Source organism: Bos indicus, chromosome 14 (genome assembly GCF_029378745.1).
Source record: "Bos indicus isolate NIAB-ARS_2022 breed Sahiwal x Tharparkar chromosome 14, NIAB-ARS_B.indTharparkar_mat_pri_1.0, whole genome shotgun sequence".
NCBI lineage: Eukaryota > Metazoa > Chordata > Mammalia > Artiodactyla > Bovidae > Bos > Bos indicus.
Window position 1 is genome coordinate 31,155,819 of NC_091773.1, and position 72,089 is coordinate 31,227,907.

Here is a 72,089-nt window from a genome sequence, read left to right on the forward strand (position 1 = left end):
TTATGTGAATGTTTGCTTATAGAACATCAATGCTAAATAAACAAGGTAACAACACATTGTGCTACCAAGGGATGCAACTGGCAGAGTTAACTAACTAGGGGACTACATTAGACAGAGCTGTAATTCATTGAATGTGGAAATTTCAGTGGGATGGGAGTAAAAGCTTGAACTTTAAGGTGGAGGCTAGGTTCAACTGTGGACTTTTATGAGGGATTATAACAAGAGTATTCATTCAGTGCTCACTTTGGCAGCACATATACAAAAATTGGAACGATACAGAGAAGATTAGCATGGCCCCTGCACAAGGATGACATGCAAATTCGTGAAGTGTTCCATATTTTTTTTTTTAAAGAGTATTCATTCAGTGGAGTAGAGAAAGCTCTTACATGTAAACTTTTGGTATATTTGGTATATACAGACCAAAGAAGTAGTCCACACAGTTCACTTATTCCATGCAGAAATTTAACAAATATTTACCAGAAGAAATGGGCCCAACATATGCTAGAGAATAACAGTGAAACACCCATAACAGGGCTAGCATTGTAGATGCTTACAAGTACAGTAATCACAGGAACAGGCAAGGAATAACTCATTACATTTGTATTTTCCTCTACTATCCAAACTAGATTTTTTTTAAACATGTTATTGAAGTACAATGTATATAAACACAGAAAAGTGCACATATAATAGTAGAGCTTGAATCCATCCATCAAATCAGCACCCAGAGAATTCCCTGGCAGTCCAGTGGTTAGGACTCCACATTTTCAGTGCCAAGACCTGGGTTCAATCCCTGGTTGGGGAACTAAGAGTCTACAAGCCATGAGGTGTGGTCCTTCCTCTTCCTCCGCCACACACAAAAAAACCCCAGCACCCAGAGCAAGAAATGGAGCATTGCAGCACTCCAGGGGCCCCCCTCCCAGGCTCCCTTCAACAACCCCCCAAGCCTACTATACACTAGTTTTGTTTGTTTTTATACTTTTATAGAAATAGAAAAGTATTTTGTGCCCTGTGCTTAAAGAATCAACTCAAATCTCAGACGTCTGAATGAATCTCAGCTTAGCATTGTACTGAGTTTGGACAAGCCTCTTAATCCAAGCCTGCTTCCAAATTCACAGAAGTGGGTTATAAAATGTTTACCTAATAGTTGTTGGTAGGATTAAATGAGGTCATGTATGTTACTGGCATATGGTTGCAACTGTTACTTGTACACAAACTTTTAGCCTGTGAACTTCCTGGGGTGGAAGGCACCTGGGCACAATTCTCCAGTTTAAAGGGAAAACCCACACTATCTGGGCAATGACCCACCATTCCCTTATTCTCAAATGAAACTTGGCTACTTGATCTATCTCACTTTTGGCCAAATGGAGTAGAGATGCTATTTCTGTTACATACTATTCATCTGCCCTTCTCAAACATCAGCTTCCTCAAGGGAAGGGTCATGCCCTATTTACCATAGTTCCCTAGTGCCAGGTCCTGTAAGCATGCAGCTAAGTACTGGTTGCTAGTTGAACAAATAAGTGCTAACTGTATTGAGTCTCAGGAAATTATGTCAGAATGTTATCCAAACTTTGGCAAAAGTACAGTAGTAAAACCAGAGTAGTCGATCTCCCTCCTTCTTTCCCTGTGCTGGCCAGAAAAATCTACTCAAAGTTAGCACATTCTGTACTTGGAACTTGAATAAGCACACCAGATCTGAGGTCTTCAAAACTAAGGGCAGGAGAGTACACTGCTTTTAACATGGAGTTTGCTCAAACTCAATGTACTGATGCCAAGATATTAAAGTTTTCAAAAACACTCTCTTCCCAACGTGTCAGCCATGAATAATTTTTTTCCTGCTATACTTTATCTTGGTTTTCTACCAATATTTTTAACATCTTGACCTTGTTTAAAATAAAAAACAGCCAGGGAAGGGGAAGTAATGCTCCCCTTCCCTGCTCTTATGGAACTGCATTTGGTTGTTTTATCCTCCACTACCTAATTAAAAATAACTTTTCACTTCTCATAGAGTCACAGAGTGGGAAGTACCTCTTCAAAACCTTCCATCTGTTTTATATTACAATTAAAAGTCTGATTGGCTGGCAAGCCTACTGCTCTATAACTAGATAAATCAGGCAGGAAATCACATGGTTATAAAAGGAGCTCAAAAGATTTTTAACAAAATAATAGCTGACTATAAAGCAAAACTAAGAAACCCAAGCTATTCACAACCCATTGTGTAAAACAAATATGGTTAATATTTCCTAAGAGTCAAGACTATTTTTTAACACTCTTTCAATTTAACACTTCCTGAGACTCCCTAAGCACCACAGTAGATGCAGGAGTTATAAAGAGCAATTCCTACTCTTGAAAACATAAAGTCTAATGGGAAAGTTTTACGGAGGCACCAGGATAATCAGGAAATGACACATACCTGTGCCCTGAAGGCTGCGTAGGATTCTAACAGGCAGGGAGACAAAGAGAAGCAGCAATGAGGGGAGGCACGAAGGCAGAAGCATGCATACATTGTTCCTGAAAGATCCAGGTCGCCAGATCCAGATTAGGAAGTGAAGGAGAATTCTTGTTATTTAGGCAACAAACTGTGGAAGGTCTGTGAACAGGAGAGGTGATCCAATCTCTGTGTGTTTTCATATGTTTCTTTACCCTCACGGGAGAAGGAAATGGCAACCCACTCCAGTATTCTTGCCTGGAGAATCGCAGGGACAGAGGAGCCTGGTGGGCTGCTATCTATGGGATCAGAGTCTGACACGACTGAAGTGACTTAGCAGCAGCAGCAGCAGCAGCTTGTAAGCAGTTGTCTTTCCTCTCAGGACTTACATTTCACACTGTAAATTAAGTGTTTTGAGTTCATGTGTCAGTCTCACTCACTTGATACAGACATTCCAGTGAGGGGTAAACTCATTTTAGTCTCTTAATCTGATGGGTTAATCCATCAGATTTCTAAACCTAGAAGGCTAACGGTAAAATCTGGATGGTGACATTGCCTAAGGTGATATAATACTGCACAAACCTGTCTGGGTGACCGTCGGCCATGCCTAGGTGACACCCTGATGTCACAGAACAATTTCTTGATACTTCTGGAGAATGGAGAGCAGAGTGGTAAGTGCAATAATCTAAGTCAGAGATGAAGTAATGGAATTAGAGCTGAGCCTTTCAGTGGGCTAAGATTTTAAAACAGATTTCAACGTGGAAGGTTAGAGAGAGGCACAAGGTTTCTCGGTGAGTGATCGAAGGGAAAGTAACACCACTAAGAGAACAAAGGAGGCGCAGGTTCAAGCTGGAGAAAAAGAGAACATCCGACATTTAAGGTGTTGACAGAAGAGTCACATGGAAATCTCTAAAGGCAGTTGAAAATATGGCTCTAAATGAGGCTCAAGAATTGGAAATGTATTTTCATTTCTTGAGTAAAGAGGTCAAGTTGTGTTAACAGATGAAATCACCTGAAAGGAGAAAAATGGTTTAAGCACAGAATATTGGGTTAAGTCCTTCAAGGGTCAGTCAATACAAAATCTGAGTGGAATAAGCAATGCCATGACAGCTTGTACACAGATGCTTTATTTTGGATGTTAACAGTCAACATTGTATGCAAGATTCTCTTACAATGGAAAGTTTTTTCCCATACATCAAAAAACTCAATTTAGTCAGGGTAATGGCTGTATTAATGCGAAAACCTTACAACAAAATGCAGTATTATATGTGTAGTCAGTTTCCATGCAAGTATGGCTGCTACATGTTATGTCTGGCATTTTTAACATACTGAAAGAAATTCAAATTGAACACAACAGTATAAAAGGTGATTTAAGATGCCTGACATGTTTAAGATGAAAAAATCTTCTTGCAAAAAGCAACAAAGCAGTTAACTGGAGGATTCAACCAATACCAACCGAAATATGTACTATGTCCAAAAATCCCAAGCTTATCTGCAATATATTACATGTGGGATAATTTAATGCTCAAAAAAAACTATGCTTTAAAAAAATATAGCTCTTCCAAGATATTATACTTTGGTAATTGGAGACTATGTACATCCAAACCAGCCAAGGGCTACATTAAAAAAAAAGAAAAGATAAAAGGGAACCATTATGTGCTATTAGTTCAAGGTAACTGAAATTGAAATGATCCAGTATGATTTTGCTACAATCATTGGTTTTACAAAGTGAAATTTCTGTGAGAAGTTCATTAATTAGGAAGCAATCAACATACTTAACAAACATGCTAGGAAGATTCAAATTGGTTCATCTATTTGTTATCAACAAGGCATAATCTTAGTACCACACATTTTCTTCACTTCTCACTACATATAATATGCAAAAATGAGCAAGTAGATTTAAATAGCTTAAAATCCTTTTAGGTCTACTGTTCAAAAGCTAGGCATTAAAATACTTCGTTTTCCATTTCCATCAACAGAGAATCTTAAGCTGTTTTTGTTTTAAGGCAGAGCATTTTGGTATTTGCAAGAATTTGCCTGGTAATGGTTGATTCCATTAAGTTAACTTGAGAACTTGCCATCATCATACTTTTTATGTTTTCACACAGTGCAAGTGGTGGTCGCTCTTTCCTTCTCTCATAGCAGCAAGCCGACTCTGCTATTTTCTATAGCAGCATACTTCAGGAGTGGAGAGGGAGAGAGTGTGTCAATTACAAATAATTACAACTACAGTGTACAATTCTATTTACCTGTCAGTGTTTAAGTTGACAGCATACCATTATATGTTTCAAAAAATTACATAAAATCTCTACACAAAAGCAAATAAAGACATTCTTTCAAGAAGAAATAAAGTAAGTGCAAACACCTAAAACAGGCAACTGAAGCAACTGTTGTAACCTGTAGAGAAACACAAAACATTTATAAAAGGACAAATATTTTTATAAATAAAAGATAATGTTCTCTACTTCTTAAACATTGAGTAAATATAATAAACTTCTAAGTGCAGACTGTTTTTAGGGACCAAAGTACCATATTATTTTTTTAAACAAAATGCAAAAATTTCAAACAAATATACAAATCACCAGATTAATTTATATGACCCCCCATATAATTTAAAAAGAAAATATTAAATTATTATTTAGTACATTTTTAGAACTACTTTATAACCAACATGATTTAAAGGACATAGTGCAATATTTAGGTAGATGTGACATACAGTATAGATACTGAATTCTTTGCAGCTATAACTTACTACTGTTTCATATTAAAAGTCAAAATTGTTCTTTACTATGTTATCTGTAATAACAGGAAACAACATTGGCTTCTAGACACCCTGTATAGGTTTAAATATCTACATTTAAGCTTTAAAAATGAAAATAAATTATAAAAACAGATTTCTTTCCAATTTACAAAGTTTTCCTGCTCCTACATACTGTACAATACATTCAACAAAACTCTCAGCTCTTCTGAGATTTATGGAGAAAATACTGACTCTTTACCAATAAGGAAAAAACATTTTTGCAATGCCTTTTGTTTTGAGGACTACGCTCAAATAAATACATTTAACACTGTAGTTAATTTTACTATTTTTTTAAAAATACCAAAAATTAGTAGTGCAACTTTTATTCTTTTAAATGCCTTCCCACTGTGTTTCTCTGTAAATGGTAGCCTAAGTAAATCAGCAGATAGGCAAAAGTACTTCATAAGGCCATGTGTGCTTTCTGTATAGAGACTAATTTCAGAAATCACACATACTCATAAGACCTATCTATAACAAAACTGCAGCATCAGGAGAGTAGCAACATATATCTTCTGAAGAAAAGATGTGAGAATTTACTTTCAGAATATCCTTGAACATTCTAATATGATTTCCCCATCTTGTTCTTTAAAAACATTTTTAAAAATCTCATGTCTTAAAAAAATAAATTATGAAATTGCCTACTCCTTACTTAAGTGCCTAGCTTTCTGGTTGCCCAATATGACAAAGGATACAAACCGTTTTAGGGCTGTTTTAAAACTTTAAAAACAATCAACAAAAAAATTTCATTGCAGCTTAACTTAGTATAGAATCTAGTAAGGGAGTGGGGGCATTTCATCAATCTTAGTAACAATCACAGTATGAGAGCTCTTGAAGTGCTGCCTGTAGCTGTATAAGTACTCAAATATCTTCTTGCTTGTTCAGTCATGATAAGTTGGTCTTCTGTTTTCCCATAAACCACTGTTTCCCATTCACAAGTTGACTAGGAAGGAAATATTAATAGTGATGTGAAAACCGCTAAGAAAACTATCCATTCTACTTCACAATTAAGACTTTTAAAAAATCAATTAATTGATTGGATATTTGATAAGTAATTACTATAAAATGTTTTTGACAATGGCATTGTGATTCTTTTTAAATAACAATGTTTCAAAATCATATACTGTTTATGATCAATTGTTAGTCAATGTTTTCGCCATATACAGGCCTGTGAAGGAAGTTTAAAGTTCTATTTCCACAACTGCCCCTCAAATCAACTCTGGTTTATTTTTAAATTGGAGTATATAGTTGCTTTACAAAATCAGTCTGAGCACAGAAATATCAATCTTTACTGCTTCAAAGTTTTGCAAAAGATATAAAGAGGATATAATGTCAAAAAATGAACCGAGAATGCTTTATGTCTTACATTTGTTTTCCTCTATTATCAAGGTTACTACTGTATAGGTATGACCTCCTATGTAATAAATTTTCCTGAAAAGTTCTGTGTTAAACACTGGTAAATCAGATCACTTTAAATGAATTCAGAGATTGTGCTGCACGGCTCTGTGAAGAGCAGCGGCTCAATAAGGAGAGGAGGCGCCACACGTCTGACTGCCAGAGATGTTTTCAAGGAATGCTTGAATGTCAGGAACGCTAGTCCTGCGGTCATTGTAGCGTAAAGAAGATAACTTTTTCCTCAGTGACCTCTCAAATTCTCTAGGTTAAATTCTTAAGTACAGTAAAAAAATTTCCAGCTTTCATTTGCAGCGACATAATGGCTGCACAGTATCTGAAAAAAACCATTTTATTTTACACTATGAGCCAGAAAGTTCACTGGAAACCATTATATCAACAAAATCAAGTTGAAACTGCTTCCAACCACTTACCCTTTAAAAGTTGTAATTCAGGCTACAATTATTTATTACAGAAGAAGAGGTGCCAGAAATAGATTTAGGAATTTTTAGTTTAAGAATGAAATAGTGCTTAAGAAATCACCAGGAGAGTCCCCAGTTATAATTCCAGGTGTTTACTTTATATGTGCCCTGATGAGTGAGTCTCTCAGAAACCCAAATCTAGTTTGAGTGACAAAACAATGGTGAATGTCTAGTTACTGGTATAGTCAATTTTGAATTTAAAAGAAAAAGTATGATTTGTGATCAGTAGGTCCAACGTGATAACTGAATACACAACAACAAAAGTCACTGAAAGAAATTTATAAATTCATACCTGAAGATTCTTTTCCAATGTGACAACTTTGGAAGTGTTAGGGTTTGGTTTCTTTTTATTAAGTGTATATGTTTTGTTGGTTGAATTTATATCTTGTTTTTCAGGAGTCAAGTTGCACCTATTGTCATGTATTTCCAATAATGGTATCATTAATAAAGATGTTGTAAATATATTTTCTGACTAAGAGAAAAAAGAAAGAGGAAAATAAAATAACTAATTCAAAAATGGAGACAAACAGAAGGACTATGGAGTAAGTGGTAGTGGAAATCCTGTGCATGTCCCTCCAAGAAAGCTTTTGCTCCGATGAAATTTCTAGCAATGTAGCAAAAATAAATATTTAAGAGGTGAACCAAAGATAAATACTGAAATTTCAAGCTTTGAGGACTACCACTCTTTGACATCATACGTAAGAGAGCTAACTTCTCTCAAAACAAAACAAATATAAAAAGCAAGGATGTGAATGAAATATTCTCTACAGTTAACTGTTTCTCTCTGAATTAGGCTGAACACCACCAATGGAAACCCTCTATGATCTCTAATGAATTAACCACAAAATGAGTAAAGCACAAGAACCACTAGAGCTTAAAGCAACCATCTTAATATAAGGAAAATCCTTTACAAACCTGCAAGTCTGAAAGGTCTTCATTTAACAGTTGAGTACCTGGTTCTTCTTTTTCCCAATTATCTAAGATTAGTGATTTTCTGACCTTCTTGACAGAAGCAGTATGCTAGAATGAATAATTTACAATAGGGACATTATGGCCAAGTCACTGGAACATGATAAAGACTTTTATCAACAACAATACTAAAAGATCACCTCTTGCTTGCAGCTTTTGTAAGCAGGTTCATCTTCCTCTTTGAGGAATATGTCTGTTCCAGTTTCTTCTTTTAAAACTTCTCGAATATCTTCTTCCAAGAAGGCAAGTGGCTGTGACTAAATTATTTTTAAAAGGAGTTTTAAAAAGCCTTTTATAGCACTTCCTTTTTTCTCCCCATATATAAAAACCCAACTTTTATACTTTTTCATTATTGGCATAATTTTCTCCCAGCCCCTAAAGATATAAGTTGAATAAATTAACTAATCCATTGAATGGCAAAAATAATATTGCACATTGCAAGCACTGAATGAAGTGTGCCACTTCCTTCATGGCAAAGCACTAAATAAAAGTCTTCCTTTGGGGGAACCCATATTACTTCCTATTTTCATATTCCCTATTTTTCACCTATAAGAATGCAATATAGGCATATAAAAATGCAATAATATTTTGAGACTATTTCATCATTCAGCCCACATTCAAGTTAGTTTTGTTTTTTTTTTTTGTATTCTCCCTTCCCACACTCCAGTACACACATAGACAGCCACAGACACACATGCACACACATGCTTCCTGAACACTGTGACTCAGCTCTAAGCTTAACGCTAGGTGTGGAGAGATGTTTGTCTTACCACTACATGAATTATGTAGGAATTATGTGAGTATTTGAGTATGTGAGTAAAAGCAGGAATTATGTGAGTATTTCTGTGTGTTGCTCTAAGAGCTCTTGTTTCAAGGATTATGTTTCACAGAGAACCCAGGTTATGTGTTCTTAAAAAGGAATCTGGAATCTGTTCTTTCGCCTATAAGAATGCAATATAGGCGATATTACTTTCCTATTTTTACATAAAAATAGGAAACACAGAATAAATTTGGACAACAGTAGCTCTCCTTATCCTATTTTTATTGTAGTTATTATACAGTGTGTAATTACTAGTTTGCATGTTTGTCTTACCACTACATGTGTAAGCTGTTTAAGAGCTTTTTCTTCTGTATATATCTCTCCACACCTAGCCTTAAGCTCAGAGCTGAGTCACAGTGTTCAGGAAGCACGTGTGTGTGCATGTGTGTCTGTGGCTGTCTATGTGTGTACTGGAGTGTGGGAAGGGAGAATACAAAAAAACAAACAAACAAACTTGAATGTGGGCTGAATGATGAAATAGTCTCAAAATATTATTCATTTATCTTTCTATCAAGTAACTACAGAAAGTCACTCAGTCATGTCTAACTCTCTGAGACCCCATGGACTATACAGTCCATAGAATTCTCCAGGCAAGAATACTAGAGTGGGTAGCTGTTCCCTTCTCCAGGGGATGTTCCCAACCCAGGGATCAAACCCAAGTCTCCAGCATTGCAGGCAGATTCTTTACCATCTGAGCCACCAGGGAAGCCCTCAAATAACTAAGCACACTATATAACTCAGAAAAAAATGTAAATTATATTAAGACCTACCATAGGTCTTAAGATCTACCATAACCAAGACCTGTTTAAAAAAAAAAAGTAATCAAAGCTCCACTAAACCAAAGAACAAACTGGCAGCATGTAATGACCAGCAGCTTACGTTCCCAGTCAACAAAGTTAGAGAGAATAGCATCCATACATAAACAAGATTTCACAGTACTTACAAAAACTTTAAAATGGAAACAGAATGTTTCAAGTGTTCTCATGTATAGCCTGAGACATGCAGGAATTATGTGAGTATTTCTGTGTGTTTCTCTAAGAGCTCTTGTTTTAAGGATTATGCTTCACAAAGAACACAGGTTATGTGTTCTTAAAAAGGAATCTGGAATCTGTTCTTTCGCCTATAAGAATGCAAGTGCCCTAAGATGTGGTGCATATATAATGGAATACTACTCAGCCATTAAAAAAGAAAGAAAGAAAACATCGTATACAGAACACTGATGGACTTAAGAGATTATCATACTAAGTCAAGTCAGACAGAGAAAGGCAAATACCGTCTGATATCACTTCCATATGGAATCTAAAATATGACACAAGTGAACTTATGTATGAATCAGAAACAGACTCACAGACAAAGATAACAGACCTGTGGTTGCCATGGAGGAAGAGGGGTTGGAGATGCAAAGACTGGGAATCTGGGGTTGGCAGATGCAAACTATTATATATAGAACGGATAAAAAACACGGTATAGCACATGGAACTATAATATTATTCAATATCCTGTAATAAACCATAATGGAAAAGAATGTGTATATATATGTAACTAAATCACTTTGCTGTACATCAGAAACTAACTTGACATTGTAAATCGACTATACTTCAGTTAAAAAAAGAATACAAGTGTCCTAGAAAGCCAAAGTCTAAGAAGTACATCTGATTCAAGTAAGATACATAAGAAAGCTGAATGGTTAGCACACAGCAGGTGTTCAGTAAACAACTGGAGGAATGCAAAGTCAGCTTGCTGCAAATGAGCCTGCAGATATTTTAGAAATTTTACTTACAAAATCTATACTTTCCTTTTATCTTAAATTTTTTATGAAAATGACCTATTTTGGCAATAGATAAATTCTTCCCAAACATGAACAAACTGATAGGGATTTTAGATACCTGAAACCTAATTTCTTATGCATTATTATTAAAATAACACTTTTTATTCAAAGTATCTGTTGGCGAAATGACTCTGAGGAACTGTTAGAATTTTTCAAATGTTTTCAAATTATTGCTTATTTTTAGAATTCTCAATTAGGCCACACACCCTTATAAAGGCAGGAACCACACCTGACATGTTTAACATTACATCCCCAAAAGACTAGCCCAGCAGCTGGCACCCATGAGGCACTCAGTCAGTATTTGTCAAATTCATGATTTTTTTTTAAAATGAGTAACAAAATGCTGAAACAAACTAGTTAAATCAACTAGGTAAGTCCATACAATGGAACAGTACAAAAACATTAAAAGTTATGAGATAAATGCAAGGTAATTTATTTACATGAATGCAATTTATAAATTTTAAAAGGTTACCAAAAAGTACATAATGTGATCCCACTATTATTATGTATATGCATAAAAACTAAGAAGTTTAGAGAATGCTAATTTTTTTTTTCTTATGGCAGTATATGGAGCTAAGTGGCAGAAGACTTGATCAATCCTACTACGTACCCTCTAAAAGAGTATTTCAAAATAAGGAAAAGACTAGAACACTTGAGTGCGATACATGCTTTTTCTTTTTTTTCTTTTTTCTTTTTTGATACATGCTTTTTCATAGAAAACTGATTAGATCAAGTAAACCAGAATTTATTAACTGATTTACATAACTAAAGTACCCTAGAAATGACCGTTTTAAAAATCATATTTTATTTCTAATGTACCTAATTTGTCAGAAATCTGCCTAGAATCAGAATGCTCATGGCTCACCTAAGGTACTTCAACATTGACAATATATATATGAAAGTACAGATAACACCTGCCACCTCTATTCACATACTACTACTGTTACCCATCATTATTAAAGTAGTAATACAGCAACTAAGCACATACTACTTGAATCTTAATACCAGCCCCTTTATTTCTATTATCTACCTTCATAAATAACCTGCTGGGGTGTTTTGTAATATCCACTGAATAGAAGAGGAAACTGAGCCTTAAAGAGGTATCGTGATCAGTTTCATAAATATTACTAGGAACGTGCTTATGTAATTTTGTTGTTGTTTAAATCGTTAAGTTGTGTCTGACTCCTTGTGACCCCATGGACTATGTAGCCCACCAGGCTCCTCTGTCCATGGGATTTCCCAAGCAAGAATACTGGTGTAGGTTGCCATTTCCTTCTCCGGTGCTTATGTATATCAAAATATTAAAATTATTTTATTATACTGTAGGTAACTGCTACTGAAACTACTAAAGGTAGGTTTTAGTATTAAGAAATGAGTTCTACTGACACTTGATTTGCTTTCTCTGGATGACATAAAGAAAGTGTGAATTCAAAACAAGCCAAGCAAGGGTTTATTTACAAGGAAAAAGATTAACACAAATTCAAACTTATAGGAGGTAAGTCGTTTTAATCCAGTTCATTGAACATCTTTTTTAAATGTTAAAAATCAAGGATAAAAATATCAAAATTTTTGTCTTATTAAAATTAGGAACATTTTTAAAAATAAAAGGAGTATACACACCACAATTTTAAGAGGTCCATATTTTTTCTCCTGAGCAGCAAGCGCATTCTTAAAAGGAGTAGGAGTCCTTGGTGTGGTACCCAATATAGATCTTCTAATAGTAGGTGTTCTAAACCTGTCCAATTATTCAGATATTTGTATTATAGTCAAAATTTGATTTCATGTAAGTTAAGGAAGACAAAGCCATCATAAAAGCACACACTGAATTTTTCTTGTATATATACATGCTTTAAATATTCCAAGACTTTTAAAATTTGCCTGCTTAAACTATTCTTATTCCAATCATCTTACAACAGAAAAAAGATTGATGTAGAAATAAGTACTAAAAATGTTATTTGCTTAAGATCAAACTTCTATACTACCTTTAGCTGATTTCTAGTCTCCTAGGGATAAAATTCAAGGTTATGATTTTTTTTAATTCTAAATCTCATATGAATAGGATTATGATAATATATATAAATGGACAAAAAGGTAATCTACTTTTGAAACTGCTTCCCATTTTCTTCAACACAATTATTTAGTATCTACTTACCCTACATTTTCCTTTTGATCTTTGGGGGTTGTTTCCTTATGAAGAGGAGTTGTAATGAGAACCTTCTGCCCACAAATAGGGGTTGATGTGAATGAAGGATTTTCTATATTAATTTGTTCATTTCCAGGACATGTGTTGAAAAACTAAAAAAGAGAGTGTAGAGACAATTTCTAAAATGTCAAAATCCTACACAAATATGAAACTGATTAAATTTTCAAGTTATTTCTCCACTCCTTTCAGGAAAAGATACCAATAATAATATATTTACATTCCACTCAATAAAAATAAAGTTCCAAGAGGGCAGGAAATTTTATTTTGTTCATTGCTGCCTCCCCAGCTCTTAGAACAGTTGTTTAACACCTAACAGGTATTCCAAAAATAGCCATTTAACAAAAATCCAAAAGTAACAAAACACAGTAAAAAATTTCCAAACAGTGTATCTTATCAAATGAGAATCTATAGAAGCCATAACTAGCTGCTTTGCTAAAGGTAAGTTTTGTACAATGGTATAACTGAAAAAAAGTTTTATGAATTTATTAATAAATGATCTTAAATGCTCCTTTCTATAAGAACATATAGAATTCAGAGTAAGTTTGTGCTGTGCTGTGCTTAGTCGCTCAGTTGTGTTCGACTCTTTTCGACCCCATGGACTATAGCCTGCCAGGCTCCTCTGTCCATGGGGATTCTCCAGGTAAGAATACTAGAGTGGGTTGCCATGCCCTCCTCCAGGGGATCTTCCCAACTCAGGGATCAAAACCAGGTGTCCCCAGGCAGATGCTTTACTCTCTGAGCCACCAGGAAAGCCCAAGAATACTGGAGTGGGTAGCTTATCCCTTCTCCAGAGGATCTTCCCGACCCAGGAATTGGACTGGGATCTCCTGCATTGCAGGCAGACTCTTTACTAGCTGAGCTACCAGGGAAGCCCCAGAATAAGTTTAACTAATAAGAAATACAGCTGTGTGGCAAATGTGCCTATTTAGAACACAGTTCAGAAGCTTTGAGCAGCCAAAACTGGTATCATAGAGTCCATTTTCCAAATGACACAATTTACACATTGGATTTTAACTTACATACAATTGTGAAATACTAATTTTTTTTGGAACCAACAGATTAGAAGCAATCATAAGAAAAAGTAGAAACTGCTTTAAGGCTACTTATAACTGAAATGAGTTCTAGCTCTATCACTTCTGATGCCTGCAAGTCACAGTATAAAATCCAAGTTCTTTGCTATGGAATATACATTCTTTATGGGCTTCCCAGGTGGCTCCAGTCGTAAAGAACCCACCTGCCAATGCAGGGGATGCAGAAGACTTGGGTTCAATCCTTGGGTTGGGAAGATCCCCTGGGGGAGGAAATGGCAACCCACTTCAGTATTCTTGCCTGGAGAATCCCATCGACAGAGCAGCCTGGTATACTACAGTCCACGGGGCACAGAGTCAGACACAACTGAAGTGACTTAGCACACCTCAGCACATCACATGGTCTTTATAATCATGCCTCAGCTTCTCAGCCACTTTTCATCTTAGAATTTACTCAACAAAAATTGCAGGTATGCAAAACTCCAAAAACAAAACTGCTAGTATGCTCAACCCAGGTTCACTTTCCTCAGGACACTTTGTAACTTCTGAGGGTGCACTGGGGGTGGGTGGTAAATTTTCAGAGAAAACAGTGGCTGTGTAGTTACTGCCAGATATTCATCTTCCCAGCATCAAAATATACCTCCAATAATATCCCAACAGCCTCCAAGTTTACTTGGCCATTAAACTTCCTTCTTCTTCCATAAAACTTTTTCACCTCTGTCAATATACTTTAAGCAAATACCAGCTTCATCTCTTTCTTACTGATCTTGGACAAATTGCTTAACTTCTGAATTTCATTCTAACTACCTCCAGAGGTTTTTTTGAAAGAGCATTAACTAAGATACTATAAGAAAAGCATTTAGCATACAGCCTGGAATATGGTGTTCATTAAGACAGACAGTATTATAAAATCAAAGAAACAGTTTGCCCCGATATAAGTATCTGCTGCTTAAAGATATAACTACAGGAGAAAGCAGGTTAATTCCTGACATCCCTAGATGACCTTCTGACACATGAAATTCTTCTAAGAAGCAGTTGTCTAGGAATATATACCTGGTACTTCTTGAATAGTCAGTCAGGAAACTGGCTCTCTGTCTCAGTTCTGCCATTAGATAACTGTGGGCAAGGCATTTTTCCTTTCTGGGCCTACTTCCCGATGAGTTCTACAAACACGTGGAACTACGTATCTAAGACATCCCTTTCAGCTCTAAACACTGTAAGATAAAATGCAACTACTTCACTTCCCGGGATGCTTTTCTGATTTATCCCAGCTCAGCACTCTCCTATATACATCTGATTACAGTATACATTTTGATGTGTTACTAAAGCAATGAACTAAATGCTAGTATGGATATCCAAGATCTAATTCAATCGAGCTCATCAACAGTTGAAAACATGAACAAAAACGACACGACTACCTGTGAAGGAGAAAATGGTAGTGTTTTCACCGGTGTGTGCTTTAGTGCTGTGTGACCACCGTCGTTGAATGAGCTGTCGCCAAGCTCGCTGCCCGGGGACTGGCCCACTCGCATTCTTCTCTTCTTTCTGAGGATGGTTGGTGGAGTGCTAAACTTAGCCACACTTGGGGAGGTCAAAGGAACAGCCTCGCCGTCTGCCCCATTACAACCGTTTCTTTTCCCTTCGAGTACAAGACTGACGTTAAACTGACATTCCATGGCACCTTCGTTGTGCTGAATTCGCATTAGTTTAACTGGGGTGGACTTGACAGGCGAAGCAGCAGCATCAGAAAGATCGAAGCTAGTAACATCACTCCATGCTACAGGATCCTGCAACAGATTAAATTCTTAACTAAAGTTATTAATATTATAACCTGGTTACGTCTAGTCTTGAACATAGGATGATGATTTCCAGAGTTAATTAACTACCCATTTTTATCCATAGAAATAGGCTTTCCTTGGTTCCTCTTTTTTTTTAAGCAAGACCATCTGAGAGGAACAGATTATGGTTTTACTACAACTCCAATTTGGAACATTTCAAAATAACACTTCATCTAATTCAGTAGCTGAAGCTTATTACCAAACTACTTCAAATGAAAGGAACAAATTACATTATTTTCATAAAACAGTATAGTTTGTCATAAAATTCCACATTCTATTCTATCAGAAAACTTTACTCTCTATTCTACATCTACATAATCATTTGGTAATATGTATGGCTTCCCTGGTGGCTCAGATGGTAAAGAATTTGTCTGAAATGCAGGAGACCTGGGTCAGATCCCCGGGTCAGAAAGATACCCTGGAGAACGAAACGGCAACCCACTCCAGTATTCTTGCCTGGAGAATCCCATGGACAGAGGAGCCTAGAGGGTTACAGGCCATGCGGTCGCAAAGAGTCAGAGACGACTAAGTGACTGACACACACACACACACACAAACACATATGGAGTATCTTCAAAGTGGTCACACACTGTGATTCAAAAATTCAATTTAACCTAAGGACATAATCATGGTTTTGCACAAAGCTTTTTACACATATTCTTTAATTTGTAATACTGAAAGAACAACACCAGATAAATATCCAATAATAACAGTACGTTTGGTAAATAAAATTTGCTACATTTATATGATAGAATACCATCAAACCATTTATATTCAAGTTTAAAAACAAGTTAAGAAAACAGGGACATGATCACGGTATAATGTGGGAAAAAAATTCACAAGCATTAGTGCACATCTGAGTTTAAAAATACATGCATGCGTATGTTTTATATGTATAGAACAGAGCCTGAAAGGAAATACATCAAATTAACTCTAGATTTATGGAGGGTTTTCATTTTCTTCTTTAATTTTCTCTACTTTCCAACTATCTCAACTTGTATAATAAATACATACATATATTTTTTTGCCAAAAACCACTGCAAAATATCAGAACAGAATTAACCATTAACAAGGTAATGTGCAACATAAAATTGGTGAGTATCCATTAAACTGTTTCTGAATATGAAACCACATATCTAAAATTGAGCTTTTTGATAATTTCACAATTTCAAACTTACAGATTCAATAAGTTCGAGAGTTTCTGCAAATTCTGGGATGGTCTGTAGAGAGGACAGCACAGCGTTTGCCTCCACGGCCAGGAACTTTGTAGGTGAGTTCTGCTGAGCAGACACAGTCTGATTTTCATCCATACTGTAAAACTCACTAGCGTGCTCCTCGAGGCTATTTAGAGTATTAGACATGCTGTCATCCATGAGGAAACTACCAGGCCAGCTAGAAAAGCTTCCAGGTTGCTGAAAATACAGAAGAAATCTGAACATTACTTTTCATTCCCAACCTAGGCAAAAATGTGGATTTTTAAGTATGAATTTTTCTAGGACAATATACTTTGCAACATTTCAGCTAAAAATATAGTAGCAAATATACCATCTTTCCTTAAAATTGACCCCAAATTTTTTAAAATTAAACCTCATGTTGACTATATTTCTTTTGTCTAACTCACATTTTTTTTTTAAACCTATAAAGTCATGGTGAGATAAAACTAGTATATATATACTACAAAATAAGGTCCAAACTCCTAGAATCTGACTTTTCTCTACCTTTCAAACTTCATCTCCCAACACAAGCCCTCTTCCCAGGGAATACGGAATACCCAACTGTAGTACCTGCAGTTTCTGCTGAGTTTCGGTCTTTTACGCTAGAAAAAGGGAGCATTCTCTTTATCTAGAAGGCTCAACCTACTGACCAGGAAAAATTCCTATTCCTCATTGAAGATACAGTTCAAATACTGGGAAGTACTCCATCCTATTATACACTATTAACTGTTCTGTTTATAATAATGTCCAAGTTCATCTCTTTTGCTAATATATATTCACCGCCTGTCTTTCAAGACTAAGCTCAAATAGGAATTCTTCCAGGGAACCCTTCTGACTACCTAAATCTCAATCTTCTATGAACTCCCATAAAACTGTGTGACTTATTTTATCACACTGTTTCCCCACTGCAAAGTAAATCCTTTGAATTCAGGGACTGTGCCATTTTTCTTGATCTCGCTAGAGATGTACACTGGCCAATTTACTTATCTTTTTAGCCTAGTTTTCTAGTGTCTCATAACGAAAAACAAGAAGTGAGATCTTGAAGACCCATGATTAAGAAACAAAACATAATCTGAGAACTGTTAAGAATGGCAGATTCTAAGAGCTTCCATCATTAGGAAAAAAAGGTTTTTTTCCTTTGTCTTTTTGTTTTCTTTTGGTTTCTATATTAGACAATGGATGTTCACTAAACTTAACAATATGTAAGTAAAATCAAGATGCTGTACACGTTAAGCTTATACAGAGCTATACTTAAAAAAAATAGGAAAAAACCAAGAAGCAACAGGATGTAAAGTGTACAGCATGGTCCAAAGAACCCTCTGAGGTGATGAAAATGTTCTGCATTGGAGGCTGCTCAACATGGGCGCCACCAGCCATAAGAGCAGCAACAATGTGGCTACTGCAACTGAGGAGCTGAATTTTTAAATTTTGAATTAAATGTGGCTAATAGCTACCATATCTTAGAGAACATATTGCTCAGTCCATTGGAAGCACTCCAATAAACAGTACCTATGACTATTAAAATTAAAAATCACTAGAATGTAGTAGATATTTACAACAGCAAAATGTTAAGTCTCGAGTTAAGGTGAAAAAATAACTTTCCAGCATTGTTTCAAAACAAGTTCCATCTATTTTAAAGAGTCCTATAAATAAAAGAAATTAAAGCAATCTTATTTCACTAGCATAGCCACCTTCTGAGTTTACAATCACTTTTTGGAGATAACTTCCACACCATATGCATTTCAACTTAGTTTTCAGGCAGGAAAAAGATTCAAAGAGGGAGCTTACTAGGCCCACTGGCAAAACGATAGATTTTTTGTAATCGCATACATCTGATTCTGAATACCTAGCAATTAATTTCCAGAGTTAATACAAGGATTACCAGGAATACATCTAGCACATCTACAACAGTGGAATATAATGAATACTCAGAAAAATGGCAATCATTATACCACATAATTGTCTAGAATAAATACTTTATATGAGTATAGAATCTGTCATACTGGGTGCAGTAATGTCCCTCTAAAATCACCAATCTCCTTATTCAACCAGATCTTTATGACAGTGGATTTTAGATAGCAAGTCTAAAAAAAATAATTAGTAACTTTCTCCCTTTTTAATGCAAAATAGCAATTCTTTTAGTTAATTATATTTTCCTATTAAATTACAAAATTACACTATTATCAAAAATTTTAAATATGCTTAAACCTGAATATATTATCTATAAATGTGGACCCTCTAATCATGGTTATTTATTTGCAGTTTCTTAATAAATCTGAAATTAACTTTAAGTATACTTCAGGTATCCCTACTTGCCCATGGTATTTGTAGTTTCAAAATAAAAATTACTTTTCCCATGGTATTTATCTCATCTACTACAATTAACAAATGTCATTTTTATTAATACCATCTGAAATGATTTAAAGACATCACCAGTTGCCTCATAATACTATTTCAAGCCCTGAGGTTATTCTATTTAGTAATTTTGTATTAGTTCCCAGTCACTCTAAATATAGTGTCCCCTGACTCGGCCCCAGATCAAGAAAAACACTTTCCTAAATGTAAAAAATACCAGGATATTAAACTTTCAAAATTGTCATTTAAATACAAACTTTTTTTCTTCCTAGCACAGCCTGTTTAACTTAGCTAGAATCATTATCATTTATCCTGATTTAATATTCATAGTTGTTCTCATCAACCAAATCTCAGACAATACTTTTCATACCTGATAACCAAAACCCACTTCCACTGAAAGATTTCTTTAGACAGCATAAAACCTAAATGTTCCCTTTTCCTATATTTAAAATATTATTACTTTTTCCAATTTACTGAATTTGTGTTCTAATACAGTAGACAAGAAAACATTTTCAAAGGGAGAATAAAAATAATTTTGAAGCACAGAAATCTCTCTACATATCTAATTAAATTCCTTAAGTTTCTTTTTTTTTTCTATTAAGGCCATTATCACATGGAATGTCTAATAGAAAACAAAGCCTAATTAATCCACACATTTTCACAAATACACATATTGAAGATTATATCTTGTTTGTTTGATATTATCAAGAAGCATCTTAATACAAAACACTGTAAAGTATGTTCCAAGAGATGCACGTCAAAAACAGGCAACTTCAAAGTTGCAAATTAGAAAAACTATTTTCAGTCCGTACTAAAATCTGGAATCACAATGAATATGCTTTCTACTTGCTGGCATATAAAAGTCAGTGCTGATTAAAACTATAAAAGCATATAAAGCACATAAAAGATTCTAACAATAAAATCTAAACACTTTAGATTATTTCTTACTGATGGAACTCGTTTTCTTCTAACTTCATTCTCAGCCGACATAAGAAGCAACTCAAGTTCCTTTATTTTTTTTTCCTTATCAGGATCTTCATCTACAAAGGGTTGCTAAAATGAGTTAAACAAAAGAGAAAAAACAGATTATTTACAAAATTGCTTTTTTATTATTATTAATGTTCTCAGTTTTATTTTCTTTTATGCAACATAAAGTCTATTCTAATAAAGCTTAATACTACAAAATCCCAAATACTCAGTATCACACTTCTTCTGGGACCTAAAGAGGTGCTGGTAAATATTTTCAATTTAACAGAAAGGACTTGGGAAATTTAAATGCATGAAAAAACTTACACTATATCATCTAATCAATTTAAAAACTTATGTGTGGAATTTGTTTTAATTTATTGAATCTGAACACATACATTCTATCCAGTTTAGTAAAAATATGTTCATTCATAACTTGAATGTTCTAAGTTAGAAGAATGAAAGAACCACCTCACTGGTGTTGTGAACTACTTTACATTGGTACAGTTTATATTTCTCAAACACACTTAAAGACTTTCTCCTTTAATGTTATAATACTCAAAATAAGTAGATCAGATAGTATTGCTTTTGCCGCAATTTTATAGATGAGCAACAGGCGCTATTAGAATTTGAAACTGTTTGAGTGTTTGTTTCCTTTGGGGTTTGTTTTTGTTTTTTAATAAATAAAAAGTTACCTGAATAAAGGCAGAAGAAGCCTGAACATGTTCTACACAATTGCCTTCAGGTGATACATACTGATAGCCTGGGATCTAAAAAAGTAATTTAAAATTAATATTATTTATATCATATAACATATGATATTATATGTTTTAATATATAACATGATATACATTATGATATATATAACATATATATATCATATATAACATATGATATAACATATAACACTATAAATTTTTAAAAATCTGAGGCAAAGACAAAAGCTGAATAAAATATCAACATGGAACAGTAGCTCTGTTAACTTTGAGTATTTACACATATAGTAATTTCTTAAGAGCTCCATCTTATTCTTAAAATCTATTGACTAAAAGGCATAACTCTTAGCAAAGACCTATTTTCCCCTAAATGAAATATGAGAATTACTTGGACTAGATTTATCACCCAATCAGTCTACTTATTATCTACAATATCTACCTAGTGTTTTTTAAAATCTGCTATTAAAGGATTGCTCTATCTCCTGGAGAAGACAAAGTATTTGTGTTTTATCATTCAGGGCAAAGGACTGATTGGTCCATATGAAGCACTTACGCAGCTGGAGACTAAAGCAAGTCTTCAATATTCACATCTCCTACTCCTACCACCTCCCCCCCCATGCCAATCTCAGTATAGGAAGATATGAAAACAGAGGCTGCTTCTATTATTTGTCTCAGAAAAACAATCAGAATCACTCATGTATTTTCAATACTTTGACAATAGACAATGAATTATTCTGTCTCTTTTCTAAAGAATCTGTAATAAAGTTTTTGAAGTTGCATGCAAATTTAGTGTGCAGTGGTAGGGAGAAATTTGAGAAGAACCTCATAAGATTTTTTAAAACCTTAAAATCTAATAAATATAAATAGGAAATTGTCTATCTTCCATAATGGCCTATGTAAATCACTAATGCAGAAGCATTATGTATAACTTCTAACACAGAACTTAATTTTTACATTTGATTAATATCAGTTATTGCTCAACTTCCAATGAATTAGAAACATCTTTCTCAAACTTTTCATTTTAACCTGTGACAGTACTTCATACCAATCCATTTTTTTCTTTCAAGTCAAAATTAGAATTAGCTTTTCAGCAGTTTAAATAACTTGAACTATGAATACACAAATCTTTCAAGAATCATTCAAAGGTAAATAATTCTTAAAGTACAAGAAATACTCTCACATTCTAATATATTCTGATTGAGCGTATTAAACACTCAATTGGCCCCAAATAATTTAAAAAATTATCCTGTGAGTTAAAAAAAATAAATTTAAAGATAATCTTTAAGGCAGAAGCAGAATGTTCCAGTTTATGCTGCTGAAATTTAGGACTCTAAAGAAAAATGTAAAGAGACAACAGAAATCTTAAGGTACTAAGTATCAGCAGATAACTGTACTGTCTTTGCAAGTTTTCCTATTTGTAAATTAAGATGTCACTACCTTTTTAAAGAGGTTCTTTGAAAATTATGTCTAAAAAAAAATAATGTCCATTTAGTGGAATAAAGTTAAATCTGGAATAAAATTAATAAAATTAAATACTAACCACAGATTGTTAACCACAAGCCAAAATTTATCTTGCAGTAGATACTTTTAAGCCCTGACTTAATCTTTACATTCTATGTGACAAAAATTAAGAACTGCTCAACATGAAAAATGGGACAGACAAGTAAACAGGGAAAAGGTAAAACAAAGCTCATGAAAACTCCTCATTTCTTGCAGGTAGGAAAATGCTTTGAAAGGAAAACAGAGCCTGCCCTATGATGAACGTGGGTAATCTGCAATGAACCGGTCTAAACAAAGGCTGAATTCACTCTATCAGCTAAGTGATGAGGGAACAGCAAAGCTGAATGCCAAAGAACCAATTATTTACCACACACTCGTAAATGATGGCTTGAAATATTTTTGACTGTTCTCTCCTTTAAACCATTATTTATATACACTCACCTTTTACAGGCAAGCTATACTACAATCACGCTAAAAATTTTTTAAAAGAAAACTTAATCAATATTAAAGCACAAATGATCATTAGCTTTGAATCATGAAGATTCAGAGAATGACAGGAAATGTACATACTAAGTTTCATAATTAGATACTGTAAAAATGATATATAAAAGGAAATATTTTAATGAATTTGTTCCCAAAATATTTACCAATCAAAACAAGCAGAGATAAACTTCCACTAATGGAGAAAGAAATGGCAACCCACTCCAGTATTCTTGCCTGCAGAATCCCATGGACAGAGGAGCCTGGCAGGCTACAGTCCATGGGGTTTCAGAGAGTCGGACATGACTTAGCGACTAAACAACAACAACAATGGTTTAACAGCTAGTAATGGTATATTTTTTCATTTTGGAAATTTAAATGTCTGTTTCTCTTAATATATTTTGTTTTTATCCTACTAAGAAACTAAACACCTTCCCAAAGAGCAACTAAAAAAGATATTTAAACAAAAAAGTATTAAAAATATGTGCCTGAACAGGTATGTAAAATTGATTCTGGGTTTGCAAATGGTCCATAGTTGCACAAGGTTTGTGTTGAAGTTTAGATGAAGATCGTTCTGATTTTATTCCATCTTGTAAGTAGCCTTCCTGCTCCACTTTTCTCCGCATAGTAGAATTCCAATGATTTTTGATAGAATTATCAGTCCTAAGAAATTAAAGTGTATATTTTAAAAAGAAAAAGAGGACTCCATAGATTTTTAACACCATATAAAGTATACAAAGTACTTAAATTTTTACAACTGGTAAAATTAGATACTTTTTTAAATTAAAAAAATATACTGTATGTCTGTATGTCAAATACATTTCTAAACACTGGAGATAAGGCAATAAGATAAAGTCCCAGCTCTCTTGGGGCTTACATCTTCACAGGAAGCATGGTAGCAGGGAAGGAGGGAAGAAAAGAAAAACAAAAAAAATAAATAAGAAGAAAATCATAGAACAGTCTTTTGGACTCTGTGGGAGAGGGAGAGGGTGGGATGATTTGGGAGAATGGCATTGAAACATGTATAATATCATATATGAAACGAGTCGCCAGTCCAGGTTTGATGCACGATACTGGATGCTTGGGGCTGGTGCACTGGGATGACCCAGAGGGATGGTACGGGGAGGGAGGAGGGTTCAGGATGGGGAACACATGTATACCTGTGGCGGATTCATATTGATATATGGCAAAACCAATACAATATTGTAAAATTTAAAAATAAAAAAAAGAAAAACAGTGCAATGCAGATCATTTAAAGTAATAAGAGAAAGTGAGTAACTACAGTAATTTTGATTTTGAGCAATTTTGAGGGGACAGTGAAGCTAAAATCTGAAGGACAAGAATGAACTAGTCATACAAGAACAGAAAAAAAAATTAAAAAGAGCATTCCAGATAAAGAGCATAACAAGGGCAAAAGCCTTGAAGCCAAGATCAAATATGGTCATAAAAAGACAGAATTCCAGTATTCATCTTCATTTCTTATCAACAAAACTCCTATGGAAGAAAAAGTTCATTGGCTCCCCTTTTACCTAAGTCCCCCTTGTAAAAATGGAAGCCTTCAACCTACAGCTACTTATAGTATACATTTTAAAAAATACACATTTACTGAGAACCTACTTTATGCTAAGCATTAAGCTACCGTTCTATGGATAGTAAACATGTATCAAAGACTGAAAACATGAGAAGTTCCTCAACCAGCTTCAGTAACTTAGATAAAAAAACTTAACACTAATTTCTCTAAGACAAATATTGCTCTGCAATATATTGCTCTACATTATTTCACAAGTATATGAAGATTAATTAAGAATATATAGAATATAGTGCTCTATCTCCAAGTTCCATCAGGAAAGGAGCTCAACTTTAGCTGACCTGATTCCAAGTTGTAAAACTACCTTCTAACAAAAAGATACGAGAAGTCTGTTTTTCCTTTACATAAAGCCAATAATTGACAACAGATGGGCACTCCAATTGCTAGGTAAATATAGGATGAACTACATGAAATAAAATGGTGCTATCAAGTCTTCTGACTTAGGACTAAATATTATCTTGAGAACCTACATGAAATGGATCATATCTGCTTGGTTATGTGGGTGAAGGTGAGATTTATCTTTTTTTTTTCAGTCTCTTATCAGATTGCCTATGATGGGCATCACATTCTGAGTTAATGTTTATTCAACAATAAAAGTATTTTATTTCTGTAAAAAAAAGGATACATGTAAATGCATTTAATTAACTACTATGTACTACACAGAGACTACAACAATAAAAAACAAGTGCATACCTTCTGAGTAATGGATTTTCCCAAAATTGCTGGTCTACTGTACTACAAATGGCTAGGAAGCATCTGAACCAATGCAATGTATAGTGTATATGTAGCCCATCACTGCTCCTGATGGAAACTCCATATTTTAGCCACATGGATATATATATACTACTCAGGATCTAAAGCACTGTTTAAGAACTGAATTTTCTCTAATGCACTTTCAGAGCAATTTATTTCAGCCAGTGTATTTGTTATTCTCTGGTCTTATGCAAAGAATCCAATATGAAAGAAATCTCTTCAACTTAGATTCCATTACAGCTTAGTTTGTAAAAAGACTGCTTGATTGGCACTGATATGTAACCATAATTTGGGGGAGTGCATTAAATGTTTACATAATCTAAAGGTCTATCATTTTGTTGCACAAATTACTGCTATAAAATATTTTGTTAAAAAAGTAATTATATTCCTTCCCACAAAATATACTACAAATATCACAAAGGTTTGCTTGTATTCTGCAGTCTAAATTTTAATTATAAATAAAAGTCATGGGGTACCTATAAATATATTTAATAGTAACCATAATAAAGATCAAGTTTAAAGTACAGGAAAATATATATTCATTTGTATAAGTACCTTCCAGGAAGTAGTTTGGCAATTTCTGCCCAACGATTTCCCAACCGCTTATGTGCTTCATAGATAATCCTGTCCTCCTCTTCTGTCCAGGATGACTTCTTTACCTCAGGATTCAGATGATTATGCCATCTTTCTCTACACTGCTTGCCTATTCTTCCTTTTAAATGTTTTGCAATTAAAGACCATCTTTTTGGCCCATATTTCTGAACTAATTCAATAACCTAAGAAAAAGAAAAAGAAAGTTTAAAAAGTATGATTTTTTAAAAAATAAATAAGTCATGCGGATATACTGTACTATACAGTACAGTAGCTATAGTTAGTAATACTGTATTGCATATTGAAAGCTGCTAAGAGAGTAGATCTGAAAAGTTCTTACCACAAGAAAAAATATGAATAACTATGTACAGGGATAGATATTAATGAGATTTGCAGTGGTCTAGAAAACTCAGCAGTGGCCATAGGACAGGAAAAGGTCAGTTATCATTCCAATCCCAAAGAAAGACAATACCAAAGAATGTTCAAACTACTGCACAATTGCACTCATCTCACAACAAAGTAATGTTCAAAATTCTCCAAGCCAGGCTTTAATAGTACATGAACTGTGAACTTTCAGATGTTCAAGGTGGATTTAGAAAAGGCAGAGGAACCAGAGATCAAACTGCCAACATCCACTGGATCATCGAAAAAGCAAGCAAATTCCAGAAAAACATCTACTTTTGCTTTATTGACTACGCCAAAGCCTTTGACTGTGTGGATCACAACGAACTGTGGGAAATTCTTAAAGAGATGGGAATATCAGATCACCTGACCTGCCTCCTGAGAAATCTGTATGCAGGTCAAGAAACAACAGTTAGAACTGGAGATGGAACAACAGACTGGTTCCAAATGGGGAAAGGAGTAGGTCAAGGCTGTATACTGTCACCCTGCTTATTTAACTTATATGCAGAGTACATCATATGAAATGCTGGGCTGGTTGAAGCACAAGATGGAATCAAGATTGCTGGGAGAAATATCAGTAACCTCAGACAAGCAGATGACACCACCCTTATGGCAGAAAGTGAAGAGGAACTAAAGAGCCTCTTGATGAAAGTGAAAGAGGAGAGTGAAGAAACTGGCTTAAAACTCAACTTTCAGAAAACTAAGATCATAGTATCTAGACCCATCACTTCATGGCAAACAGATGGGGAAACAATGGAAACAGTGACAGACTTTATCTTTGGGGTCTCCAAAATCACTGCAGATTGTGACTGCAGTGATGAAATTAAAAGACGCTTGCTCCTTGGAAGAAAAGCTATAACCAACCTAGACAGCATATTAAAAATCAAAGACATTACTTTAGCAATAAAGGTCTGTCTAGTCAAAGCTATGGTTTTTCCAGTAGTCATGCACGGATGTGAGAGTTGGGCTATAAAGCTGAGCACCAAAGAATTGATGCTTTGAACAGTGTGGTGTTGGAGAAGACTCTTGAGAGTCCCTTGGACTGTAAGGAGATCCAACCAGTCCATCCTAAAGGAAATCAACCCTGAATATTCATTGGAAGGACTGAAGCTGAAACTCCAATACTTTGGCCACCTGATGCAAAGAACCAACTCACTGAAAAAGACCCTGATGCTGGGAAAGACTGAAGGCGGGAAGAGAAAGGAACAAAAGAGGGTGAGATGGTTGGATGGCATCACTGCCACGATGGACATGAGTTTGAGTAGGCTCCGGAGTTGGTGATGGACAGGGAAGCCTGGTGTGCTGCAGTCCAAGGGGTCTCAAAGAGTTGGACACAACTGAGTGACTGAACTGACTGTCATGTCATATATATTATGTTGTACATCTGAAACTAATATATAAGTGAAAGTGAAGTCACTGAGTCATGTCCCATTGCCATTTCCTTCTCCAGGAACTAATATATAATTATATCCCAATTTTTATTTTATCTATTGTTTTAGGCCACCCCCTATAGCATGTAGGATCTTAGCTACCCAACCAGGGATCAAATCAGTGTCCCATGCATTGGGAGTGTGGAGTCTCAACCACTGGATCGCCAGGGAAGTCCCACATACCTCAATTTTTAAAAAGCACTACCTTGATAGAATCTTAAAACATAACTCAAGAATGCTATTTTAAATGCATTAAATCCAAACCACAAGTATAATTAAAAAAAAAATTTTGCTAAAAATATTCCTTCAGCATTTGCCAAGTTCAAAAATTGATCCCAAACTTATCTAAATACAAGGTATTAAAGAGACCTGTAAATTAAATTGTTTCATACAAAATTAATATGAAATAACAGTAAAATGTTGAGACTTAAAGATTTTCTACTCTTACATTTTTTTTAATGCTTAGCTGAAAGCCAAATAAATCATTTTGGAAGCAGGAAGGATTTATAGTTACTGTCTATTCATTACTTTCTTTCTCAAACTGAAAGGATATAAATCACACATTTTAAAACCTACCATTGGCTACCAAGTAAATCAGATCAGTTCTGAGCCTAGTGAATTTTTTTTTTTTTGAGTGGCAGTAAAAATGCTCTAATTTTCCAACTACATTAATAACATGATGCCATAAAGAGCATGAACTAAAGGGTAATTCTCAGAAGAGGACAGTAACTCTCCCATTCTTCTCATACTTTCATAACACAAAGAATTACCTTGGTTTTGAATCCTCTAGCTCTCTGGGAACACGATGATAAGATATCTGTCTTATATGGGAGCCCATTTTAGGTTAAGAGGGAAAGTTAAAGAATAACTTCCTTATACCTCAAGTTTTCAGATAAAATAAGAATAAAATTAAATTGTTTTTAAAATGCTAACTGAATTTTCAGTAAGAAACTATGCCCTAAATGTCGCTAACCTAAGCTCTAAAAAGGTGACTAAGCTGACAGTATTTTTTATTCTACAAACCAAACTTGCAGACAGCAAAAGCTATATTATATTACAGTTGGTTCGACTCAATTCTGAAAAAACTACATCTCAAAATACTCAATTTTCAATGTTAGTGCAAGCAGTCCCCAGAGAACAAATCCAGGTGATTAAAACATGTATTTATGTGACCCAAAACCAATGTATTAGTAAGGAAAAAAAGCAAGTCCACCTACACAGTGAAAATAAAGAATATGAACGTTACCCTCTGATCTTCTTCTTTAGTCCAGGGACCCTTTATCAATTCTGGATTTAAAACTTTCTGCCACCGATGTTGGCATTGAAAATCAGAACGATTCTGAAAGAATTTAGATGATTTTGTTATTGAACAACTGTCTTCCAAACTTTCACAACCTTAAGAAGAAAGTTTCCAGGAATAATATATTCAATAGCATTCTCTAAAACTGCAGTATTTATTTTATATGCCTATTATCCCAATTCATTTTTAATTAAAGTTGTCAGCATTGCTTAGAGTATAAATAAAAATTATATATTTGAAATTAAAATTATTTATCTCTATACCCTGCCTGATAACACAGCAAAAAAGCAAAACAACACAGATATTAACATAAAGAAATGTGCTGATGAATAAAAGGGAGTAAACAGACAACTAAACAATGTAGACGTACAAACTCAAACAGCATAGCAGCCTGGATTCATAGAGTATAGCAGTACCTAACTCTACACAATTAAAAAAAAAACCCAAAAGGCACTACTAGACTACTGCATGGTATTTAAAGGATGTTTATAAATGATAACTCCAAGTTATCAAGAAAAATCTAAATATATCCAGATTGATATACATTATATATCAGTTAAATATTTAAGCACTGAAGTTCAAAAGGAAAATGAAATTTACCACGGTAAAGCCTTATGTAGAAACATGTCAAACTTTAAAAATGATTAATAAGTGTAGCCTTATTTTTAGTCAATTCATGACCTAGTAAGTCCGGTGTATTACAAGGATAATACTAATAACACAACTTTTCTTTTAGTGATTTGGTTTCTAAAGATATTAGTTCATATACAGGATTACAGATAATTTTGAAGGACATAAATACAAATACTGTATTTAACCACAGGTCTCTCCTGATGCCTAGTGGACTTGTTTTTATTCATACTGAGCGTCTTCATGTATAGCTTCGGTACATCAATGCTGATTCACTTTAAGGTTATCATTTTCTCAAAATAATCAGGTTGTTCTTGTACGTCCTGGTAACATTTCTCTGTTGACTATATTTGCTGTTATACCACTGACGTTAAACTGATAAAGCTAATGTATGCAGCTTTTCTAATTTAGATTCTATTTATTGAACATGTGCTAAATGTAAGGCACTGTGCCAAACATCCTATACGTTACTTCTAATTCTCACAGCAACATAGCTTCTTCTGGTTTTATTAGTTACCAAAAGTATTTCAATAGATTTAACTTCTCTCAAAATGTTTTAACATTGATTAGCAAATATTTATAAAGCCCTATCCAAAGTTGGTATCATTTTTGCTTTAGGTCAGCCATCTTTTTAGGTCCCCAGATAAACTAATTACTAAAAAAAAAAAAACAGACTTTCTAAGTTTCCAACTGTAGGAAGAGCAGAACAAAACAGTTGTTTTTAGGACAGGAACCTAAATCTAAAATAACATAGACACATTTCTGAAAAACAGCAAATGTAACCCCTTGGCCTAAATCATTAGTGTTAGCAGTATGAGAGAGTGTTTCACTTACTTGAAGATGACTAGCAATTAGAGTCCAATCATCAGTTCCATGTTGTTCAACCAACTTCTTTAACTTGTCATCCTATTAAGACAGGTTTATGAAAATGAAAAAGCTTTCCCTCACCCTATTCCCCTATTCCTGAATACACTGTCCAATTCTTTCACGTCATATCTGGTGGCCATTTTTAGAAACACTGAAGCCATTATCACACATGTTCTCCCGTTTACTAAACTAATTCTGTCAGTCTCAACATCAACCCACTCTTTATGTATGGTTGAAGAAGAAAAATGTGCAAGTTAGCTGAGGGATAACTTTTCTCATGTTGTGTTTTTAAGTATCTTTAATACATATCTTATTAATCAAGAAATACAAGTATGGAATTAGTAAACCATATTACACATAATCACCTCGTCTCTTGTCCATTTTACTCTGTTCCAGAGTTTCTTCAACCCTTTTTGTTGTGGTACTTCATAATCATGATCAGCATACTGAAGGTCATCATCCTCATCCTCACTGAAAACAACACAATTTGAAATCAAGATTTTTATTTAAATATGTGAATTCAATCACTAAATCTGAACACATAGATACAACTAAATAAGCCACTCAGACTAGCAGACATATGTCCAATGAGATTATTCAAAGTATAAAAATATTAACAGTCACAAAATGGACAGGAGCTATAGTGCTTACTGATACCAGAGGAATGAAGCTAGATATGTCAGCAAGGGCCAAGTGATAACCTTTACGTCATGCTAAGGAGTTCGGCCTTTATTCTTAATCTGATCTTTAACCTACAGAGTTAAAGGAATTTAAGTAAAGGAGCAAAAGACAAATATCTTGTGTTTCAGAAAAAAATCACTGGCAGGAATGTGGAGAGATGGAGGAAGATCAATTAGTGATCTTTCACAAGAATCCAAAAAGAAATTATTAGGGCCTGGCAATGATAATGGTAAAATACAAAACACAGTCAGTTAAAAGACATAATGTAAGATATGAGCCATTTACAACACCAACAGCAAAAAAGTTAAAATATGTAGAAATAATTTGAATATACAAGATCAAGATATAGTCAACTACAAAACACTATCAGGAGACACAGAACAAATGAAAAAACAATCAGACCACATTCTTGGGCATGAAAACAATATTACAGAAGTCCATTCTCTGTAAATTAATTCATAAACTTAAATTAAATGAATAAAAATACCAATAGATTTTCAGAGGAACACAGACAAGCTGATTCTATAGTTCATATAGAAAAACAAACAAGCAGTAATACCCAGAAAAGCTCTAAAAAGAGAGAGAGAAAGAGAATTAGTACTACCAAATACCAGAAAATACTGCAGAGAAACAATAAATACTCCTCAAATCAATGGAACAGAATATTCAGAAAAAAACCTCACATGGGAATTTCATCAATTATAATATCAATCAGTGTGATAAAGATGGACTTTTCAACAAAGGTAAGACAGTGGGTAGTTATTTTAAAAACAAACCTTAAGTCCTACTTTAAAATAAAAGAATTCAGATGAAGCAAATATTCTACACTTTTAAAAATGAAAACATAACAGTACCTATTACGGTGAAAGTGAAAGTGTTAACTGCTCAGTCCTGTCCAACTCTTTGCAACCCAATGGATTGTAGCCTGGTAGGCCCCTTTGTCCATGAATTCTCCAGGCAAGAATATTGGAGTGGGTTGCCATTTCCTTTTCCAGGGGATCTTCCAGATCCAGGGATTGAACCCGGGTCTCCTGCATTGCAGGCAGAATCTTTACTGTTGGAGCTACCAGGGAAGCCCTATTAGTTCTACCTTTTAGGGTAGAATTATTTTTTATATCCTTGAGTAGAAGAGATCTAAATGGACAAAAACCGAGAAACCATAAAAGAATAAACCAACTAAGGTCATGATAGTACCAACAGAAAGACACACATAAAACTGAGAAAAAAGTATAAACAAAAGGATTTTGTTCAACTGATCAATATGAGACATGGGAAGAAGATTCAAGGACAACTCCAAATTTCTGGCTTTGGAAACACAGAACTATCTGCTGAGATAAGGAATAGAAGGAGAAAAAGAACTTTGGGAAGGAAAAGGGAATGAGGAGAGTAAGTAGTTTGAACTGATTTCAAGGTACTTGAGAAATACACAGGTGGATACTACATGTATCTACAAAGCATTGTCCAGTAGAAACATAATGCAAGCCACCTAAGTAATTTATTAAGCAACCACAGTTTAAAAAAACAGGTGAAATTAATTTTAATAAGAAATAATACTTAACCCAATCTATTTTTAAGTGATCAATTCAACATGTAATCAACATAATCACAAAATGTTTTACATTCTTTTCTTCTTAAGTCTTTGAAATCTGGCATGCATTGTCCAGGAGAAAAGAGAGCCAGAGGCAAAAGAGAAAAATAACAAGAAGATGAAGCTGATAGAAACAGCCCGGGAGCAACAAGTGAATTCCTAGCTTCAGACACAGGTAACCAGAAAAACAAAAATAAAATTTTTTAGATGTAATAAAATAAAAAGTACACAGCAATTCAGACTAGTAGTACATCAAGAGCTCAACAGCCACATGTGACCAGTGGCTCTCCTATTGGGCAGAGCAGATCTTGAAGATAACTGGGCATGTGGATCTTCTGCTCATCTCTAGGTCTAGGGGATACTTAGTTTTGGCAATCACTAGCACACAGACAAAAGTTAAAGCCACGAGAGCACAAAACTCTAGAAAAGAGAGCAGGTCTTAATGATAAACTGAATTAGAGAATTCTGAGTAGTCAGTGGACTGAACCAAGATATGAACATCTGAAAATAACATGAGCTAATATTTATTTAACCTTTCTGAGTAACAGACATTGTGGAAAATGAAGGCCTAGATTTAATATATACTGTTTACAGAGCCTTTGCAGGAACTTCTAATTTCCTTGATTTGTCAATTACATCTGACCAAAAATTATCTGACCAAACAAGATACCAAAATCCCCCAACTAGCTATGACACCTAACTGCTTCTCTAGTTCAATGCACGTCAGTATTTCAATCCTTTCTCCTCTAAAGCCAATGCCTATTTAATAATCTGCCACTCCTACATTTCCATATATGATTATTTTGATAAACTATGCTAAAAATAAAAGCACAGGCTTAATTAAAGAAATACCTGTTATTTGCAGCCATCTTCAGCTATCGGAAATATCACCTGATTAATGATGATTAAATTGTTAAGTTGGAGATGGTTCAGGATGCAATGACTTCATAAATTTCTAAGGCGGCTATTAAACCTGATAAAACACCATACTGAAGCTTACTGTCCACTATATGCACTCATGGCATCTATGCTTCCCATCCAAACAACTCAGGAGTGCAAAGACCACGTCTAATACGTTCACCTCTCTGTACCAAGTCCGAGACTTGACCATTCAAATAACTGTAAAATTACTGAATGATTGCTTATGCTTTCACCTCCTCCAACTATTCTGTATTCCAAAATTACCTCACTCTTTCCCAACCCAATCAAAACTTCCACCTCCCTCAATACAGGTGATCTCAAATTGATATGAGAGAAAAAAAACAACAACCTTTTTTGTTAAACAAAATACCTCTAGGAGGAGGTGAAAAATACTCCCATAAAAAGAACTTTCAAAATCCAAATACACCGCCAAGTGGTAGAATTTTAAGAAGCATAAACCTGCTGAAACAAATGTAAAGAAAATATTCAGTACAGAAAGTGTTCTTTGAGGTATCTACCAATACAGCCTAACCTTTCCTACAACTGTCCCCCGCAACATTAACACTTCCAGCCTTCCCAAACAGCCCTCAGTTATGGTTTTTACAGGTTCCCTCTTTTATTCACTTTTCTCAGACCCCAACAGCTTCCCCAACAGCATATTTTAAAATTATGGTTTAAAAATTAGGTTATTTGAAAATAACTTTAAATTTGGGGACTCATTCATATAAACTTTGATTATTCACAAAAATACCTACATTAATCTGTACAAAATTCACTGTAAGGTTCTTAACAAAACATTTTAAAGATATGCGTCCAAAAATGTTGTTTTGGTCAAAAGACTAGTTTCCAAGGAATGATCTTTCTGAAAACGTGTTCATTTTAACTTTAAAAATCTGCCTTATTTTTTAACCACATACTTGATTTGTGAGAAATTTGTGTTTCTACAAGAGGTTTCATTATCTGTTTTGCAAAAGCATGGCCATCATGTTCAGGAAGCTGGGTTTTTTGAGTGGTTGAGTGTGAGAGAGGATTAAAGCAGAATTCTTAGAATCCATCTCTCTACCACTGGGGCTTTCCTAGAATTTATCTACCTAACTACTTCTTGGTGCAAGCATTAAGTTATTTCTGTATTATTTATATAATTGTTAAAAGGATGATAAAACTTTCAAGTAAGCGTGACAGAAAAGATCCTAGGAAATTATCACTAGTTACTCCTTGGAAGGAAAGTTATGGCCAACCTAGACAGCATATTAAAAAGCAGAGACATTACTTTGTCAACAAAGGTCTGTCTAGTCAAGGCTATGGTTTTTCCAGTGGTCATGTATGGATGTGAGAGTTGGACTATAAAGAAAGCTGAGCGCTGAAGAATTGATGCTTTTGAACTGTGGTGTTGGAGAAGACTCTCAAGAGTCCCTTGGAGTGCAAGGAGATCCTACCAGTCCATCTTAAAGGAGATCAGTCCTGGGTGTTCATTGGAAGGACTGATGTTGAAGCTGAAACTCCAATACTTTGGCCACCGCATGCGAAGAGTTGACTCATTGGAAAAGACCCTGATGCTGGGAAAGATTGACGGCAGGAGAAGGGGACGACAGAGGATGAGATGGTTGGATGGCATCACCAACTCGATGGACGTGGGTTTGGGTGGACTCTGGGAGTTGGTGATGGACAGGGAGGTCTGGCGTGCTACGGTTCATGGGATCGCAAAGAGTCAGACATGACTGAGTGAACTGAACTGAACTGAACAACATAAAGATGCCTAAGGATGTCTACGCTTTGCAAAGAAAACTGGGAAGGGATAAAACCCCACAAATAACATCACCAATGTTCTACTTTTACCACTTAACAGTGAAAAAGTTTCACTGCTTAATAATGGTTGAAGTGAACTGAAGTGAAAGTTGCTCAGTCGTGTCTGACTCTGAGACCCCATGGACTATACAGTTCCTGGAATTCTCCAGGCCAGAATACTGGAGTGGGTGGTAGCCTTTCCCTTCTCCAGGGTATCTCCCCAACCCAGGGATCGAACCCGGGTTCATTGCAGGCAGATTCTTTACCAACTGAGCTATCAGGGAACCCTTAATAATGGTTAGACACCTTCAAAACATTAGACACCACCAAAACAAATCATATTTCATTTGCTTTATTTCTCTGATTTTTATTTCATTTTTTAGTATTTCTGTATTGTAGCAATCAATGTTAGCAATATCTAATAGCTAAATAAAGTCAACTTTCTACTATCTATCTATAAATAGATAAACCATTTCTAAGCCTAGAGTGACTAATCTAGAAGACAGTAAAAATAGGTGAAATTATTTCTCCAGTCACAAGGCATAAATAGAAGAGGAATTTGGTCTCTGAATCTCTCTCCAGGAATTGGTTTCCAGAATCATTCTGCCAGTTTTATTTTTTAAGTCAAAGAAAATATTTATTCTGTAACTGTCTAATATGTAACCTAAGTACTATGTTCAAAAACTTTTGTAGATTATGAACAAAGCGATTAGGGTAGTTATGAAACAGCAAAAGGAAGCACACACGCACACACACAAAAATATTATGACTCATTAGACCAGGAAAATTGTTTAAAAGTAATTCTACACTGGGGTTAAGCTAATAGGATGTGATACTCATAACTTTCCCTGTGAAATAATACACAAACTATTCACACTTGGCAACATCAAGATAAAACATTCAAGAGAAGTTCAATTTTAAAGGACATCAATAAAAAATAAAAATAAAAAATAAAAAAAAGGACATCAATTATTCTACCTGAAAAGATTAAAATGAGGTGTGCCAAAGGAAGAATTTGAAATTGTTCAAAATTTATTTTATTTGAATAGAAACTACAGATTTGAAATTAAGAGAATTATCAGTAGTTCTATAAAATTTTTTCTAGCAAAACCACTTCAACTTGACAGTTTAATTTTAAATTAAACTGCATCAAGCCTAAATATTTTTATCATAATCAAAAAATACATCTTTATTATACTGTCTTGACAGGATAACTGTGTATTTGCATTTTTTTAAGTTCAATCAAATTCAAGGCCTGAAAATTTACCAGCTTGATTTAGTAAAGTGAAATCAGGCCACCCAGTGGTTAACATGATGTACTGCATACATGAATATCTTAATTTCAAATCTAGACTGCAACCTAGCATTATTATAGTAAGACAAATTGGACTTCATCTGACCATGAATAGCAATAATGAAATATATACTGAAGGGAGTTCTACCTAGTGATCCATAAACAAAAACAATGCGAGAACATTTCTATTTTATTCCACTAGCATGTGTATATTTTTAAATGAAGAAAGATGATTACAAAGAGTTCAAAATAGGAAATATATTAAAAGACTTATAGACCACAAAATCCAAACCTCTTATATTGAGACAAAAAACTGGGATATAGAGTTTACTTGCTTTCTCCAAATATTATTGCTAATTACAAAGTTGATTAAACATATCAGTTCTCATATTCCAGTATTCTTTCACCCATGACACCCATCTCACTAGAAGCAACACAGTAAAATTGCTTCCTACGCACACGCATACCCCATGGAAAAATATCTTCTAATTCAAGAGAGTTGGCTTTTGTCTTTCCAGTTTACTGTAGTTGCCAGTCATCTCAAGGGTAAAAACCTGAATCTGTTACTACTTAAATACATCTTCTAGCTTCTAAATGACATTTCTTTAAGCTAATTTTTAAGAGTGGAACTGGCTTTTAAAATCTAAAATTACTTACTTAATACATAAGTATGGTTAAAAATCACGTACACATTAATAACATATATACCAATTTTAGTACTGCCTGTAAATTATGTCATTATAACCCCCAAAGGGACCTAAAACTATTTAAAGTCACAACACTAAATAAACTTTTTCCTCTATGTCAATCCAGACCAGAGATACTACAGCTATCTTAAACAATGATTAAAAGAGCTAATATCCTTCAGCTGTTTCTCCGGGAGGTAACAGTTTTTTACTTTTTTTTTTCAGATCATACAGGAAAGGTTATTACAGGATTTATGCCTATAGTCTTATGCAAAACTTTTATACAGCAAAGTATAGTTTTCAATCAAACAGTTCAATGGTTGTATAGTGGAGACTTCAAAGTGACTGACTCATGTCCTTTCTCATTCAACTATAAATTAGATTCATAGGTAAAGGCATGAGACTATGCTGAATAAAGATTATTTATCCTTCAAAACATTTCACATTTTATTTTTTCTAGGGCAAATAAGTCATATTTACATATACAAGAAATAGAATTCAAAGAACAAAACACATTCAAGGATAAAGGCCCTAAGAAATACACCATTCAGAAATGATAGTTTCTCACATCTACCCGTATATTCACATAGGGAGTGTAGCTTCACTACATTTAATTACTCCAGACTTATGACTCTTTCAATCATTCTGTAATACATTTCAATTAATTTATACAGCTGACAGGAATAAAAGTCAGTAGTACAATTAATATTTAGATCTCAAAGCTCACAATATTGTCAATAAAACAAAATAACTTACACCAGCAAATTAATCATGAAATCGCTTTCTTCTTAGCCTATTATTATGAAGCATACACAAATTATGGACAAAAAACTAACTGAAGAAGGCAGGGTTCTGACATTCAAGCATCCATGTCTAACCATAACTAACTGCTGATGATAGCATTAGCCAAGAAACTGTTTCAATTAAGATTAACATCAATACAGACAAGCAGATAATGCCACACACTGTATACAAACTCCTGTTACTGAGTTGACAATATTCGTTTGTCACCTTGCTTAAAGAAGGTATGTTTAAAAATACAAAAGAAAAGGCCTAAATCAATACTTCAGTAATTATAGTTACAGGAGCTTTTAATATCTATCTTTTCTGAAGACTGAGAAGTCAGTCAGGTCCTTAATGTTCTAGAGCAGTAATTCTCACCTGGGTGATTTTGCCCTTCAACAGACATTCGGTGGTAATGTCTGAAGACATTTTTTGATTGTCACACCTGGGGAAATGAGGTGTTACTGACATCCATGGGACAGAGGCCAGGGATGCTGCTAGACATTCTACAAAGCACAGGACAGCACTCCCCACTGCCCCCACCACTGCCTTCCCAATACAAAGAATTATCTGATCCCAAGTATCAACAGTGTCTAAGTTGAAAATCCTCTACAAGAGAAGTGTGTGTGTTTGTTCCACTTCAAAAGTTTGATCTCTTCTGTAGTTGGTACAAAATAATAATCTAATAGGGACTTAATTACATTCTATGCTGATTTCTGCAAAAATACCTTACAGACAGCAGATCCTTAATAAATGAATAGAGCAACAAATACTATGGTGTGACTGTTGACAATTTTTAACAGACATCTGCAATGAATGAAGTTACTACTAAATTTCAACTTGGGAAAAACACTTCTAGTTGAGACTTTGAAGTTGTGGATCCAGATGAAACTGTTTGGAAACGCTGTCAAACAACTTTTCATATTTACTGAATAATACTGACAACTAAAAGACACCCTAGTGTTTTTTGTCATATGAGTGATTCCTACACACTAAGTCTACGAGTAGCTACTACAGTGACCTTTAAATAAAACCGAAATGCATAAATTCATCCTAGCAAGTTTTCCAAAACCACCACCACCAAAGAAATGCCCTACCTCTATGCAACCCTCAAGTACAGTCAGAGTCCAACGGACACACAAAATATTAAGTGAATCAAACACATTGTTTTATTTTAAGATCAAGTTACTGGTGTTAACAGTGTGACATCTTCCCAGTAGAAGGAAACTGCGACCATGGGTATGGTAATCACAGTAGACATCAAAAAAGTACTCTCTCCTCAGCTATATCTCAGAGGACTTCCACACCTTTCAAGGTAGCAGAGGGGTCCCCAACCCAGGTATATCACAGAGCCCGTTTGTAACTGGCTCAGGAATCCAGAGAGTAAGAGGCCCTAGGAACAGCATTTTCAGGCCGTCCGGGTAGGACACCACCACCTCCCGGTGCGGAGCGTATTCCCTGAAAGCGCACCGACTTACCTGCCAACAAATCCCAAGAAGTGGCTGTGGGACAGTGGGGAGCTGGACATATGCTGGGGGAGAATCGACTCCAAGGAGCCGCCTGGGCATCTGTAACTCACTTTCTGAGTCCGAAATGCCCTGGTCCCCAACTCTCCACACGTCACGGCTGCGCTCTGGCCAGCGGGCCGAGGCGGCTGTAGCGCAGCGGGAAGGAAAACTTCTGCCCCGGCCTCGGAGGGCCCAGGTAGGCGCGGGGGGGTGGGGTGGGGGAGGTGGGGTGGGGGGGGGTGGGGGGGGACTCAGAGGGAAAGGAAAGGGAATCTGAGCCGAGGCTGTGCCCACAGGCCTGGGCGAAAGGGATGTCACCCACCTGCGCGACCTCTTCGCCATCCTTCAAGTACCGCATAGGCGCGGGCTGGGCGGGGACGCGGGTCAGCCTCCTCCAGCCTCGGGCGAATGCTCCTTCTCCCCGACCCTCCCCCGCCGCTTCCCTCGCTCCCGCTCCGAGGCCGACCGAGTGCGGAACGCAGGTCCCCGGCAGGGCAGGACGGAGGGACGGAGGGGCGGACCGCGACCCGCCCCCGGCCCGCAGCTCTGCTTCTTAGCCCCGGCCCTGCCCGGTCAGGGATGCCCCCAACATGTCAGCAGGCGCGCTCCTGCCCTCCCCTGGCCCCTCCCGCCGCCTCTTAGCCTCCTCGCCTCGGTCCCAGCGCGGCTCTGCCGCGGGCGCCGACCCCCGCCCTCTCCCCGCAGCGGGCAGCTCTGCAGGACTCGTAGTCTCCCTGCAGGGTTTTGTCCGCACCGCCGAATCTCGCGCCCAGCCTCCCTCAAGAGCCGCCGTTTGAATCTGCGCACGCGGCCCCGAACCTCATTGGCTGTGGTGGCCGCACGCGGGGGGACAAGGGCGGGGCGGGGAGAGCGCGCGCGACTGAGGGCGGGGCTGGGGAGCTGGAAGCCGGGACTGGAACTCGCGGGAGTCCGGGAAGGAGCTGGGAGCCAGGGGGTGTGGCCGTGGGCAAGGCTCAAAGGTCTTGCTGTGACAGGACCCGGACCGCGCCGAGCGCCGCACCCGAAGGGGCGGGGCGCCAAGGGCCGCGCTGGGGCCCGCTGGGAAAGTGAGTTCCAGGCTCTCCGAGAGGCGTGTCCGGAAGCGGCAGCCAGAATCCAAGCTTCTCCGGGATCGCGGACGGTGTCTCTGGATGTTGAGCAGTTCCGTTCACCGCAACCTTCTCTCGGCCAAAGCTCCTCAGTTCTCGGGGGCATCCCTCATCACTAGTTAGGAAGCTCAGTCTTTGGATTCGAGATAAACCTAACCATAAAATTTGCGCGGCCGTGACTGTTTAAGCAAAAATGCGAGCTTTTTTTTTTTTTTGCCAGACGTTGTAACTACTGATCTAGTGAAGACTCTGTAGCGGGAAGGAGCAGGAGTGTGACAGGTGAAAAAGTTTTTAGTTGGACACATGGAACGGGAAAGGGAAATAATCCGGGTCTGCGGCTGGCCTTCAAAGTACTTTAATCTCCTCTCCGACTCTTCGGGAAATAACTGCTGCGCTCGGTGAAGGAGCCCTGGTCCAGAAGGAGAATGCAGGAAGACAGGAGCGGACTGGGAATTTCGCCCAGATAAATGAGTAGTCAACGGTAGAAGGTGACCTTCTCTCGCAAGAGAGCCGGGAGGAAGTGGGGAACCGCACTGCAGGACCTTCTAGCAGTTACAACTACTCTAGAGGTTTCAAGTCTAATACCCACGAAATGCTCAGTTCAAGCAGCATGAAAGTAGATTAACTACAGTAACGATTAGAAATGGTAAAGGATGCAAATTTGCAAGGTAACATGCTCTACTGCATAGAGCACGAAACCACATGTTAATATTGTAACAGATTTATATTTTGCTATTTTGAAAATTTACGCATCAGTTTTTGCAAATCAGAGATGCAGGTGCAAATGTGTACTAAGAAGAGCTTGCATGCACTACTTTCAAAACTTAAAAACACCTGGCTTTTTATAGTTCCTTTTTCTCAAAGTATGGATTCTGGTAAGGTAAAACAGCCTTTCTTTCAAATCATTCCTTAGTATGTGGCTAGTTCATTTAAAAAAGAAAACCTAATTTAGAAAGTAATGTCTTTTGAAAACAATGTTTTCTTTACTCCTGGGCCATGCATTACTCCGCTTATTTTCATCCTAACAAGAAACAGAGTTTCTGCTATATTTTAGGCTGTAGTCGGTTTTATACAGAATACTATTTTAGAGCTTGAAGAGAGTTATTTTAGATTTTGACAGCAAAGCGAATTCTTTTCATTTTAGAGATAGAGAAAAATGTAATTCCTCAGAAAGGTAACATTGCAGATTCATGTAAATTAGTTACAAAAAAACAAAATGGGGGCTTCAAGTGGTGCACAGTATTTGAGTACACATACTCAAAGAGTCTGCCTCCAATGCGGGGAGACCCGGGTTCGATCCCTGGGTCGGGAAGATCCCCTGGAGAACGAAATGGTAACCCACTCCAATATTCTTGCCTGGAGAATCCCATGGACAGAGGAGCCTGGCGGGCTACAGTCCACGGGGTCGCAAAGAGTCGGACACGACTGAGCGACTTCACTTCACTTCACTTAAAGATACCATAACCTGTGACTTGTTTTTTTTTTTAATCAAAACGTATCTTTAATAAATTTACTTCTCAAAACTCAATAATGAGAAAAGCAATAAAAAATGGGAAATTAGGGCAGACACTTCACCAAAAAAGATATACAAATGGCAAATAAGTAGCATGGAGAGGTGCTCCACATCATTAATCATTAGAGAAATGCAAAGTAAAAGCTCAGGAGGTACCATTGAACAGCTGTTAGAATGGGAGGGGGAATGCTGTACTAGTGTTGGTGGAAATGAAGAGGCCGAGCAAATATAACTTTCATACATTGCTGATAGGAACGCAAATGAAACAGCCACTTTGGAAAACAGATGTTTACAGTGGCTTTATTTGTAATCACCAAAAGCTGAAAACACAAGGAACATTGTCACACATGTACTCCTCAGCACCCCAGGAGTTCGTTTTGAATAGTCTGTAAATGCTTCCCAAGTCTTTCCACGGAAGTATAGGGAAAAATACCACACGGGCGAAGGCTGGGGACGAGTGCTGGAAATTTCCTTGAAAACTGTCTTAGTTTTAAAAACTCATTTGTAACTATAAAAATGAGTTTTAATTATGTACTGATTTACTTTCTCACTCCAAATCTTTAAATAAATCGCCTCACTATTGCTAATAGTAAATAAATAAGCAGAAGGTACACCATGCTTATCTTTCACATGACTGTACCAGCTTCTTATCCTAGAAAGGCCAAGTACCCCAAAGATTTGCCAGTGTTAGTGTGAAAAGCTTATGCTGGTTTAATATAGTACCTAATACACTGTAGTTTCAATAGAGCTGTATCAACCATTTCCATGATTAGATTTTTGTCTAACTATTGTTAGCTTGTCCAGCCCCTAGAATAGTGATGTACTCAGATGTGCAATATAATTGCAAAATGAATGGAAAAATATAAATTAAGTACATAAGTAAATATGCTTACCAGGATGCAAAATGTACAAATTAAACCAGATTTGAAATACCATTTTATGACTACTGAGGTAGCAAAATTTTTCTAAATCCTGCCAACAAAGTTTGAATAATTCTTTGATGTATTAAAACTGGTGTAATCCTTTTGGAAAGCAGTACAGAGCAAAAGCCATGAATGTGTGCACAGCCTTTGACAAAAATTTAGCTTTAGAAATATAATTCAATACAAGCAAAAAAGATGGGCTTCAATGCTAATAGTATATTCCATTAGAACCCCAGTTTGGAAGCATTCACATTTTTAGACTAGTTTAAATGGTTTGTCAGCAGTAAAAAAAAAAAAAAAAAAAAAAAAAGTATGGCCAGTAAAAAATAGTGTAATATTAAGGCAGTGCCATTAAATGGCTATTACACTACTAGGCCCTCCTTGGTGCTTCACATGCATTAGTCTTAGGTAACATCCACAACTGCTATAATCGTAACAACCCTATGAGATAGTTACTGTTATTTTCATCCACTTTATAAATAAGGAAAATTGGGTACCAAAAGGTTAATTTGTCCAGGGGCATACCTTGACAGAACCAAGATTTAAATTAGAGCCCAAACTCTAAATCACTCTACTACCTTAATATCTATGGGCATTCAACTCTAAGTGTAGTGTAGGTGTAGAGACAGTGTGGTATAGTGCACAGAAATAGCAGCAGAACTGTATAATTAGGATGACGTCATTTACATAAACAAAAACTCAGGGGAGTGTATATGTGAAGATGTGTCTAATAGTCTAGAAGGCAATCTGTGCAGCTCTATGGAAATCACTCCAAACTGTTGAACAGTGTTTTATTTTGCAGAGAGGAATGAAACAGGAACAGAAGAGGCTTTAACTTTTTACCACATGTACTTTTGTATGATTTGACTTTGTTTTTAATCATAAATTCCAGGTTTCTTTTTTAATTAGAAAAAATTAGTTGATGATAAACTCTAAAAATTGCTGAAAATCCTAGAAAGAAATAGAACACATATGGTATATAAAACTTGTTCCAGTATTGATAATGCTAAATAAGCAAGCTTTGGCAGAATAATGAAACCATATATTATGTATTCAATATGAAAACCAAATCAGGTTTTGAACTCTATTTTGAGGGAGCTTCCCTGGTGGTCCAGTGGCTAAGTCTATGTATTCCCAATGCAGGGGCCTAGGTTTGATCTCTGCTCAGGGAACTAGATCCCATATGCCCCAACTAAGAATCCATGTACAGCAACTTAAGACCTGGTGCAACCAAATAAATATTTTTAAAAATAAATCTGTTTTTAATATGTAAATGTATTCTGTACAACGTCTATCTCCCCACTTTACATTTACATTACAAATCTCTACTGTATATTTAGGGTGCTATTTTAAATTTAATGGAAGTTACAAATAGAAACCATACTAACATAAGCAGCTAGAGAATTCTTAGTTTGGCTTTTAAAGGCAAAAAATAAGGGTGGTTGAACTGCAAGAAAGAAATACTATAAGAAAAAAAACATTTTAAAGTATCCCAGTTTCAACTCTGTCTTCCTTGCTTCTATCCTTTTCTGGTAGATAGAATAATGCCCCCCCTACCCTTCCTCGCCCCCCGCCAAAGAATTGATGCTTTTGGACTGTGGTGTTGGAGAAGACTCTTGAGAGTCCGTTGGACTGCAAGGAGATCCAACCAGTCCATCCTAAAGGATATCAGTCCTGGGTGTTCATTGGAAGGACCGATGTTGAAGCTGAAACTCCCAATACTTTGGCCACCTGATGCGAAGAGCTGACTCATTTGAAAAGACCCTGATGCTGGGAAAGATTGAGGGCAGGAGGAGAAGGGGACAACAGAGAGGGAAATGGTTGGATGGCATCACTGACTTGATGGACATGGATTTGGGTGGACTCCAGGAGTTGGTGATGGACAGGGAGGCCTGGCATGCTGTGGTCGATGGGGTCGCAAAGAGTCAGACACGACTGAGTGACTGAACTGAACCCCCCAAATATGTCCACTTCCTTACTCCCAGAACCTGTGAGCATATTACCTTAATGGCAAAAGAGACTTTGCAGATATAATTAAAGATCTTGACAGTTTGGAATATCTACATGGACCTAGTGTAATCACAAATGTCCTTTAAGAGTGGAGGATGTAAGCAGAAGAGTCTGAGAAATTGAAGATGTTACACTGTTAGCTTTAAAAATGAAGAAAAGGGTCATGAGCCCAGGAATGCAAAGAGCTTCTAGGAAGTAGGAAGTCAGGGAAACGGATTCTCCTCGAGGCTCCGGAAAGGAACACAGCCCTGCTAACACCTTGATCTTAGTCCAGGGACATGCTGTCTGTACCTCTGATCTCTAGAACCTTAGAATACTAAGTTTGTATTGTTTTAAGCCACTAAATTTGTGGTGATTTGTTACAGCAGCAGTAATAAAATAAGAGAAATAGGAAACTACCTGCTCTGAAATTTTCAACATTTTTGACCTGGCATAATAAAAATGTTGCTTTCTCTTCAAAAAGTAATCTTTCACAGTGTGTAAATTTTAGCCCTGACTTACAGCAAATGAGCCTACTAGCTGAGGATTTTAAACCAAAGTTAGGAATCCAAGATAAGGGAGAGGGTACTTCCCAAAGGGAAGTCAATTTAGAAAATTTTGGGAAGTCTGTGGTGATTGAAAGTTGTTACTGCCATTCAGACTGCCAGGCCTAGAAACAGAAAAATGAGAGTGAACAAGGAAAAACTATGTTGAGTTCCGGTCAAAGTTCAAACAGGCAGTTAAGTGAAAAACCTGATAATTATTTAAGCCTGGAACCAACTCCTTTTTACTTATAAACCCAAGTATTCAAAGTATGGGGGGATTTTGCACTCTTTTAAAATACACCGACTATACCCAGAAGCACAACTACTATGTAAACCAGGGCAAGACTGTATTTTACTTTATTCAGACTTAAGAGTTGTTTGCCTGTTTTAGAAAATCACACCAGTGAAGGTATTAAGACACTCAAGATTTTAAGACACTAATACAGCCCACCGGTATCTATTTGCAGCTATTGTCTACATATGTATCAGTTGGATTAGTTGTGCTTCAGAGAGGTTTTATTATAAATCTCTTGTTTCTCATAGGTAGAGCACTCAATTGGCTTTTAAAATTATCTGAATTTTATTTCAGTAGGATATAAGGACTAGAATATATTATTATAAAAGGGGGATACTGGCTCCAGGAGTGTTGAAAATATTTATCTAAATATTATCTGAAATCCATTCATATTCCTCTTGTATCTGCAGTATTTTTGTTCTTTCCTTTCAAACATTTTGTGGCGGGGAGGGAAGCTCATATTTCTTAAAACGTGTCTCGACTACCCAATTAGTCTTAAGTCTTTTCACAATCTAACCTTTACCACCATCACACCATTGAAATTGTGGCTGTAAAAGTCACCAACCCCTATTAAAACCAATGGACACTTGAAGAAAGAAATCTGTTTTGCCTGAACTTTCTACAGGATTTGACGTCGTTACTCCCTTTTGCTTGAAACTTTGGAAGGGATGGGCTCATACCCATGTCATTTGTGTCATCAGCATATGCCGCCAGCGAGTGAGACCACGATGACACAGTCACCAGAACAAGACAGTAACAACTGTTAACAGCTTGTAGTAGAATGGAGGTCTTCAGAGGCTCCACGACTGGCCTTAGGTCAGAATGTATTAGTCACAGAGCACAAGACTGTCAGTTCAGATTTCCAATGTTGCGTGTGGTCATAAAGCTCTTGCCTAAAAACTGAAACGCATAACCATTCAGTTTTTAGCTCATTAATTATATACCACAAATAAAGCAAAGCTTAACATAATGTTATGCCCCGAAAGTGAATTCACTCAGTCATGTCCGACTCTTTTGTGACCCCATGGACTGTAGCCTACCAGGCTCTGCTGTCCATGGCATTTTCCAGACAAGAGTACTGGGGTGGGTTGCCATTTCCTTCTCCAGATCTTCCCAACCCAGGGATCAAACTTGGGTCTCCCGAATTGCAGGCAGACTCTTTACTGTCTGAGCCATCAGGGAAGCCCTAGGTATGATTTATCCCATTTAAATGGCAACTGAGCTCGTTACATTGATGAGTAAATAACAGTAATAGTTACACCAGTGAAAGTCACTCAGTTGTGCCCAACTCTGCAACCCCATGGACTATACAGTCCTTGGAATTCTCCAGGCCAGAATACTGAAGTGCGTGGCCATTTCCTTCTCCAGAGAATCTTCCCAACCCAGGGATCAAACCCAGGTCTCCCACATTGCAGGCAGACTCTTCACCAGCTGAGCCACCAGGGAAGCCCTTAGTATGTCAAGCACTGTTCTAATCATCTGATATGTGTTCACTGGTTTTATCCTCACAAAAACTCCAGAAGCAAGTGTTATTATTATCATCCCAGAGATGAAACTGAAGCACAAAGGTCACACAGTAAAGAGATGCCAGGGCTCAGATCTATAAGGCTATTCACTGACTACTAAGTTAGCAGTCTAACAAAATGGACATTAAGCATATACCTTCAACTTTAAAATATCAGTTGTGTTGATTATTAAGCTATACAAGTGTTATTTAATACTATGTTCTATATTTTCCTTCATTATCTATAGCATTAAAAAACACAAAAACAAGTTCTCTACTAGAACATCTTTAACAAATGTGATTTGTTAAATCATGTGATTTGTTAATCATGTGATTCAGTAAGCATCACATGACCTAATTATGTAATATGTCTAAGGAAACTTGGCTTGCTCTTTTCTAATTAGATCCATTTCATTTGCACTGAAATCTGCATTAAGGGGAGAAACCACTGTCTCTATATAATATTCCACTGAAGGAAGTTTTTAAAAAAAAAAACTTTATTATACTAAGAATTCCTTTATAAAACTGAACTATATTTTCATGCATTTTAATAACTAGGTATGATTCCAGGAAACTAAAGAATAAAAGGTTAATATGGAGAAGTTGAGGGGGAAATCAGTATGTATTAACTTACAGTTTTATTACTGATATAAAATTTTCAAATACTGTACAGTGAGGTGTGTTGTAGAACTCTATATAGATATGATACACTATCACCAATTATTACTCAAGTGTAATATATACAGCAATCACAAAATCAGAAAATAATGGATAACAGCCAGTGCCTTAGGGATGGTAGAACATCTATACTATTTTATTCAGCAGTTAAAGCACTTGCTACTTAATTTTTTCTAAATATTTACACTATTACACTTATTTTTACATATTCTAAATAACATTTCCCTCCAAAAAGCAGATCCTCCAGCTCTTGGCACTAATTCTCAAAGTCAAATGAACCTAAAAATACTGACAACCTTTTCAGGCTTTTACTGCTCTACCACAGGCATAAAAGCTCAGGAAGGGACTTGTGCATTCTAAAGAAAAGGATGCAAGACCTTAAAATTTCAAATACTAAGTAATTGATACTCACAAGCACATAACATCAACTAAAACTTTTTACTAGTTTTCCTTTTCTTTTACAAGAGAATAATCATCGTATTAATATTATACTACAAAAGCATGTAGATTCCATAATTTAAAAAAATTAAATGTCAGATATACAAGTAATGGCATTTTCTCCAATAATTCACAATTTTTACAATTTCTGCTATTTTGGAACAAATGTTAAAATTCCCACGATTTAAGTATCATTAAATATGAATTGAAACACTTAGCATCTCAAAGAATTATTAAGAATGGCAGAACTTACAATTAACTATAAATCTTACATTGGTAATATAGCTCCCCTTTTGTTAAGTAAACATTCTACTGTGGTGTTTTCAAGTGAATACTTCTGGTTTGAAAAATTATATTGTGAAGAGCCTGAGGTTGTGCAATTTTGTTAAATTACATGATATCCTTGACATGTAGGATATATCTATACCCCAGCTTAGAGTATGTATCTGTTACTCTTATAAAAGGTGATTTTAAAGTCATATTAAATGATGAATGGAGTTTAATTCAGTTCTGCAAAAGCTTTTATGAAAATCTTAATATGGAAACTTTGTTCTGAGAACCATGAATCTTAAAAGTCTGCTCTGTGGTATTTTATGTATGGACCCAATTAAAATTCTTGTTGAAAAATAAAATGGTACTGATATTCTGAAATAAACATTTTATATTGTCACTGTATTGACCAAAGCTTAAAGACAGAAATTACAAGTTTATTTCATACCTAAAGGTTAGTTATTAGTGAGGTCTAAATTTTTTAGAGAAATGTTCACTAGCAGCCAGTTAGTAGTTAACTACATAAAATAATACTGTTATAAATTCTGCATTTAGTAGCTAACAAGTGATGTCAGTACAATTCTCAAAAACCTGTCATTAGTAGTGAGTTGCTAGCAAGTGATCTTCCCTGAGGTAATAGATCATATGCAAAAGTTTGCTAATTTCCAATAAAGTTAGATTCTTAAAAATAATGGCAACAAGGACCTGTGTGGCTAGGAACCATAGATGCATTTCAGATTGACATCTTAATTGCAAGCAGTAGACTTGATTGCAAAAAACCAAACTAAAACTCATCAGAAGATTTAAAGCAAATTTCACAGTCAATAGCACTTGCTAAATGTCTCAGATCTTTAGCTTAACTTTTCCAATAAAATACCTGAAATACAGTGAAAGGAGGGGAAATGGGCCTTAGACTTGCTCTTTAGTTCCTGAGTAGCCCTTCCCTGGGTGTTCATTATATTCTAGCTCATAATATTTGACAGTATCTTGTTTTCTTCGATTTCAACCAGTTTCTAACACCAGTATTCTAGAGACACATCATCTTCAACTCTACCTGGACCGCGGGTCATCAATGCAATCTTGGTATGACTAACTACGCTTCAACTTTCAGTTAAACACTGCAAATGTAATTTTAACTATAGGACTGAATTAGAGTTATGTTTAATGGAGAGCTAAGAAAATATTTTAACTAATTTATGATCCCCAGTTTAGACTCAAAGTTGTGGCAATCACAAAAGGTAGTTCTAAAAATCATTCCTGTAATTTATGTATTTGATGATGGTAACCATATGGAAGGACAAATAATGATAGTCTAGAACTTAAAGAAATTCTAAGACTTTTTTGTGAAGATTCCTGGCCCACTTCTCAAATCCATTAATTCCTGCAACTGTATTTCAGTTGATTTAAAATAATGTCAAGAAACCTGACCATTCTCAGCATCAAGCCTTTTATTCTTTATCAAGGGAGAACCCAAACTATTATTAAAATATTCACACCTAAACCAGCTTCTAAACAGCACTGCCGTAGCAAGAGAAATTAATACTGTTGTCAGAGATTGAGCCTGCCTTCTACTATCCACAGGTACATTCTAACTTGACTAAAGGGAGACTTAATAGGGAGATAAAATGTGTAGCTGATGTTTTTACTTTAAGCTATGAAATGTATTTGTCAGTTATCAAACATACTGAGCCACAGGTGAAGAAAATATTTGTTAAAGAAAAGGTGATTATATCGTTTACCTGGAAGCAATGCATTTGTTTGTGAAAGTTTTCCTGTATTTAAACTAAAAAAAAAGGGGGGGGGGGTTCAGTGGCTGAAAAAGCCAAAAATAATTATAGTGGTTAGTGATATCTGTAATTTTTAAATTTAATACAGAGAAGTCACCTGAATTAACTAAATGGGAAATACTATTTGGGAGCCACAGTTCTTAATGTAAAACTAATACACAATATAAAAGTTCTAAAATTTCCTTCTATTTATAGACATAGAGAAAGGTATTTGAAAGTAAATTTAGAAGAATGGAGATAAAATGTGATTTTAAACAGGTGATAATGTGATAAAACCCAAATGTGTATCTTGCTCAGATATCACCTGCAAAATGTCTAAGGTTTCCATTCTTTCCCTATTCAAAACGGAGTAGTTTGTTTAATAAGTGATTCAGGCAGAGACACTTTCATAGAAAGAAACCAAAACCTCCCTTATTTGGAAACACAAGTACTGTCTATATTCCTTATGAGTCAATTTGCTGAGATTTTTAAACACCCGATAACATACTTTCTGATGTACATTTTCTTAAAATGCAAACGGTCCTGCATCTATCACACGAGCAAACAGAGACAGCCAGGCTTTGAATGCTCTAGATAAGAGATTGTATTAACATACATTTTGTCTTTCATCCATTCAAATTCAACTTAATTTCAGTGAACAGAGGAAAAAGATGGATTAACGTGTACATTTCAGAATACAGATTTGCAGAATAGGTTAAAATAGTGTGATGCCAATCTCAGGATAAACATTCTTTAAGGAGTAAACATGAAAGCTGCTTCTTGAGGAAACAGGCACTAAAGGTTTGATGAATACACTATTTAAGCAAATGCCCAGTTGATCAGGGTATGATGCAGTCAAGTTTGCATCCAAATCCAAGTGAAGCTAACAAATGAAGAAAATATAATGGATTCTAAGAAAAAAAAAAGGAAACATTTTTGGTTCAGAGGGGCTCAAAGACATTTAGCATATACAAACTTAAATACCATTGATCAAAATTGTAGAACAATGTAACCCATTCATAAAGATAAATTCTTATTTATAAATTCTCTGTGAATCTGACAAACTCTGAAAATTAGAGATTAACTACTGCTACCATTATTTTTTTAATTATTTTTCTACCACACTTTGCGATCAACTTTTCTGCAAGATTAAAGAACAAAAATTTGGTGGTACTTGACCAGGCCAGGATTCAAAATAATGGTAACATATTATCAACACCAGAGCACACAATTGGCTGTGTTGGCTCAGACAGCAACATTACTGAATCACATTGACTTTATCATTCTAGAATAGATACTTTACCCCAAGCTTGCTCAAATCAGCAAAATGTTATATATCATTACACTATATTCTCAAGATATTTTCACGAAGAATACATATCTCTATGAATGTGTTTACGTTCACAGAAATGTCAGGATCCCAGTGTCTAACATATCCTTTATGAATTTCAAGATACAATTTAGTTCAGATAACCTTCAAATTTACATAAATCCTTTGACACGCTAGTAAGTATGTGGAATGGTTATCCTGATGACATCAACATTAGCAAAATCTTATCTTCCCCCAGTTCTAGCCTTTTGAGAAATCAAACAGATATAGCAAGAGAATCTTCATGTTTGCAACATTAAGACTTTCATGGAATTAAAATTACAAAGAACTTCCAATGAACCACATATATGGAAGTAACTCATTTTAGCAGATCTAATAACTATTTTACAGGAATTCAGAGCCAGCCTGGGCAGCAGTATATTAAAAGCTATTGCCAATCACACACTTGCTATCATGCACTGAATAACTAGATATAATCTTTGAATTATATACGTACAAGATTTTGTAATGACTAATCAAGTTATGTGGCCCAGCCAACAAATATTACATATTCACAATAAACATTCTGCCTTTATTAGCCTCTAATTAAATCAAGAGTGATCCATTGGCTCAGTTGTGTTTGTCATCTCAGCATCTTGACTATCCATCTCTTCGGGCTCCTCCACAGAACTTCCCTTTTGTGCTTCTGACCTTTCAGCAAATGCTGCTTCCAGTGCCTCTGCCACACAGCCATCGGCTGTTTCTATATTCAGATTTTCAGTGTCACCAGTTGGAGAAAAAGATTCAGGTGAGCCAGTCTGAAGACTCCCAGACTTCACAGAAGAACTCACAGCTTCCACTTTCCTTTGAGGAGGATCAGATGGTGACTGCTCTGTACTTTGATCCCGCAAGTGCTTGTCCATCGACGCCTGAATAGAAGACACCATTTCCTGCAATTTTTTCCGCTGGGCCTCAACCATATCAGGATCAAGCTGCCTGCTGTCTCTCGTTGTAACTACTCCAGGAGCTATTCGAATAAGCTCACTGTTACTAGGAGCAGCAGTGAATACAGAAGGCTCTGTTTTAATGGAACTACTACTAAAGTCTGTCCCTGTCGTATGCTTCCTTACAACTGGAGTCTCCCTGGCTCTTGGGTCAAGATGTGGGGTACTGGATGCAGTTCCTAGAGAATGCCCTTTCCCCTGAAAGGCCGTTACATTGTGAAGTTGCTCAGATTTCTTTTTCACTACTCCACCACTACCTAGTTTTAATAACCCATGTGAGGGGCTTGATTCCCTACTTCTTGTAGTAGCCTCTGCTCGAACCTGACTTACAGCCTCTTTAACTAAATCTTCAACATCAGGACCGATGGGAAAATGTCCTGCAGCGTCCACACACAACTCCAGTCTATCTTCAGAAGCATTATAGACAAAGGTTTTGCCAGGCAGATGTGGGAAAGTACAATGCTTGCCATCAGCCATACCTTAAGAAAGGAAAAAGAATTTAACACATTAAAATCTTACTTTAAAGGTGGAGTAAAGACAATTATAATTGAAAGAGTAAACCTCCAATAATAATTTACAGGTAACAGCTGTCAAAACAAAATTAATTAGCAAATAATTTATTATACTTATTAACATAATTTAATACATTACAAAAAAAAAAAGAAATACCACCATAAACCTTAAAGTAGTTCCCCAGAGGGTTTGAAATATATATATCATTAACCTATTACAAAGTTAGGAAAGTTAGTCTTTAAACAAACAGCTGAGTTTAATTAAAAAAAAAAAACTAGCACTAGTGTTAGTAAAGCATTTGCTTAGAGTAAAGCAGTAAGAAAATGGACTTTCATTTAATAAAATTCAAATTATAAACTTTAAAAATTCCTGTAAGGGCAAAGTGTTGTATACATACACATGTTGCATAATACTGAATTAAAAATCATAGTAATTTTATTAAATTACAGAATACCAGGATAAAAACTGTATGTATATATGTATTTTTCACAAATATAAAAAGTATGAACTTTCAAAATAAGATATTCCATAATTAAAGTAGTCAATATGGGGGCACATTTAGGAAAGTTAACATTAAGGCTTAAGTATAATTGCAAAGACTTAAGTATAACTGCAAGAACTGACATCTGGTCACAATAAATTAATAATATCTTCTTCTGTATTCATGTTACAACTCTTATTCTTCTCTGGCAGATGAGAACCACCAAAATAAGAGTGAGTTGTCAATACACCTCAAATGGCCCAGTGTGATATGCTTTCTCATAGTCAACTGATGCAGCAGTAGAGGGTAAGAACTTTAAAGCAGGCTTCCCTTCATTTTCCAGCTGAAGAGTTTGGTCTCACTAAGTGGTACTTCAAATGTTTACACTTTTTCCAGCCTGGGCATAAAAAAACTGCATGTGTGTTTTAAGCTATCCAATATCTTTTTACATGTTAAGTTTGTACACTGTAAGTTTACTCCAAATATGCAAAAATCAGACTTTTCAAATTTTATGAAACCATAGATTTTTCTATGTTTAAAAAAATGAAAGAGAATTTATAATAACATATGGGTATGTTTATAGCAAAATATAAAGCCAAAAGCAAACTAGTTTAAAATGAAGGAGACTGTTAGCAAGTACTATGGAAATTCAGAGAGGGGAAGGATGAGTGATATCTGGAATGCTTTGTGGGCATTAGGTAGTCTTAGAAGTATTAAGAATAGTTTCTTCCTTTCTGAAAAAAGCTACAGAATGAGAGTAAGTTCAAATAAACATTCATTTTGGCGGTAAGTTAAAGATCCAACGCGGATTTCCTCTTAGCAGTACAACATTTTTGGCAGAAAGAACTGACAAAAATAGATGGACAAACTTTAAAATCAGAGATGTCTAAATCGTACCTTTCAGAGTACAACCCTGAAATGAGTTTTACCTTCTACCAATCCCCTACCTCAGAGATCTGTAAACCATGGCCTAGGAAACAAAGGTAGCAAAGAAGACAGACTTTGGAATGGTAAGGCCAGGGATTCCCCGGGGCAAAGGTTTTACACAGTTATTTCAACAGAGAACAGCTACTGAGTCTCACTATGTGCCAGGAACTAAAGTAGACCCGAAGATTAAAAAATAAAATATAATTCTTAGGAGATGGATATAAATAGATAATTATAACACAATCAGGTAAGTGTAACAATGACAGTACTTCAGTTCAGTTGCTCAGTCGTGTCCGACTCTTTTCGACCCCATGAATCGCAGCACGCCAGGCCTCCCTGTCCATCACCAACTCCCAGAGTTCACTCAGACTCACGTCCATCGAGTCGGTGATGCCATCCAGCCATCTCATCCTGTGTGGTCCCCTTCTCCTCCTGCCCTCAATCCTCCCCAGCATCAGAGTCTTTTCCAGTGAGTCAACTCTTCGCATGAGGTGGCCAAAGTATTAGAGTTTCAGCTTTAGCATCATTCCTTCCAAAGAAAACCCAGGGCTGATCTCCTTTAGAATGGACTGGTTGGATCTCCTTGTAGTCCAAGGGACTCTCAAGAGTCTTCTCCAACACCACAGTTCAAAAGCATCAATTCTTCAGCACTCACCTTTCTTCACAGTCCAACTCTCACAGCCATACATGACCACTGGAAAAACCATGGCCTTGACTAGACGGAACTTTGTTGGCAAAGTAATGTCTCTGCTTTTTAATATGCTGTCTAGGTTGGTCATAACTTTCCTTCCAAGGAGTAAGTGTCTTTTAATTTCATGGCTGCAGTCACCATATGCACTGATTTTGGAGCCCCCCAAAATAAAGTCTGACACTGTTTCCCCATCTATTTCCCATGAAGTGATGGGACCAGATGCCATGATCTTCGTTTTCTGAATGTTGAGCTTTAAGTCAACTTTTTCACTCTCCTCTTTCACCTTCATCAAGAGGCTCTTTAGTTCCTCTTCACTTTCTGCCATAAGGGCGGTGTCATCTGCATATCTGAGGTTATTGATATTTCTCCTGGCAATCTTGATTCCAGCTTGTGCTTCTTCCAGCCCAGCATTTCTCATGATATACTCTGCATATAAGTTAAATAAGCAGGGTGACAATATACAGCCTTGACGTACTCCTTTGCCTATTTGCAACCAGTCTGTTGTTCCATGTCCAGTTCTAACTGTTGCTTCCTGACCTGCATATAGGTTTCTCAAGAGGCAGGTCAGGTGGTCTGGTATGCCCATCTCTTGAAGAATTTTCCACAGTTTATTGTGATCCACACAGTCAAAGGCTTTGGCATAGTCAATAAAGCAGAAATAGATGGTTTTCTGGAACTCTCTTGCTTTTTCCATGATCCAGCAGATGCTGGCAATTTGATCTCTGGTTCCTCTGCCTTTTCTAAAATCAGCGTGAACATCTGGAAGTTCACGGTTCATGTACTGCTGAAGCCTGGCTTGGAGAATTTTGAGCATTACTTTACTAGCGTGCGAGATGAGTGCAATTGTGCAGTAGTTTGAGCATTCTTTGGCATTGCCTTTCTTTGGGATTGGAATGAAAACTGACCTTTTCCAGTCCTGGGGCCACTGCTGAGTTTTCCAAATTTGCTGGCATATTGAGTGCAGCACTTTCACAGCATCATCTTTCAGGATTTGGAATAGCTCAACTGGAATTCCATCACCTCCACTAGCTTTGTTCATAGTGATGCTTTCTAAGGCCCACTTGACTTCACACTCCAGGATGTCTGGCTCTGGGCGAGTGATCACACCATCATGATTATCTTGGTCGGGAAGATCTTTTTTGTACAGTTCTTCTGTATATTCTTGCCACCTCTTCTTAATATCTTCTGCTTCTGTTAGGTCCATAGCATTTCTGTCCTTTATCGAGCCCATCTTTGCATGAAATGTTCCCTTGGTATCTCTAATTTTCTTGAAGAGATCTCTAGTCTTTCCCATTCTGTTGTTTTCCTCTGACAGTAGTTAATTCACTAATTACTTGAGGATTATATAACTCATGCAAAGCACATACCACAGTGCCTAATATAATATACATCAGGCAGTCAACAGTTTTAATTTCTCTTAGATCAAAAGGTTTTGTAATTGCTTCCAGGTTTCTACTGTGAAGCTTTCCCTTGGCTATTCCTGGAGAGAATCATAGCACCAACACATTTATCACAGTATTACTTAACAATGAAACAATGGAAACAATCTAAGCTTTCAACAAGAAGAGAGGGGTTAAGAGAACTGCAGTCTATCTACCTAACAAAAGTAATATGCAGCTACTAATACTGATATAAATAAGTAACCTATGATGCCTCAGATAGATAATAAAACATGCATGATGGTAAAAAAGGAAAGTACTGTAATTACAATCATGCCCAAAAATGTATGTATAAGAGGAATATTTAGCAGTTTTACGTCATGTTCCCCATTTTTATATTTCTAGCCTTCTTAAACTGTTTAAAAACTTTAAAATATATATCAAAAAATCAATGCAAATACTGTGTTGTGATTAAACATAATCATTTAAGCTGTACATAACTTACACAGTCCTCTGAATTTTAAGAATCAAGGTATATTAAAATTTCTATATATATATATATAATATCCACATTTCCACTGGACATATATACCAACAGACATGTATATTTATAGCTACATTCTTTCTTACATCAAAAAACTGGAGACTACCTAAAGTGAATTAGAACAATGGATGAATTATATTAAAATGATAATAGAATACTGTGCAGCAGTGAAAATGAACAAACTAGTTGAGCCCATGAATTTGAATGAATCTGAAAAAAGAGCTGCATAAGAGAAAGTCAGAGAGAGAATGTACACAGCATAATTCCATTTTTATAAAATCCAAACAAAGCACTAAACATTGTAAGGTTAGATACCTAAAAAAGTATTAAAACTAAATTTGCCATTCATCTCTGCATTTATCTCTGTATAAACATCTTTAAGGAAACTTACTATGGTTTAAGCAAATTAATTTAAAAACACCTTTCCAAACATAAACACCAGGAATATTAAAAGCTGATTTGTTATATTAGGCAATATGTCTGTTCAAACATAAATATAACCATCTATCTGTTAAGAGTGGATTTGAAAGTAAGAAAATTATGCTCTTTTCTAGTTTTTGGAGGGTAGGGGGTGTATGTGTAGGGGGTGAGGAGGGCATGTTACACTTTTGAGTCTTTGTTCACGGGATGAGGAAAATGATCTGCCAAATGAATCTGTCCTAAAAATACAGATAACATTTTACCACAAATATCAGATGAAATTATATTTGAAAGGTAAAATAATTTTCTGATGGTGGCCCATTTCAAATGGCTATGTGATGGTCAAAAAATAATTCTGCAAATTACAACTGGGATTAGCTAAGTAATTATTAGGTACCAGGCCGTTGGCTAACTGCTTTATGTGCACAACCTCATTTTATCCTAGTAACAATCCAAAGATTATCACACCTACTATACAAACAAAGACACTGAGGCTTAGAAATCACACTGGACTAAGCAGTAGAGCCAAAATTTGACGTTAGATGTTCTTACTCCAGAGCTCTAAACTATCTCCTAATAAGAATAACCACCACAGGTAAGATTTGAAAAATATAATGAGTCTGCTGACATCTAACCCACACACAATTCACCCATTTTTAAGTGTACAGTTGCGGAGAAGGCAATGGCACCCCACTCCAGTACTCTTGCCTGGAAAATCCCATGGATGGAGGAGCCTGGTAGGCTGCAGTCCATGGGGTCGCTAAGAGTCGGACATGACTGAGCGACTTCACTTTCACTTTTCACTTTCATGCATTGGAGAAGGAAATGGCAACCCACTCCAGTGTTCTTGCCTGGAGAATCCCAGAGACGGAGGAGCCTGGTGGGCTGCCGTCTATGCGGTCGCACAGAGTCGGACACGACTGAAGCGACTTAGCAGCAGCAGCAGTGTACAGTTGAATGTTTTTTTTTCAGTATATTCAGAGTTGTGTAACCATCACCACAGTCACTTTTAGAATATTTTCATCATCCCAGAAAGAAACCCTGAGCGCATTAGCAGTGCCTCCCATTTCCTTCCCCCATCCCGTTCCTGGCTCCAGGCAACCACTGATATGTTCTCTAGGTGGGCCTATTCTGTCATTTATATGACTTTTCGTGTAAGTGAAATAATACAGTATACGGCCTTTTGTTTCTGGCTTGTTTCATGTAGCATATTTTTAAGGTTCATCCATGTAGACTGTACCAATACTTCATTCTTTCTATTGCCAAGTAATATTTCATTGTATATATATGCCACATTTTACTCATCTAGTCATCAGCCGATAGACATTTGCATGCTTTCCACTTCTGACTATTATGAATAATGCTATTACAAACATTTGTGTACCAGTTTTGTGTGGACAGTGTTCATTTCTTTCTGGTACACATGTGAAAGTGAATTGCTGGGTTGTACAGTAACTCCATCTTAAATCTTTTGAAGAAACTGCCAGACTTTCTCCCCAAGCAACTATACCATTTTACATTTTCACCACAATTTCCTTGCCAATAGATCTTATTATCTGTCTTTTTGTCCACAGCCTTACTAGTGAGTGTAAAGTACTAGCTCATTGTGTCTTTGATTTGCAATTCCCTATGGTTAATGATGTTGAGCATCAGTTCATGTGCTTATTGGCCATTTATATATTTTCTCTGAATAATGTCTATTCAGAGTCTTTGCCCATTTTTAATCAGGTTGTCTGTCTTTTTACTGCTCAGTTCTTTATATTTTGGATACAAATCTATTACCTGATAGACAATATTCAAAATCTTCTCTCACTCTGTGGGTTATTTCACTTTCCTGTTGGTGTTCTTTGCAGCACAAAACTTTGCTTTTTATCTACTTTTTTCTTTTGTTGCTTGTATTTTTGGTGTCATATCTAAGATTTTGCCTAATCCAAAAGCAAGATGTTTTATGCCTCTGTCTTCTAAGAGCTTTCTAATTTTAGCACTTATACTCAAGTTTTTTACACATTTTGAGTTAATTTTGTATTTGGTGTGAGGCAGAGGTCAAACTTCATTACTTTACATGTGGATATTCAGCTGTCTCAGCACCATTTATTGATAAAACTATTCTTTCCCTCATTAAATTGTCTTAGCATCACAGCTAACATTTTAAAAATAATTTCAAACTGAAAACAAAAAACTATTTAGAAAACCATCAAGAGAATAATCATCCTTATACCACCCACCACAACCCTCCTACACAAAAACCAACTGAGGGAAGTTATTTTCAGTTCTGTGAAAGACATTGCATAAGGACCCCAATTACTGGGGGCCTTATGATCAGTTACAATTAAATAATAACTTAAAAAAAACATGAACTGGTATCAATATATTTCAAAAGGTAGAAAGAAGTGACAGATGAAAAGTTAAAAAGAAAAGGATGCCAGAAAAAAAGCGGGGAGGCAGGGGGATGCTGAGAGAGAAATCTATAGCTTTAAATGCTTATAGCAGAAAAAAAATGCTTTAAATGCTTATAGTAGAAAAAAAACTTTATAATCAATAATCTAAGCTTCTATCTAAATAAGCTTGGAAGTACAAATTAAATCCAAAGCAAGCATAAGGAAGGAAAAGGTATACATAACAGCAGAAATCAATGAAAATGAAATCAGGAAAATACAGAGAAAACCTATGAAACCAAAGTTGTTTATTTGAAAAGATCAATAAACTGATAAATCACTAGCTGGACTGGTCAGCAAAAGAAGAAAGGCAGAAACTGCCAATATCAGAAATGACAGAGCTATAGGCCTTACAGACATTAAAAAGACAGTAAGGCAGTATTATAAACAACTTCATGCCAATAAGACTACTAACTTAGATGAAATGGACAGATTTCTTACAGGCAAAACTAACAAAGCTTACTCAAGAAAGGGATTAACCTTAAGAGCACTTTATTTAAAAAATTAAATTCACAGTTAAAAACTGTCCTATAAAAAAAATTCCAAGAACAGATGGCTTCACTGGTGAATTCTACCATTTAAGAAAAAAATAATATCAAAGCTATAACACTTCCCAACTCTATTTTCTGAAGCCAAAATTACCCTGATTAAACAGTCATTACAAGAAAATAAGAAAACGAGATGGTTAGATGGCATCACCAACTCGATGGACTTGAGTTTAAGCAAGCCCCAGGAGCTGGTGATGGACAGGGAAGCCTGGCGTGCTGCAGTCCATGGGGTTGCAAAGAGTTGGACACAACTGAGCAACTGAACTGAACTGACAAGAAAACCACATACCAGTATGCCTCATGAATATGCTCACAAAAACACTCAACAAAATACTAGCAGTTGGAATCCAGAATGTGATGTTGGTTCAACATTCAAAAATAAATCAATGTAATTCACACTACCACCAAACTAAAGAGAAAAGCCTTAAAATATTATTTCAACAGATGCAGGGAAAGAGCATCTGATAATATTCAACATCCATTTACAATACTATAAAATCATCAATAAACTTATCAGGGCATTTCACCTACAGGTTTGAATGCTTTCCCCCTTAGACCAGAAACAAGGCAAGAATATCCATTCTCAACCCAAAATACAGTAATCAAGACTGTGGTATTGGTGGAAGGAGAGACATACAGATCAACAAAATAGAAAAGAGATTGTAGAAATAGACTCACATGAATAAGGTCAACTGATTGCTTTAAAAGTAACTTTACTGATTATATGCTGTATATAATTCACCTTTTTCAAGTGTCTAATTCATGGTCAATTGATTTTTCAAGTGTCTAATTCATGGTCGATTGATTTTTGAATACAAGCCTCCAATAATTCAATGTATAAAGTATACCTTTTCCAACAAATGGTGCTGGAGCAACTACTGGATATGTACACACACACACACACACACACACAAAATGAACCTCATCTCTCATACCTTATAACATATTAAAAAAATCAATTCAAAATGGATCATATACCTACATATAAATTAAAACTATAAAACTTCCATAAGAAAATACAGAAGAAAATTTCTGTGACTTTGGATTAGGCAAAGACTCTTGGATAGGACACAAAAATTATGAATCACAAAAGACTGTTAAATTGGTTATCAAAATTATAAACCTTTGATATTCAAAAGATAATGCTGAAAGAATGAAAAGACAGGTTATAAACTGGGAGAAAATATATCCAAAATACTTATCTGATAAATGATGTGTGCCCAGAATATCTAAAGAACTCTCAAAACTCAATTAAAAAAATTTTTAAGCCAATTTTAAAATAGGCCAAAAAATAACAAGATGCAAATAAGCACAGGCTTCCCTGGTGGCTCAGACAGTAAAGAATCCACCTGCAATGTGGAAGACCTGGGTTCGGAAGATCCCCTGAAGGACGGCATGGCAACCTACTCCAGTATTCTTGCCTGGAGAATAATCCCCATGGGGTTGCAAAGAGTCGGACATGACAGAGTGACTAAGCACAGCACAGTACAAATAAGTACACAAAAAGATGCTCAGTATCATCAGTTATTAGAGAAATGCAAATTAAAACCATTATGAGAGAATAATATAAATCTTTTAGAATAGTTTTAAAAATAAACACTAATACTACCAAGTGCTGAAGGAATACAAAATGACCCAGTCACTTTGGAAAATGATCTGGAAATTTCTTATAAAGATGAGCATATACTTACCACATGACTCAGCAATCCCACTCCTAGGTATTTAGTATTTATCAAAGAAAACTGAAAACATCTGTTCACACAAAGACCTGTACACAAATGTTTTTAGTGGCTTTCTTCACAGAAGTCCAAAACTAAAAACAAACTAAATGTCCTTCAACTGGTCATAGGATTTTTAAAATGTGATATATACACACAGTGGAATACTACGCAGCAATAAAAAAATAAACAAAAATGAATAACCTATTAATACATGCACCCAGACAGATGGATCTCAAGCATTACATTAAAAATTGAAATTAACAAAAATTTTTTGTAAAGAGGCAAGATGATAAATATTTTAGGTTTTGTAGACCATATAGTCTTTGTCACAACTATTCAACTCTGCCAGTGCACTGTGAAAGCAGTCCTATGTAAGCATAAGAGTGGCTGTGTTTTAATAAACTTTATATACAACAGGCAGTGAGCCTGAAATAGCCCACAGGCAGTAGCCTGCCAACCCCCATGTTCAATCAAAAAGCCAGACACAAAAGATTAAACTATATGGCCCTATTTATATGGTGATATGAAAAAGGAAAACAAATAGGGACAGAAATCAAATCAGTGGCTGTCAGGGCTAGGGATAGAGGTAAGGGATTAATTAGAAGGGCACAAGGCAACTTTTTGGAATAGTGGAAATATTCTATATATTAAGTGTAGTAGTGATTATATGACTGCCTATGTTTGTCAAAATTCACATGCCCATATACCTAAAAAGGATGAATTTTATTATATGCAAATTATGTTTCAATTATCTTGTCAAAGAAAGGGAGGGAGCGAGGGAGGAAAGAAGCAAGCCAACTGGCCATTTTCTGGTCCCTGATTCAATAAATCAAAAGAAAAAAACATTTTTTTTCAAACAATCAAAAATCAAGGAAATTTAAATACTGCCTGGTGATATTTTAAAAACTATTGTTCATATCTTTTAGATGTGATAATGGTATTAAGGTTAAAAAAAAAAATGAGTTCTTACTTTTAGAAATACATACTGAAGTCTTACAGATGAAATTATGTCTGAGATTTATTCTAAAACAGTCCATTTGAGAGGGGATGGATAAAAATGTACTGATAATTACTGAACCTGGGTGGTAGGTAAATAGGGGTTCATTACATTATTCTTACTACTTTTATATGTGTGAACATTTCTACAACAGCCAAATTGGGTTTTGTTTTTTTAACAAGGAAAAAAAAGTACATGAGAAAGAAAAAACATAAAATAGAGATTATGCACTTGGTCTAAAGAGGTCAGGCAGGTAACAAAGTGAGAAAGCCAGACTGATAAAAGTCAGAAGCCAAAAGCATTCACATTAAATCTTTGAAAAAACGTATGGTGTCTAAACATACACACTAGCAATCTCTCTCTTAACACCTTAAAACTCTGAAGATAAGTTACACACTTGCACATATCTTTATAAACAATACATACACAATGTGAAAAGAAGTTAAATGTAAAGTGAATTATTTCCTAGATGTCAGAAAATACTGAGGTATATAGTATCAGAGTCCAACACAACAACAACAACAAAATGCTGCATTATCTGATTCTGGGATGGACACTAGCACTATAAATAAACTGGCCTCTAATTCTACAATTTAAATGAGAAAATATGAAAAAGAAAGTGATAGGAGATTTTTTAGTAATATTATAGCAGAAAACATAGTTGATCATATCAGGATAATAATTCATTCTAACTAGGCAGACTGATACAGAAGAATATATACCCTAACATTGGAAATCATTTTAGAAGAATATTATCTGAACTTTCTTAAAACCTTATAATAGCTTGAGTGGAGATATTATCCAAGAATAAAGTCAGAAAGCAACTATACCCATGGTTTTCTTCATAATATTGTAGAATACGCCACCCTGCTGGAACATGTGAGGAAGACCTTTTGCATAAGACCATACATCTTCTCCTGTAAAATAAAAAGATACAGTATTAGCAGAAAACCAGAGAGTTCAACCCAGGCTTGCTTTAATATGGATGAGCCTCAAACAGAGATTGTAAGGCAGATATTCTAAATAAGCAATGCAGTCTAGTATAATATACCATTTAGGGAGCAATGTGGAATGAGGGACTATGGCCCCTCTAAATGCGACAGCCATTGCCAAGTGCTGTCACAGAAGAATATAGGTCCAATGGTTCAAGAACAAATGGCATTTTAAGAGAAGCCAGAAATCCAAATTTCTAATGTCAATTCTCCCAGTTTTTAAACACAGGAACTGATTCAAAAATGACTTTAAAACTGCATGAGTCAATACTGGGCATATTAAACAAAATATACATGAAGACTCAATCCAGTTTAAAGTAAACTAGTACGCAACTATGGACTAGAACGACAGAAATGGTTACTGAAAGATATTTATGTTTTTAAAGTAGAATATAAAAATATATTCTATATTTATGTAAAAACTAATAAAAGCAGATGGAAAGGGCTAGGGAGTAAAGTAAATAGGCAGACTGAAGATAAGTAATTAATGTATTTTGTTGTTCCAAAGTTGACTTTTTAAAACAGAAATTTGCTGGGGGGGAATGATGAGATTTAGAATAAATATCAGAAGCCCACAAAATAGCCACAAGCAAACCACCATTTCACAGAAACATATTTTTCAAAAACACCCTTTGAAGTGCCTATTATCAATAAGAAGTTTCAAATAAAAAGTTAAGAATGATAACCACTATCCAGGAAGTTAACAAAGAATGGAAGGAACATAAAAGTTATTTTGGTTTGTGGAATATGGTTTTTCTGTGTGTGTGGTTTCATTATTTTCTAATCTGATAAAGTATATGTACTGCTTTTATACTCAAGACTTTATAAAGTTGATTTCTACTAGAAGACAATACTGTTGGATCTGAGCTTTGAATGGAGGTTATGATAATGTGAGTTAAGCATTCTGTACCTACAATCTCTCAGAGCTCTAACCCCTTTCCACATTCATAAACAGGAATATGAATCTGCAAGGGAGTTGGTGAAAGTATAAAGTTTAAAGTGTACAACAAAGCCTAAAATATATAAAAAGCCTCAGCCACTTAGCGTTTCAGTTAATTAGAACATTTACTTACACATAAACACTTCATTCACTAATGATACAGTGCAACCAGAATATGGCAATATTTAAGGGTGAACACAGAAGTTTAATTTAAAATTTTGAATATTAATAAGAAACCCCAAATACAGAATGTTAACAACTCTGTCAGAAGTTCTGACTGCTGAATTTATCATTGAACTTTACTTGGATTATTTCTCCGGTGGTAACCTTTCATTTAGTTATTATCAACGTTATCTTAAATGTACTTAGTATTTTATAAAATACTCTAGGATATCAATTGTCAAATATTCTAGAATATCAAAATGTATCAAAAATTATATGGTAGCACTTAATTATTTGGTCCGAATCTAGAAGTGAAGTGAAGTCGCTCATGAGTCGCTCAGAGTCATGTCCAACTCTTTGCGACCCCATGGACTGTAGCCTACAAGGCTCCTCTGTCCAGGGATTTTTCCAGGCAAGAGTACTGGAGTGGGTTGTCATTTCCTTCTCCAGGGGATCTTCCCGACCCAGGGTCGGAAACTAAACAGGTGCCAAAATAATAAACTGCTCAGAACTGACCACCCAAATACTAGTAAGAAAAATGATGTCTTAATACTACTTTATAAACCCAATGATTCCTTACTTAGCAGGCAGAACTCTAAAAAGAAAGAATTCTACTGAAGTGCTTATCAACCCTGTGTTTTCGTCATCTCCCTAAGGATTCTTTTTAGACATTATTTTCCTAATCTGCCTTCCTAATGACATCTGAATACTACAGACACACTGTTTATCTGGTTATGTATTATGTATATATCTTACACTTGTTTCATTAAATAGAGTAAGATTTATTTTACCCTCCCCCAAGAACCAAGTTTCACCCCCTTCAGACTATATGGCCCCAGTCAGTATGCATACTCTATTGCTTTAAGGAAAGGGCAGATACCATCTAAATTCCTCCCAGATGGCTCAAGTAGTAAAGAATCTCCCTGAAATGCAGGAGCCTCAGGAGCTGCTGGTTCAATCCCTGCGTCAGGAAGATCCCCTGGAGGAGGAAATGGCAACCTGCTTCAGTATTCTTGCCTGGAAAATTCCACTGACCGAGAAGCCTGGTGGGCTACAGTCCATGGGGGCACAAGAGTCGGACACGGCTTAGCGACTAAACAACCACCACCACTCAGCTCTGAGCAGGCACCTCACATGGCTTCATTTTCTCCTCACAACTGAGCCCTATTTCACAGAAGAGACAAGCTAAGAGAGTGTAAATCATTCTTCCAAGATCAAATAGCCATTAAGTGGCAAAGCCTGGATTTGAATCCTGGGTACATTCTACAGCTTATACTCTTTCCACGGTTACTAAACCGTTGCTGCTGCTAAGTCACTTCAGTCGTGTCCAACTCTGGGCTACCCCATAGACGGCAGCCCATTGGGCTCCTCCGTCCCTGGGATTCTCCAGGCAAGGACACTGGAGTGGGTTGCCATTTCCTTCTCCAATGCATGAAAGTGAAAAGTGAAAGTGAAGTTGCCTCGTCATGTCCGACTCCTAGCGACCCCATGGACTGCAGCCTACCAGGCTCCTTGGTTCATGGGATTTGCCAGGCAAGAGTACTGGAGTGGGTCGCCATTGCCTTCTCAGAACTAAACCGCTACTAAAGGTCAAATCATGTTAGAACAAATTTGGCATAACCATCAACACACTCTCCTTATAGAAACCCACAGCATCAACGACTGATTGGAAGAAAAAGAAAGGCAAATTATTTCCTTTGGTGTTAATATATACACTTCCACTGAAGTCATGTTTCTAAGAACCAAGGAAAGGGATCAGAGATCAGAAAGAAGGAACTGTGACACAGCATAAGTCTCCCATCAGTCACAGACAGTTCGCATCCCTTCTAGAACTACCCTGGTTTAGGCCTGTCTCCTGCCTGAAGGGCTGCCACTGCCTCATCCTTGGTTTCCACTCTAATCTTCTCCCCAAGTCCCTCCTCCACACAGCCTTCAGAAACCTTTAATGGTTCCCCCATATAATAAGGCAAAAGGTCTAGTTCCTTTTCATGGCATATAAGTCAGCCTAAGATTCCTTGTCCTCACTCTCCCTCACATCTCTCATTAAATCTTGATTTCTACAAAGCAAACCACCAAACTGCTGTATTTCCCCAAAGGCCAATAATAGCTATGCATTCTTTAAAACTCAACTTAGGTGTCACTTCCTGTAGGATTCTTCAGTGGTGGGTAGGGAAGTTCCTTTCTTGCTGCTCCTATGTTATGAACACCACAGCCCTTGATCACAAGGCAGGTTGACTCAGTTAACTTTTCTGTTTCCCTTTCTATATCAGAAGCTTTTCAGAGTCAGGAAAAGGTCAGTGGCCCATTCGACTTTCTACTTCCAGGGCCTGGCACAATGCTGCAGAGACAGGAGCACTTAGAATTCATGTAATGAATAAATAGTATTAATAATGCCTGAGAGGAGTCCATGAAAAAACTTAGCTTAAGCACTATAATGACAACTGTTCTATAATGCTATATGGATAAAATGTTAACTAATGGTACTATCTGTATACCTCTTCATGAATTTAATAAAATCATAGCAAAAACAAAGCTAAAGACTTTTAGGTACAAATTTGGAGTTAAAAAATAAATAAATCACAGTAATGTAACGTATATCATGGTGACCATAGTTAATAATACTGTATTTGAAAACTGCTAAAAGAGTAATCTTTAAAAAAAAAGCGGGGGGCAGGTAGAATTACTTTCTACTATTTCACTGGAATGCAAATTCTTAGAGAAGAGGACTAGTCTGGTAAAGCATCTACCAAATGTTAATTCACATTCTTCTGATAGCCTCCACTTATTTTAATTCAGCTGCTTCTTCATAGTACAACAGTAAAATACTTACATTGAACATACTGTGCATAACTGTACAAAAAAGTCTATAACACAACCATAGAAAACCTCTGTTCATATGCTGTCTTCCTCAAATCTTTCCTAATAATCTTTAATTCTCCTACCTGACAACAGTTATTATATATGGCAGTGATAGTATGGATGATTTTCCCTTTGGTTGTCTAATTTTCTTCCTCTTTAAAAAGAAATAAAATTTTAAAAATATGTTAAATTATATTTAAATGATTTTTTTCTAGATTTTAGAAAAAAATCAGTTAATCACTAACAACAAAATAATGAGGCTAAAAGTGAGTTTAAAAGGTCATCATTCCAATTTTCTAACTTTAGATATTTAAAAAGGCAATTTGAAGTTTCTACTTGGCAATTTATAAAGCAAGTAAGATTTTAAAATCTAACATATATGTGAAATATAGTTATTATAAAAAGAAAAACAAAATCAATTTTGAAATACTATTTAGAGTCCCCCCTCCCCAAATATCTAAGTTAATTCTGAACTCAAATACCTATTACCATAAAGTAAACTGACCAAAATATACATTTAAACTAGGAACATGGGGCTGTTTCTACTAGAAAAAATTCTAAAGGTGTTCATTAGCTGAAAAAGTTGTTGCCATCTCTCTACCCTTCCTCCAGATTCTGCCATCTAAAATTGTATCTACCTTGAAAGAAAAATGGAAGTGAAGTTGCTCAGTCCTGTCCCACTCTTTGCAGCCCCATGGACTGTAGCCCACCAGGTTCCTCCATCCATGGGATTTTCCAGGCAAGAATACTGGAGGGGGTTACCATTTCCTTCTCCAGGGGATCTTTCTGACCCAGGGATCAAACCTGGGTCTCTCGCATTGTAAGCAGATGCTTTACCACCTGAGCCACCATCTACTTTACTAACTGTCAAAATCATTTCTAAGAAAGGCATGCTTATTTCTCTCCTTGTACTCAATCCCTTATGCGTCTTCTCAGTGTAATCATCAGCATTAAAAGCTATATTTATCACACACATACATGCACACAAACCTAACTGTGTGGAAGTGTGTACACAAACATACAGAGTCTGAGTCTCTGGGGAGTACAAGTGTTTAAGAGAACTACTGTATTCTACTCCCTACATACTTGAGTTCTTTGAATTTTTAAAAGTAATATTATAATTGAAAAAATATGAAGAAAAAAAGAAACAGAATCATGTTTAACTTAATCTTCAAAGTATATTATAAAAATCACCATTTATAATATACATATTTACCTTAAGATACATCTATATACATTCCTTTTATTCAATTTTATAACTGTTCCCCCATTAGAAATATGATGTTTATAAATCAATTAGAAAAGTTATCTGATAGTATGTTAAGCATAATAGATGCATTAAGTACTATCTAGATTTGAAAGTGTCCTTCACCCAATATTTGAAGAAAAAATTCAAGAAGCAATAATGATATTCAGACTCCAAGTCATCTTAAAAATAAGTGTCTAAATACCAGGTGCAATTCTGAAAATACCCAAGGCAACTACAACATCAAGAAGTACTATGAAATTATGAAAAACTGTGTAAAAAAAAAAAAGCTGTGTAATTTAAACTTGTATATTAAAAACTCATGCCATTCTTTCAGGAAGATAGAAAGTAGTTTCTCAACTCCTGAAAGGATGCTAACCTTCGCAGTAAAGTGGAGTAAATATAACAAGTAGCTTAATTCCATCAAAGCAACTCTGACAACATATGTATAAAACTGACCAACTATTTTTCACAAATCTCTTTATCTCTTGAAAAAGAAAATTAATGAAAAGTTTTGTGGAATATAATACTAAGAAAAAAGAAATTAGCCTAGTCTTTACAGTGGATGATGTACTGTCTGTCATATCTACCACAAAAAGCTGGCCTTTGCAAAGCCAGAGTTACAGTTACTCACATATTGTATAAATAATGAAGAGAACAGTGTAAAAATTGTTTAATAACGTCCAAGTGGTCTGGATAAAGAAGATTAAAATCTGTGAAATATTACAGGTAAGAACACTGTTATTTCATTTTTAACTAACATCATTAGATTCAAAGTGACAAGTTCCATGAACTGAGCAAAAGACTGATGCACTCACTGTCTTGATACAAACAAGAAATATAAATTCTATTTAATAAATATCCTACTTAAAAAAACAATAGAAAAACCACATGTCTCTGGCTATCAAGAAGTCAGCCTATTTAATAAGGATACACAATCATTATACATACATACACACATTTATATCTTTATGGCTTTCATCAACAGGTCTCCAGCTTCCTTTTTCTTTATATATAAAAATTATAAATGAAAGCTATAAAAGTATGGGAAGTCCTCAGTTGAGACCCTACAGGTAAATTTATGGAAGGCAAGGATCATGTCTGATTTATCTTTGTATCTACAGCACAGTCTCGCTCATAGCAGACATTTTGCTGAAAGGATCTGCATTCATTCATTCAACAAGCATGTACTTAGCACCTAGAAAGTGGAGGGCCAGTACTAGGTGATAGGGTAGTAAGTAAACCAACATATAAAATCAGGAAAACTTGTAACAGGTGCTATGAGGGAAATGAACAGGGTGCCATAACAGAGGGAACCTACTTGGAGTGGCTTAGCAAAGGTCCCTGAAACCCTTACCCTTGGGTAAGGTGGTCAGGAGGAAACCTCTTTTAAGAAAGTGGTATCAAAGCCTCACCTAAATGAGAAGGAGCCAGCTATTCGAACAGCAGAAAACTTGATGAGCTATTTGCTAAACTAACACATGGTAATTCACAATTTCTGCACTTTGAAATTTACAATTTTCTTAGTAAACCCTGTCATTTCCCATTTTCCAGCTCTCTCCAATCTAAACATCAAGAGTTCCCGGCACTCATTCACATAAGGTTGTGCGTACTTACTTAGCTATCCCCATATTGAGATTTTTTACAAACTAGCACTTTTAAGAAAATCTTCCCAGGAACTCCCTGGCAGTAATGTGGTTAGGACTCCGTGCTTCCACTGTCGAGGGCATAAGTTCAATCCCTGGTTGGGGAACTAAGATTCCACAAGTCCCACAGCATGACCAAATAAAGAGAGTATCTTCTACATAATTCAAATACAGTTATGAGAGAATTAGAGGTAGAAAACTAATGCTTACAGAGGCACTAATATACGGGCCAGGCACTGTTTTCGTACTTTAAAGCAGAAAGTCAAGTGACACCACCATAAAATTAGCAAAGCACTCTGCTTAAATTCTGTGTCAGGAGTAGAAGTGGGAGAGTTTATGAAATGTGTGGGTTTTTAAGGTCAGCAACATAAATGCCAAAGGTGGAAAGAGAAGAGATCATTAACAAGAAGACATCATCTTAGTCA

The 72,089-nt window shown here is 35.9% G+C and overlaps 2 protein-coding genes and 1 non-coding gene across 4 annotated transcripts in view; 1 reads left to right on the forward strand and 2 right to left on the reverse strand.

Moving 5' to 3' along the window:
• The first annotated feature begins 235 nt into the window (after window positions 1–235).
• LOC139187032 (U6 spliceosomal RNA) lies at window positions 236–342 on the forward strand. The gene has a single exon (XR_011570734.1). It is a non-coding gene; the product is annotated as a U6 spliceosomal RNA (small nuclear RNA).
• A 3,189-nt stretch (window positions 343–3,531) lies between these two features.
• On the reverse strand, window positions 3,532–40,786 carry MYBL1 (MYB proto-oncogene like 1). 2 transcript variants are annotated; one of them, XM_019974100.2, is made up of 16 exons: window positions 40,143–40,784; window positions 30,940–31,045; window positions 30,542–30,613; window positions 29,024–29,116; window positions 25,910–26,130; window positions 23,502–23,676; window positions 21,013–21,087; window positions 20,300–20,404; window positions 16,961–17,194; window positions 15,363–15,731; window positions 12,866–13,008; window positions 12,334–12,448; window positions 8,206–8,322; window positions 8,012–8,116; window positions 7,389–7,568; window positions 3,532–6,165 (listed from the first exon to the last, which is right to left on the reverse strand). In XM_019974100.2, the coding sequence occupies exons 1-16, from the start codon at window positions 40,160–40,162 to the stop codon at window positions 6,037–6,039; spliced, it is 2,259 nt and encodes a 752-aa protein (XP_019829659.1). In that variant the 5' UTR covers window positions 40,163–40,784; the 3' UTR covers window positions 3,532–6,036. The 2 variants fall into 2 exon arrangements, with proteins under 2 accessions (XP_019829659.1, XP_019829660.1); XM_019974101.2 differs by lacking the exon at window positions 7,389–7,568 and having other exon boundaries at window positions 40,143–40,786.
• Window positions 40,787–48,795: 8,009 nt separating this feature from the next.
• VCPIP1 (valosin containing protein interacting protein 1) overlaps window positions 48,796–72,089 on the reverse strand; it is a 28,440-nt gene continuing 5,146 nt past the window's right edge. The window contains exons 2-3 of the mRNA XM_019973748.2: window positions 64,650–64,736; window positions 48,796–53,642 (exon numbers count right to left, since the gene is read on the reverse strand). Coding sequence (XP_019829307.2) covers window positions 52,771–53,642; window positions 64,650–64,736 — 959 coding nt within the window. The 3' untranslated portion in view covers window positions 48,796–52,770. The remainder of the gene's footprint in view (window positions 53,643–64,649; window positions 64,737–72,089) is intronic.

Bases quoted from the DNA above. Each gene is read 5' to 3' on its own strand.
- MYBL1 (XM_019974100.2), bottom strand. From the start codon at position 40,162: ATGGCGAAGAGGTCGCGCAG. The intron at 26,131-29,023 runs GTAACGTTCATA...TCTTTTTCTTAG, and splicing joins CTAAAGAAGAAGATCAGAGG to GTTATTGAATTAGTTCAGAA. The intron at 13,009-15,362 runs GTAGTCGTGTCG...TCTCTTTTTTAG, and splicing joins TACCATTTTCTCCTTCACAG to TTTTTCAACACATGTCCTGG.